Source organism: Macaca fascicularis, chromosome 12 (assembly GCF_037993035.2).
Source record: "Macaca fascicularis isolate 582-1 chromosome 12, T2T-MFA8v1.1".
NCBI classification, from domain to species: domain Eukaryota; kingdom Metazoa; phylum Chordata; class Mammalia; order Primates; family Cercopithecidae; genus Macaca; species Macaca fascicularis.
In genome coordinates, this window is record NC_088386.1 from 51,497,437 (window position 1) to 51,569,525 (window position 72,089).

The 72,089-nt window shown below is 36.1% G+C and overlaps 1 long non-coding RNA gene and 1 pseudogene across 1 annotated transcript; both read right to left on the reverse strand.

Annotated features, from left to right (window-relative positions):
* Positions 1 to 11,432: 11,432 nt before the first annotated feature.
* LOC135966428 (uncharacterized) lies at positions 11,433 to 15,503 on the reverse strand. The gene is made up of 3 exons (XR_010579749.1): positions 15,403 to 15,503; positions 13,571 to 13,716; positions 11,433 to 12,796 (listed from the first exon to the last, which is right to left on the reverse strand). It is a non-coding gene; the product is annotated as an uncharacterized lncRNA (long non-coding RNA).
* Positions 15,504 to 23,986: 8,483 nt separating this feature from the next.
* Positions 23,987 to 45,797, reverse strand: LOC102140392 (heme-binding protein 2-like; annotated as a pseudogene).
* Positions 45,798 to 72,089: the final 26,292 nt, after the last annotated feature.

Genomic DNA, 72,089 nt, shown 5'->3' on the forward strand with positions numbered 1-72,089 from the left:
TGATTAATATATGACATCGATTTTTAACAACAAAGAAGATGATTGTTTCAATACATATTAATAAGGAGCTTAATCAAAATGCAATAACTATTCCTGATTTAAAATATAAATAAAATCTAAGTAAACTGAGATCTCCACTATATGACAAAGCTTTTATTAGTAAAAAGGAGATAACATTATTTTCAGATAGTATGATTATCTTCTTTTAAAACCCGAGATACTTTTTTGACAATAATTAACATGAATAACAACACAGGCAAGTGGTCAGTTGCACCAGTAAATGCAATCACCCTCTGTGTATATCTTTGCAAGTTTTTGGTTATGTAAACTATGGACTTAATGCTCAGTTTCACTATTCAAGTAAAACGCTACTTGTACAAGAACAAGTTAACTATTCCTATTATCCTTTACATCAGTTTGAGGTCTGCTGTCATCTACTGTACTGTATTAGTCCATTTTCACACTGCCAATAAAGACATACCTGAGACTGGGCAATTTACAAAAGAAAGGTTTAAGAGTTCCATGTGGCTGGGGAGGCCTCACAATCATGGTGGAAGGTGAAAGGCACATCTCACATGGCAGCAGACAAGAGAAGAGAGCTTGTGCAGGGAAGCTCCCATTTATAAATCCATCAGATCTCATGAGACTTATTCACTATCATGAAAACAGTAAGGAAAAGACCTGTCCCACATTTCAATTACCTCCCACTGGTCCCTCTCAATGTGTGGGAATTTGGGGAGTTACAACTTAAGATGAGATTTGGGTGGGGACACAGCAAAACTATATCATGTACTTACATCAAAATAGAGTTTTTCTCTTTCATAATATTTATACTTCATTAGTGTAAAAATGGCTTTCAAATTACCAATAAAATGACAGATACCAATATGTACTTGATTCTTTAGGAATTATATATATTTTATTAATTTAATCTAAATGTCAACTCTTTCCTCTTAAATTGCATAGAATTGACACAAACTCCATCCTCATTTGGGGGAAATCCAATGTTTTCTCCAGGATGTCTGCAGATGCCAAGGTAATGATGTAATTTAGTCACGTCTGCCCATTCTGTGTCCCTTGGTCTTCTCTCTTTCCTCTTACCACTATCCTATTTTTCCCTTTATTTGGCTTTCCCCAAGCCCAATTCTCTGTTCATTTCTGATGTTAAAGCATTTGGCAGCTCTCCCACAGTCTCTTTCTTTCCCCTTTAAATTTTTACAGCCAAAAAGCTTAACTCTGCTTCTCTAAACAAACAAGCAAACAATTCCCTTCCCTAAGGAGAATTCCTGTGTCTCCTGCAGTCAGTTTACCCATTACAGTGCGTAGTTAAATCTGCATATTATCAATACTACCAACTTATAAAACAGTTTTGCATAGAGGTTAAAAATCCATTAAATGGCTTTGGGCCTGTCTAGAACTACTCCCTCATCAGCTGTGTTGGCCACTAAAGAGCCAGTCTCCTCTTCAAGCTTCAAGTTCCTCATCTATGGAAGATAAACCATAGAAGAATTGATTTCATGGGTTATTGTGAAGCTTATATGAGGTGATTATTTTAAAATATTTACCAAAGTGCTTGGCCCATATTAGACCTCAAATTAACTATTTTTAGTAATAGTATTTTTGCTAGTTTGATGCTTAAGCTTACTTTTTACTTAATAGAAGCATTACATTTTTATAAATAATTATAACACTGAATAGTTACAAGTATACATATAGGAATACATAAGTGCACTTTAAAAATCAATATTTTTATTTTATGAGATCAAAAAGTAATCATAAAATTAGAATAAAATACCACGCTTGCACACTTGCAATAACAAAAATATTAACTAAGATAATCCTAGCAACAAAAGTGTAGGGTACATGGAGGAAGATTCAGGGAAACAGCCAACTTGGGCTGTTTCTCAATAAGGAAACAATATTGCCCAGATAGCCAATCACCCACAATAGATTCATAGTTCTAAAGTAATTCTCATAAAATACCAATAGGTTTCTTTTTTCTTCCCCCTCCACATGTAATTACTCAATGAGTTCACCTTGCCCACCCTAGACAAAGCCAATTTATCAAGACCGGGGAATTGCAATAGAGAAAGGCTAATTCACACAGAACCAGCTGTGCAGGAGACCAGACTTTTACTATTACTCAAATCAATCTCCCCAACCATTCAGGGATCAGACATTTTAAGGGAAATTTGGTGGAGGTAAGACAGACAGGTGAGAAGGGCTCCAGCTGGCCTGTGCACTGGGAGAAATGCACACGGGTGGAGCCACAGAAGTCTGCCAGATTTGCAGTGGGGAGGAGCCTGGCCCCATCTTCTTCCTGTGTGGAAACTAGGATTCAATCTTAAGCCCATGGGCAGGAAGCATACTCTCTCAATTCGCTGAGTCTATGTTTCCCCCCTTTTGTTTTCCTTTTTGCCCAATATATTCCATTTTTTCTCACTCTTCAAATCGTCTGTGAGCCTAAATATTCATGGCTCTGTGAAAAGGACCACATTTTTAGGTGAACTAAGGAAAAGTCCCACAGCAGTTGGGGGAAGGCCAGTGAGTCAAGAGTGCTGATCAGTTGGGTCAGAGATAAAATCATAGGGAGTTGAAACTGTCCTCTTGCGCTGAGTCAGTTCCTGGATTGCAGGGCCACAAGATCAGATGAGCCAGTTAATCCATCTGGGTGGTGCCAGTTGATCCATCAAGTTCAGGATCTGCAAAATATGTCAAGCACTGATCTTAGGAGCAATTTAGGGAGGGTCAGAATCTTGTAGCCTCCAGCTGCATGATTCCTAAATCATAATTTCTAATCTTGTGACTAATTTGTTAGTCCTACAAAAGCATGTTAGTCCCCAGGCGAGAAGGAGATTTGTTTTGGGAAAGGGCTGTTATCATCTTTGTTTTAAACTTAAGCTAAGTTTCTCCCAAAGTTAGTTCAGCCTATGCTCAGGAATGAACAAGGACAGCGTGGAGGTTAGAAGTACAATGGAGTTGGTTAGGTCAGTGAATACCTTTCACTGTCTCAGTTATAATTTTGCAATGGCAGTTTCACCCACACCCTAGTCTCTCTTTTTTAAAACTTCAGAAAATTATTCTAAATTTCATCTCAAAGTTTAAAGGTTAATATACATAAAAACTTTTTAAAATATTGTCTTCTTCTTGAGAATGACTTGTTGACCATTAGGAGGTATTAGTTTTTCTGTGATGCATATTTAGGAAATAAAGATGCTCATAACTAATAACCTTACTTTCCTTTTGTCAGTGAACCCAGAATTCCTAAGTATGTTTTTGTTTAAGACAATGAAGAGAAACAAGATAGGATTCTGTCAGAGTTCATGGCACAATTTGTCTACCTAACTTCTTCCCTAAGAGTGTTTTCTTTTTCCTCTCTCACCTTCTTAATAAGGAATATTAAAATCCTGAAGTTTTAAAAAAGACAACGTGTCTTAGTATTGGCGTCCTTCTATGGTGGAATATCTCTAGGCTGGAGAAATGTATTCTATTCAAATTCCGGCCCTCTTTTATTTTGGCATCAAAAAGCGTTTGTGTTTTCCGCAGCAAAAATGAGAACTGATAGGACCACATTTTTACTGTTTTCTTCTACTAGACAGAGGGTTCACTCTTGAGGGCACACATATTTTTTTTTTCCTTCCAAGGATGCCATTTTATTTTTAATAAACACGAAGTGATGTTTTCTGAGAGGAGAAAGACATGGCCTCAGAGAATTCTAATGCTGACCAGGTTGTTTATCTTCTAACCGAAAATGTATTTATTGTTTGCTGCATCTTCAGTCAACTTGTGGTCTAAGTTTGAGAGAGAAAGAGAGAATTAATTAAGGAAGAAGATGGGAAATTACAGGAAGGAAAGTGTCTTGGGTCATCAGTTCTTAACAGCCATCTTTTCTGCCATACAGAAATCATAAAGCAAATAATTTAAAATCGGCAAACAATGCCAATCTTTCTAAAAGCTTATTATGTTACAAAGAAAATCAACCTATATATGAATAAATAGAGTTAAAGAAGAAAATTCAACCTTAATTAGTTTTCTACCTCTGTCTTTATCGTCTTTATCATCTCCTAACATTGGACTACTTTAACTAAACTTCCTTGAAAATTCATTCTCTTTGATTCTCTGACCTAAGTAAAGTTACTTGAGGATGACCTCTTTTTATCCTGCCTTCTTGTAAATGTAGCTATTTCCTAAAGTTTTGCCCTTAAAACTCTTCTCTTCCCTTTCTGCACTCTTCTATTCAAAAAACACAATCATCCCTGTTGGCTCAATTATCACACTTAAGGAAATTTACTCCTAGATCTGTCTCTTCATTCCTGATTCCAATTCCCTAGTTGCAATAACAAACTCAACATTTATGTGTTGTTTTATATCTATACTGTTTTCCAGTTTCTTAACTCAAAAAGTCAGATTCGTATTTTTTATCCTTTTTTTACCCTCAATTTTATAACTAGTTCCCAAATCTCAATGCTTTTTGCATTGTACATTCCTCTTTCCATTCTTATCCCCACCACCCAGTTTGAACCTTTTTTACTCCCTACGTTGGCTGCCAGGATCACTGCTCATGTCTTGCCCTTCCCCACTGGTATTTATCCATTCTACACACTGTGGTCAGATTAGTTTACTGAAAGCATTACTGAGATCCACTCCTCCTAAAGAAATCACAATCTCCACTTTAAGATCCATTTGAAATTCTACTTCCTCCATGGCATTTTTCCTCTGTATACACACTGTAATATCTTTATAATATCTTCCTTCTTTTACACCCCATAATATTGAGTGTGTTTTATGTCAGTTGCCTTACCCCAGAGCTATTTTTGTGACAAAGCACACAGAAAAAGGGAAATTCAGAACTTTTCAAAAAACCAGTATCACAAAAATGAATCTAGGTCTCTCAATATTATATTTTGCATCCTTTGTTTACATGAACTTTCAGAGTATTAATTTGATAACTGTTTTACAGCATTCTATGAATTCTTCATTCACTTGAGTTAGACATTAAGACTGAACTCTCTTAATTACTCAAAAAGTATGATATAAAGGAAGATTGACACCCTTCTAGAAAATGGTAATTTGGTACAAAAAAATGTTACTAGAAAGAGTGAGAGAAGACATGGAATGCAATCTGTATGTACTATTACAGTTTTGTGAACTTTGAATTGAATTTCTGAAATAAAGCAGCTCACTTTTGCATTATCTGGAACCTGTCCAGAATGAAATCTCAACGACCTGTGATTCCTCAAGGCCACACAAAAGCTCAGCTCTAATGATGAACAATCACCTCCATTCTTCCTGTTTCTTACCGTCAACGATGACTTTTTAAATGGCTGCAAAAGTCACAGTTACCCAACTCTCAGAGAAAAAAAATGTACTGCTAAAATCAAGGGTGTAGCTAGCTCATTTATACAGATTAAAAATATCAATATTCTTTACCACTATTTTTCATTTTGCCCTATAAATGTAGCATCATCCAAAAGCTAGCAGCCCAAGAAAATTACATCATTTTTTAGTTTGTTCATGGTACAAAATTGTTCTCATATGGCTGGCAATCTGAAAGATGGTTTATATTTAAAAAGAACTTCAACCAGAAATTAGCACATTTGGAGTTCATGTGACCATGGTCATGATGTTGAACAGCTCTCTTGACCTTATTCCCCACCTTTTGTTATTCCTAAGAAGAAAGAAGTATGTTAACTTAGTTAAATATTCAAATTAAATATCTTAAGTTGAAAATACTTAGGTATGACTGGAAGAAAGAGGAGATTGAGTAGAAGGAAGAGATTACTTATAACTAAATTTTTGTATACACAGTATCAAAAACAAAATTAAGTAATGTCAAACCCAGTGACTGCATGCTTCATAAAAACAGTGCTACCTCTCTTCACTTTAGTGAAAGAAGCTTCCTCAGTTACTTAAATGATTGGAGGCAAAAATTTTATGGCAAAGAGAAGCTTTCAGCTGGAGGTATAAATTCTTTAGATTTTTAGAACACACAAAAGTCTGAAGTAATCTAGAATAAACCAAAGCAGCATTTCTCAAATTCTTTTCTATAGTTTGTTTGTTAATAAGATCTCTTAAACTTTTGGAAATCCCAAATAACCCTGTCAAAAATTTGAATATTTAACTCACCCCACAGATGAATATTTTTGAAAATATTTATAATTAATAGAATGATCAGACTTTTGCTACATGATCCATAAGGTAACATCAGACTTAAGTCCTTGAACATTTACTTAAAGTAATAAAGTTGAACTGAACTTCACTCCTAGTAGAATTATTGCTTAAAAATAAGAAATACCTCTCCTCCTTTTTGCTGTCTTCTAAAACCCACTCTTAAAGCCACTTTGCTTTGTTAACTTTCATAGCATGTATTCTCACTACAGCCTTCAACACCTGAAAAATTAGTGGAAGAATTTGACTGATTATAGAGGCTGTTTTCCTTGTTCCACGGCTTGTTCTAAAAGGGATACTCAGCAGAACTTGCATTTTTTTTCTTTCATTTTGTGCTGTCTGCATGAGTAATTACCTCCCTGATTTCTGAGATGCAATTGAGTAGCTTCCACATTAGAAAAATCCAAAGATTGATAGAGCCATCTCTCCTAAAGGATTAGACTGCTGCTGTAATTCCACGGAGTAGGTCATTCAAATAGCAACACGCTACAAAGTTTAATTTATCTGGTTTTTAAAAGCTAGATATTGTTATCAATTCAAGCGACACTGGAAAGGTCTCATAGGTCTTTTATATAGGTGATGATCTTTTATATTCCCCTGCAGCATTGCTTCCTGCCCTCATGGAATGTGTCATCCCAGGAGATGACCAAGGTTGAGTTCACTATTTTGAAAATAAAGCATATGACAATTAATTTATTCATCTGTTAATGATAATTTCTGAATATCTGTGCTGATAACTTCAGAGCAAGCAAGCTGAAATCAACTGTGCAAACTTCTTTGCAGTATTTGAATTATGAAGAAGCCTTACAACCTGCTTTAATAATGAAGAATTACTTCTTTTAAACAGGTGTCATCGAATGGGGTAGGCTGTCGTGGCAAAATAGCATAGACTGGTGGAATAAAGAACAGAAATTTATTTCTCACAGTTCTGAGGGCTGGATATCTGAGATCAGGGTGCCAGTATAGTCAAGTTCTGGTGAGGGCTCTCTTCCTGGGTTGCAAATGGCTGCCTTCTCACCTTGTATTCACAAGGTAGGGGGAGAGAAAGCTATCTCTGGTGCGTCTTCCTCTTTTATAAAGACACCACTTCTAGCAAATCAGAGGTCCCTGTCTTTATAACCTCATTTAATCTTAATCACTTCCTTAAGGGTCCAATCTTCAATACAGTTATACAGGGGGTTAGAGCTTCAATATACAAATTTTGGAGGGACAAAATCCAGTCCATAACATGGTTTGAAGAAAAATAAACAGCCAATGAGAATTCACACATTTATATGCATAAAATCAGTACAATTCCCAATTCATGTTATATGTGAAATCTGGGCTTGGGCTCTGGTTCTTTTCTTTCTTTCTTTCTTTTTCTTTCTTTTTTAAACTAATCAGTTTGGTGGTCCCCTGTATCAGGCAGGGTATCTGGCATGTGTACCACAGAGATTGCAAAAACCATTACAAATAAAATTATTTGAGCTAGCCAAAGAAAACTGAATCAAATTTTGTTTATTCCCTCATACTTTTCAAGTTAGCTTATTTATTATGTTTACAAGCTTATTTAATTTGTTGCAGATGTTCAGTGGACAGTTTTGTAAGCATTCACTGTTAGAATACTTTTTCATAAAATCCATTTTCCAAATGTCTCAATAATGACAAAAGACCCCCTAACAGAATATTAAGCCAGGAAATTCATCTAAACATCACAACTGTAATCATAAGTGGTATAAGCTGTAGTTGCTGTCTGATTAATTTTGGCTCAGTGTAATGTTGCTGGAATGATTATTTTTGACTCAATTTTTTTCTCTTTAAATAAAAGTAAACACCAAAGTGAAGAGGATATAGAAAGAAATGGTGGCCTTTTAAACTAAATTATCAATAAAAGCAGTGAGTTTAATTCTCAGATAATCTTATAAAAATGGGCTATTTTCTAGCAGCAGTATTGAAAATAGACATACTTTCTTGATAAAATAACTGCTTTTTCATTTAAATATATTTTTACTCTATTTATGTAATTGGGTACATTTGTTTAAAAAAGTTTGCTGTTATTTATTCTTGGCTTTTAAAACTAGTTCTGTTCCATAGTCAGTTTAACTGAGAAGCAAGATCTTTGTAAGTTCGCTGCACATTTAATTAATAGAAATCCAACCTCCCAAGACAAACCACAGATGCTGTACATATTTAGCAGGGTCTTCTAACCAGCTGCACTAATCTGGGCTGTAACACTACCCTGTAGCTAAACATCTGGACAGAGCTAGAAAACAGAATAATAAATAGTTTTAGATTTCTTTCAGACAGATGCCTACAGGTGACATCACAAAACATAAACATGGAAATAGAAACAGAAATATTTGTTGCCTGATATAGCATTACCACTTGAAAGACAGGTCATGCAAATTTCTCAATACTGCCCTCAACAAATTTGACTTAAAACAACACCATTTTCCATTTTATAACTAGCTGTCAGATTGCATAGTATAAAATCTTAGAGTTCAAACAGAGATGAGGTAGTACAGTTATAAAAATTGTACCATATCTTGAAAAAGCTAAAGCACTGTCTCTCTTATGATTTAGTACTTATGTTAGGAATAAATTTAACTTCCCTAGAGAGCATCATGTCAAAAAAATGCTCTTATATCCTAACCCTTCCCACTTTGTTAGGACACCATTGAATTCACCATAAGACTGGTGAGAACTGGTTGGTTACTTTTAAAGCTTCTATCAGAGGGGCAGATTTTTCTAACTGTACAGAATTTAATAGAGTAGTTGACATTATTTGTTTTCATTTTAACACAGTTGGGAGTTGAAAGGGCTTCTATACCAGTTGCTTTGAGTATCATGCTTCCAGAGTAGCCAAACAACTTCTCCTTGTTTTCAGGGTAGATTTAAACATATTTTGATGAACAGAGAAATAATAAAGAATGTCTTATCCCTAATGGCAAATTTTCATTGTAATAGATAGAAATTCAAACTATAGTTATACAATAGACATATTCCTTCTAGAAAGGGATTAATTGTAAATATATGTCCCTTTCTCAGATTAGAAATCAAGAGCTATCATATTCAAATAATTTAAGCCTAAAATAAACATAGCCAATGCATACAGGATAGGTTATTTGAAAACTTTAGTTTGATTCTGCAGGAACACTATATATTAAGAAAATAGTTCTTATCCCCCTGGGAACTCATAGTTCATTAATTAAGGTCTCCATGTAATCCTAGATAAAATCCTAGATAAAATGTGATAAAATCCTAGATAAAATAAAAAAATTTATTTTTTTATTCAAACTTGTCATTCAGTAATTTGGAATAAACATTCCCAGTTCAGAGTTTGTTTTTATCCTCTCAATGTTATTTCAAACATATCTAGAAAGTCAGCTTTAAAAGCTTTCTTAGGAATGCATACTTAGATATCAACATTCGTGGAGGACAATATTATTCTCTTAGGTTCTTAGACCTAGGGTTTTTTTTTCTATCATATCTTTTAGAAGATAATTGCCTCTATATTCCAATAAAAAGATTGTCTTCATATGAAAAAAAATTAGAGGTTTTTGAATGTTTTTTATCCTTTCTATTGTAGGAGAAAGTACTCAAATATATGCTGTTAAGAATTCACATCATTGCTGTAGCTGAAAAAAAACAGAAGTTTACCATTTGACGATGAGAGAGGAAAGAATACCCGGAAAACTGGTAGTTCACTGAGCATCATTTTCACTGTAATAAAAAGGTAAGTAAGTTTCATAAAGTGTGTTTAGAATGGTATCAAATTAGGAAAAAGGATTTTCTCATTCTAACGTTCAGTGTCTGCATTGAAAGACAGCCCAGGGTTTGGGGAGTAGAAGAATTCTAGAGACACTTCGTTAGAGGATAAAGTCATATCTAGACAAGAACCAATAAATTAAAATATAATAGGATATAATTGTATGAAAATAGAAGGATAAATAAGCTGAACATAAAGACATGGATTAAGAAACTAACTTTTATTTACTTCATTTATAAACACATTTATGTGTATTTGTATATAATTACATAGCTAGAAAGATAGGTAGATTAATAGTTATATAAAGATATCTATCTATATTCACAAATCTATGCATATATTTTTTCCAGGAGCAAAAGTCTAATATTTGATAGAATATTTCCTCCAGATAGCAAGAAAAAATCCTACTTATACAAGTGTAATACTTTGTTATTATTTTACATTTATCACAAAATGCCTCCTTGTAAGTATATTATGTAGCATACTCCCCAAACTTTTGCTAAGACAACAATATGTGGGAACAATTATCTTGTCAATTTACTCTGTATAACATACTTGACTCGAATTATTATTTGGAAACTATTCAGCCCAGATAACAATGCATGTGGGGTATCCTCAACAAGGTATTTATATCTTTTTAAAACAATTAATTGGAAAAGATTGATATCAAAATTGTGGAGTAAGGGCTATACATAATACAATCAAAATATATATTATATATACACATATATACTACAGGTGCATGTATATAATATGCATATGTAATATATACGCACAACACACATATGCGTTGTGTGCATGTACTTATATTTTATGTATAGTTATGTAGTATATATGCCTAAATAGTATATTTTAAAATAATATATTTTCTATGTAAAATATAAGTATATATATTGATATGTAACAGGATGGATTAGGCAAATCCAAGGGATCATCAAACGTGCAGAAGTCAAGGGTGAGTATCCCCCACTGAGTAACTTCTCTGATTGCTATGCTGCTCCTTGAACACATCAGGTATGTTGCCACCTTGAGCCACTGGATTTAGCTGCTCTCTCCCTGTGGAATGTTCTTTCCCCATACAGGTGCACATCTTTCTCCATTAACTCTTTCAAATCTCATTCAGGTTTCAACTTGTCAACTTGCCATGAGAATTTCCCTGACCCACTCTTCAGAATTGCTCTTCTACACCCCTAGTCCCTGTACATCTTGTCCCCTTAGTTGCTCTAGGTTTGATTGTTGTGGTGGTGTGGTTGTTTTGTGACTGTGATTGTAAACTACTTATTACTTTTGTTATAAGTGGTTTAAATTAAATATAACAACAACAATCTTTGTAGTAGTATAATAACCATTCATTGTAACTAATAGTTGTAGTTACAACTAATAGTTACTGGGATTCCGCCAATGAAAATAGGACAGCTTCCTGGCCTGAGGCTGTGGGGATTTAAGACATAGAGATGGCATATACTAACTTATAAAATGTAAATTCACTGAATTTTTTGGATAAAAAAATAACACCTCACATTTTGACAGCACTTTATTCCATTGGATCATCACAAAATGGAGTTAAGAAAGATATCATCAGTCTTCATTTTTCAGATGAGGAAACGGAATTTAAACAAATTAAGCTTTTCAAGGTCAAATCTCTAGTGAACGAAAGAACTAGGACTATAATATGTCTCTGGCTTTTAATCTAATGCTGTTTTTTCTAAATCATTCTGCTACCCTTACATCAAAGCCCAGGTCACAGCAACTCTGATTTACTGAGGTACCAATACCAAATTGAGGGCAACCTGAAGCACCACTCATTCCAATTCATTTCCAGTTTGTACTATTCTTTTTCCCCCCTAGCTTCAAATTTCATCATTCTCTCCAATAACAGTAATAACCAAGATTTATTAGGGACCTACTCTTGACCATCATTATACTAGTTTTATATCGCACTGTTTCATTTATATCCCATAGTAAAGGAACTCAAGAAGAAGAATTGACAGAGAGAAAAAGAAAGAGAATGAGATTGTGTTTACTCAGTCTTCTTCCAGGAATTCTAATAAATCAATTGACTGACTAGATTTCAATCATTCACATTTTTATTCTTTCTAAATGTATCCAAGATGTAAAGATATCTGCTATCTAATAGGAAAGATGGAAATCATTCTCTCTATTTGCACTCAGAACAGAATTTCTTAAGCCTAACAGAAAAGAAAGTACATCATTCATGTCCCTTATTTCATAGGACCTCTTAAAGTCCCAGGAGAATGTTCTGTTCATTAAGCAGTAAGCCTGGGGTTATTGGCAAAATTTCACTAAATCCTTCCACATCACTTACTGCTGGCATGGATTTCTGTGCAAGAGAGCACATATTCTCCATCCTGGTGAAATGCCTTGTACTGGCTAAAGTGCAAACCAAATTTCCTGAATCTTAACTCCTGAGGGGAGTGCCTCTCCTCATCTTATCACCTATAACCCTACACTCAATTTCCTGGTCCAACCCCCTGCTAGATCTGGTTCATAAGGGATTAAGGAGAGGATTGAATAGAGGCATGCTGATCTCCAAAGGAACTGAATTTACTTCCTGCACACTAAAATCTTACTGTCATGCTTTATTTTCTGAAGGGATTTTTCCTCCAACACCCTCAAATGAGATTGGGAACCCCTTCTCCAGAAACTGAAAACTTGCTTTTAGCCTGTTAATTCCCAAGTCACCGGAAAACCTGGTTACATTACCTGAAACAAGCCGAAGGGTATCACCAGCTTCATCTTAACTAGGTGGAATGATCACCAGAGATACCTGATCCAGAAGGTATTCCAATCGTCTCTCCCCAGAATGTGGCACGTGGGAGGGGCAGTGCTTCTCAGAATCCTTGTGCTTATAAAAAGGAACTGGATAAAGAAAAGAAACTAATTAAACAAAACAAAAACAAACAAGGCAACAAGGGCAAACACACTGTAATAAAAGATAACAAACACGTGTTTTTTTTAAATGCATGGGTTCAAGGATTTTTAATGCATAGATTTAGAAATTAAGGATAATTGATTCTAAGAGGCACTTTTTTCAATTTAACATCTCTAAAATGAGAATCATAGTGGTACAAAAAATAAGCTGCATCTTACAATGAAATAATTTATGTTGTTATGCTCTTATAAACAAGAAAAATAATAGTTGTCCAATATCTTACCAAATTATTTTGAGGTTACTTTCAGCACATAAAGAAAATTTCAAATATCTTACCTATCAGACATTGACTCAGAAAAATAAAAACGGAATCTGGTTTAGGAAAAATAATTTTTATGCTAAAATTGTAATAAGTAAACTGAAGGCATTAGAACAGGAAGCAAAACCCTGGGGAGGTAATTAATGATTTAAAGTTTCTAGTCTGACTGGAAGCATTCATTCCACACACTGAAGCATAAAAATTATGTTTATGCTTATGATATCGTATCAGAAAATAATAAATGTATGAAAGTTATGTTTTATAAACATTTTAGATAAAATGTAAATATTACAATATAATTTTCCATAGAATTCTTATCTTAAGAAGTTGAATAGAGGTCAGCTTAAACCCCTTTGATGAAAAATCTTTGGATAAACCAAAATTCCTTTTTCTATTAAAATGTCACCAATACCAATATTACTAGAGCGTGTACAATACCTACTGTATTATGTATTCTGACCCAGGCATCCGTCTTAAGGAACATGCTTATGGGGACAATCTCCTCTAGAGGCCAGCAAGACAATTTTAAGAGACTCCAAGTTACTCTGAGGATGTGGTATATTTGTCAGTAGACTCAGACTCACGAATCTGCACAATGGATAAATATGTAGGATTTATTAACATATTCAATTTTTAATTAAAGTACAGTCAATCCATTTAACAGTAAAGGACTAAAAGTAGAATTAGATGATAGAGGAAATGTGGAGAAGGTATAGCTGGTTGAAGAGTGGTCTCCAAAAAAATATGCCAAGTCCTAACACTGGCACTAAATGTGACCTTACTTGTAAATAGATGTCTTTGCAGATGTAATTAGATTAAAGATTCCCAAATGAGATCATCCTGGAATTAGGGTGGGCTCTCAACCCAATGCCTGATTTCCTTAAAAAGAAGAGAGAGATTTAACAGACAGACACACAAAGAAGAAGTCCACGTGAAGAAAGAGGTAGAAAGAGGTTGGAATGGTGCAGCTACAAGTCAAAGAATGCCAAGGACTGCCTGCTGCCACCAGAAGTCAGGAAAGAGGCATGGAACAGACTCTTCTGCGGTGCCTTTAGGGAAAAAAAAAAAAAAAAAAAATCCCTAACACTTTGATTTCAAAAATCTCGCTTCCAAAACTGTGAAAAAGGAATTAATTTCTGTTGTGGTAAGACACCAAGTGTGTGGTAATAGGTTACAAAAACTCCAGGAAACAAACAGAGGAGTTGAGGTAAAACTGCAGAGAGAGGACAAAATAGGGAGAGAAACAAAGTATTATGCAAATGAGATGAGATGGTAGACTATGCCATTACTCACCCTAGAAATATAAGAAGTGCTAAAGGTAAGTAGGTAGCTTTAGCACTGGCTGCATTTTTTATGATAAAATAAGACTTTGTCAGGTGCCATCATATGATCTGCCCTTCAGTTTCCATTTCCAAAACAACGGGAAGTATAGCAGAAAGATTAAGCATATGGATACTGAAGGCTAAACTGCCTAGTTTCACATCCTCCTCCATTTCATAACTTGTGTTTCGTATTTGTGTGTTTGTTTCATCTGTAAAATGGTGATGATGGTAAGACATATCTCAGAGTTTTTGAAAGGATTAGATGAATTAGTATACATAAAGTGCTTAAAACACCATAAGATCTATATATGTGTTTACTTTTATTATTCAAGGTATCGTTGCCATCAAAGTTTGTGAATTCTCTAATTTTAACTCAATAGTGTTACAGGTCTAATGCACAGATTTAATTTTTGAAGTGAGCAAATCATATTACATTACAAAAAGGATGGAAATAAGAGTGGGAACTCCAAAAAGGAGTTCAGGATATAGTGAGAGAATACAGAATTGAATCGGGGCTCTGTTGAAGATGCTGACTTCTCTGCTGTGCTCTACAAAACAAGATACCAGCTAAGGCGGCACTAAGAAGGGCCTCCAGAAGGAAGGTGGGGCACTCTAGGGCCATAAGGTCACTTCACAGGTCCATGGACCCCCTTCTGCAAAAAACATCCTCTCCTCCTATACTTTGTCTCTCTGCATCTGTAGTTTAAGATTATATTTACTATTTTTTTTCTATTTAGTTTTCTCATTGCTCCCTTTGTTGAACTCTCATTTTGATCCAGTTTCTTTATCTTTTCATGACTTTTAATTTCTTATTTTGTATTTTCCTTTGGTCATCATCAATATTATTTATATTGTGTTCACTTGGAAACTGAATGGTGATTTTATCTCTTATCCTCTTAGATTGCTTAGAAGTAAATCTTATGTATCACATAAACACATATTATACTCTTGCCCTCGCTTGCACCTTACGATGAAAATCTTCCCCGATTTTTCAAAGTGTCTTTTTCACTCTTCCCTGATCTTTCTAAGTATCTTCTTTCATCCCTGCATTATATAAGAAGACCATTCTCATTCACTGAAACAAGAAGCATTTTACCGCATTTTAAAATATTGCATGGCTTGATAAATATCCCAAAGGGAGTACCATTTTTCTAGCAGTTTAATTCTTTTGAAAGTGTCAACTACAGTATACTGAAGTGTTAATGTTAAAAGAGGCCTTTAAAAAAATCTTTTAAAAGCATTTTGAACAAGTGTAATGGAGTCCAAGTTAATTTTTTCATTAAATATTCATGAAAAAGAAAATGTGGAAGAGCTCAACCTTTTTCACATGAAAATAAGACTTAAATAATCCAAAGTGATAATTAAATGTGGGTATTAAATAAATTGTAATGTAGTAGCAAATTTTTAAGTAAATTCTATTTTTTTCTGTACCAGATATCCCCCACAATTTCCACCCATCATCTCTTACCTTATGATAATATATAGGTAATACTATAATCATTTTCTTAAAAATATTGAGCCATGTTTACAGCTTTAACTAAAGTTAGTCATATGAGCTAACAGGATCTCTAAGACTCTGATATTTTGTGGTGATGTAAATTTTGCATTAAGGCTTTCTCCTTGGTTCCAAATCTAACTATAGGACCACTGCGAGTGTTTAGTAAATCATCATCCAGCTTTTCAATATACTCTAACTTTTCATAAATATCACAGAATATTTGGAATAGGGGAAAGAAGGTAAGAAAAGAAAGGGAAGGGGAAGAAACAATAACCAAGTTGCATTTATTTTTACTTTGTGATCTAGCACAGTAATTATTTTGCCTACCTGTTGGAGGTGGACAGAGCTGAAACAATTTTTTTTAATTTTGTTCATATTGAAGAAAGTGTATAAATTTAACCTTAGAAGAGGAACTTCTGTTTGAGGTCTGGAGGTATATGCGACATCTGGGTCCCACGACAAGACCACAGTTCTGTTTTCCCTGGGTTTGGAAGAAAAACAGCTGCTTCTGTGGCCATTCAAACCTGCTGCCATTTTGAGTAGTCTTCTTCCACACCTCCCTGAATTTCAAGCTCCTTGGAAAATGGTGCTTGCCATCTATACCTATGTAACAAACCTGCATGTTCCACATATGTATCCCAGAACTTAAAGTTAAATTTAAAAAAAAGAAAGAAAAGAAAACTGAAAAAACGAGAAAATGCTGTTTGCTTTATGAGGCATATCAGTTGTGTCTCTATGATCAAAATTCTGTTAAATCTCAAGGGGCAAAAAGCAGTGAGGCTCTGGGAAAGTTAGTGTACCTCTTTCTCCTTGTAGAGCCTCCTCTTTCTTACCTTACAGATAGGCAACCAGTTTTGTGTGTTCTTGCCTCATGAATTTTGACTTTTGTAATGGAGTAAAAGACATGAAAGATAATAGCAAGTGTCCAGGAGTGTGAGCTTAGAGGGAGAAAGCTTCTGAAGTCAAGGAGAATCCCTAAGACAGGTAAGAGGACGTGTTTTTTACCTCTGTAATAACAGTAATCATTCAGATATGTGTAAAACATATCTAAAGATAAGGTCCTTGCCATTGAAGTTTCAAGGCTCATAGAATCCCGTGCCTCAAGAGTAGCAAAGTAGTTGAAGAGCTTGCATATTTAAAGGGGAATCTCTAAAGTTACCAGTGCGAGACAATGATTGGCTCTTCCCTATATCTCAGTTCTATGAGTGACTGTCATAACCCTTTTAGGGAGGGTCTTATTATTCAGATTAAATTTCCAAACAGTCTTGTAGGAGGAGAATCTCCATGTTAGAACTGGGTTGATTTTTAAGAAAATAGAGGAAAGCATTGGCTCCCACACACTGAGTTTGTAAGCTAAAACCTGTTAAGCTTTAAAGTGACCCTTATTGTGGGAATTCTGAAGGAAAACAGTGTCCTGTGGCTCTTGGAAGTTTAAGCAGAGATGGCAGGGGAAAAAAAGCAAGCCATAGGAATAGAATGACAAACAATGCCCTTGGGTAAGAGAAAACCAAATGGCCAGAAATTGATGAAACAATAACTTTTCTTGAGATAGAGTTCATAAAAAAAAAGCATTGATTTGAGAATGGATGTTGTACACCTCGATTTTATACACAGATCTACCTACAGTTTTACACGTGTGAAATACGAAAAGTCTATTGCATTACATGATTCTTTTCAGCAAAGCTGCTCATGATCATTGTGATCACATACAGTGAGAAATATTCTGTATGTAATAAAATATTAAGTTAGAAAAAGAGAGAGGTTACCTCTAAAATGAAACTTAGATATTTTTATACATAACTATGAAAACAAAGTATTCATTGATCCTATATGATCAGATATTGGGTCAGAATAGCAGGAATAAAAAAAGAGGGAGACTGTTCATAATAGCAAAGACTTGGAACCAACCCAAATGCCCATGAACAATAGACTAAATAAAGAAAATGTGGCACATATACACCATGGAATACTATGCAGCCATAAAAAAGGATGAGTTCATGTCCTTTGCAGGGACATGGATGAAGCTGGAAACCATCATTCTCAGCAAACTAACACAAGAACAGAAAACCAAACATCACATGTTCTCACTCATAAGTGGGAGCTAAACAATAAGAACATATGGACACAGGAAGGGGAACATCACACACCAGGGCCTGTCAGGGGTTGAGGGGCTGGGGGAGAGATAGCATTAGGAGAAATACCTAATGTAGATGACGGGTTGATGGGTGCAGCAAACCACCATGGCACGCGTATACCTATGTAACAAACCTGCACATTCTACACATGTATCCCAGAACTTAAAATATAATAAATTTTTTTAAAAAGAGGGAGATATGGTCTTGTCCTTGGGGATCTCACAAAGTGTCTAGGAAAGCCAAATCTATGAATGAATAATTTGAAAACAATGTATTTATCCAAATGTTAGCATATTTGGCAGAATGTTATAAACAACCAGAGAGAGAGAAGACTGACATGACAGGGAATTCTCCCCAAAGGATAGGGAAAGAATTGAGAAGAAATTCAGGCCATAGAAAGATCCTTCTAAACACATATTTTCTGTCAGATTTACTTTAACAATGGACAAGTACTGCCACCATATTCGAAATTAAAGTAAAAATAAAAATAACCGAAATAAGAACAATTGATGGGGTCTGTGCATCAATATTTTTAAATTTATATCACATATATGTTTTATTACCAAATTTACATTAGCACAGTAAACATGAAAGTCTAGATTTACCAGCACCCATGGGAAGACAAAATAATCAACTCTCAGTATCCAAAATTTCTCTTCCATTTTACTCCACATACATCCTATCATTCACTTAAACGTTGGAATTACTACACATAATAAAACACATCCAAATTTACCCCAACACCAGAGATTCTCCCAAACTCTAAGTTTCAGCTGTGGAAAGGAGCAATTGAACAGACTTGATACTCAGACCATCACAAGCCTCTTAGGTAAATTCTGAAGGTTTGGTAAAATGATAAAAATCTACTCCCCAGCGGGAAGTCCAGTTGACTACCATAGTTAGACATGGAGCTCTAATCATTATTCAGCATGTCTTACAAAAAAGTCTAAAATCGTGGGAAAACTCTTCATTTTTTTCTTCCTTAAGTGGCACACAAGGAGGTGAAAACCTACAAAAGCCATTCAACACAGATCTTATTAATCAACATTAACTGCCTGCCCTGGGAATTTAGTCCTGGTTCTCAAAAGCAAATAATAAAAAGTAAATTTCATCACACAGGGAATTTTTTTTTTTTTTTTTGGTTGAGTTTACAAGTGTAGTAAAGAGATTAAACAAAATGGCCTTAAAGGCCACAAATGTCCAACAGAGAAAGCTTGCTTCCTAGGATTCAAATCTATTGCAAAAATTACCTGTTTTTATCAGACAGTTTTCTTTTGATTTCTATAAACTCGCTGAGCTCCCTTATACTCTCATTGCACACGAACCTTTATGAAGCTCCAATTAATTTCATTGTTTATCTAAGTGAATAAAACTCTACCATTTCATTGCAGTTAAATCAGATAAAGCATTCATGTAATTTTGATAACTGGTGCACGTGATTTTTCAGTATTTCTATGTATATGTTAAAGATATTTGGACAAGATTGTTAGTAGATACATTCTGATGGCTTCCCTGTGGTGTTAATTTCACCAATAAAATATCCATTTGGCATGTAACATAACAAATATAAGATTTAGTTGGCATTGTTAGACCTCAAAAATGGACCACCAGAATGATTGCTTATATTCTTGCTCCATAATTAGTTACTTAATTATTGTGAGGGAGTTAATTATGTAAGTCGACTAAATATTATGAAAGGATAATATATGAAGGCTAGCTCATAAATTCTTTTTTTTTTTTTCTTTTTTTGAGACAGAGTCTTGCTCCACCAGCCAGGTTGGAGCGCAGTGGCATAATCTTGGCTCACTGCAACCTCCGCCTCCCAGGCTCAAGCGATTCTCCTGCCTCAGCCTCCCGAGTAGCTGGGATTACGGGCGCCTGCCACGATGCCAGTAATTTTTTTTTTTTTTTTTTTTTTTTTTTTGTATTTTTAGTAGAGACGGGGTTTCACCATGTTGACCAGGCTGGTCTTGAACTCTTGACCTCAGGTGATACTCTCACCTTGGCCTCCCAAATTGCTGTGATTACAGGCGTGAGCCACCATGCCTGGCCTAGCCCACGTATTCTTAACTTGGTTTTGTGTTATAATCATGCTCAGGGAGTAAACATTTCTAGCCAAAATTCAGCAATCTAGTTTAAGTATACAAATCAAGTTAATAAATGTATGCCTTGATCTACAATGGGTTTCCATCTTCCCCTAATACCTCCTGGTTCTATTTACCAACTAATTACCAAATCTGATCTTTAACAGAAATTAATACTATTTTAGAAATAAGTAATTATTAATTTATAAATTAGGGCCGGGTGCAATGGCTCACGCCTGTAATCCCAGCACTTTGGGAGACCGAGGTGGGTGGATCACCTGAGGCCAGGAGTTTGAGACTAGCCTGGACAACGTGATGATACCCCACCTCCACTAAAAACACAAAAAAAATTAGCTGAGCATGGTGGTGGGCACCTGTAATCCCAGCTACTCGTGAAGCTGAAGCAGGAGAATCGCTTGAACCCGGGCGGTGGAGGTTGCAGTAAGCTGAGATTGCACCACTGCACTCCAGCCTGGGCGACAGAGCAAGAAAAAAGAAAGAGAGAGAGGGAGGGAGGAAGGGAGGGAGGGAGGGAGGGAGGGAGGGAGGGAGGGAGGGAGGGAGGAAGGAAGGAAGGAAGGAAGGAAGGAAGGAAGGAAATTTATAAATTAGAAGACAAACTAACTCCATCTTTGAGCCCCCATGCTTTCATCTTATCCTTTCTAGAAAGGCCTTTAATAAGTTGTAGATGTCACTACAGGGAAATGCTTTATCTTTTCAGAGCATCAACCAATATTGGTGTTGATCTGAAATTAGTTTTTTTTAGTATGCTCATAAAAATTCAATAAAGAAAGCTATCACTAATTTTGTCAGGGATTTTAAACTGAAGTGTCTACTCAGGCCAGAAAGTTGATTCAAATGAGTAAGATTGCCCAAGTGTGGACTGTTACAAAATGGACAAATAAGACTTACCCATCTGAGGGTTGCAGCACCACTCAGCTTATCATTTTCGGAATAGCATAGGCCTAGATCAGACAAATTTTCCAAGATAACTAGAATTCTGGAATTTTATTTTAAAAATCTCATGATATGTAAATGCTAACATCAACTAAACATTTTTTTAAAACACAATGCAAGTCAAAATAAATATATCTGCTATCTGTATTAGGACAGTTTGGACCTCAATTAAATAATAATGCACTGTAATCTGGATAAAGCATTATATTTTATTCTTAAATGCCATTGTAGATTATGACTGCTCTTACCTCTTTTTCTTACAGAAGATTATTTTAATATTATTTATCTCATATCCCTTTGTATTTTATGTATATTTTTATCATTCAACTCAAAGTTAACCATGAGTGAACTAGGGTTAAGGAGAAGGATAATGGTAGGGAATGTTTCTACGTCCAAAAACAAGGGTAGTTAAATGCCTTCTGCACATATTATTTTCTATTGCCTAAGTTTAGATTTTCCATCCTGACCCTAAAGTAAACCCACAAGGAAAGTGCAAACTCACACTGGCTCTCGTTAACTGAGCAGAATTAAAAATCAGTGTTCTGTTCCTATGGACTAGAAGACAATTTAAAACACCCAGGACATCAGCTGGGAAACTTCTGAAATCTCAGCTTTATTCTCATTCAAGACCTATGTAGGGAAATTCTAATCAATGTATTCACTAAACGAGACACCCAGATATTAATCAAGCTTCTTGCAAAGCCCTTTCTACTGTCTGACAGAAGGTGGTAAAAAGGAGGGTGTTTCAATAAATGCTCAGAATTTTGATTACAAAGAATAAGGATATTTTCCTGATTCTCTCAATAAAGGGTAAGTGAAGCATCACAGTGAAAGAATTTATAATTAAGTTGCTTGGGTTGTATTGCGATGTCTCCTTAACACATATGCCCAAACTGATTCACCGAAGGAAAAGCTTTGAATGATTCCTTTTGGTGGAAGGAATCATTGCTATTATCAAGAGTTAAGAGACATGAGAACTGAAATTATCCACCAGCCAAGAGACAGAATTGATTGTACTTCTGCCAGGTCATCACTCCTTATAATTAAGAGAGAACATACAACATTCTCTGATGAGACCTGGTAAGTGTAAGAACCTAATGAAGAATTGTTGATTTATAAAAACCAAAAATTACAGACTAATATCCCTCATGAAGATGCAAAAATTCTTGACAAATTTTTAACAAATTCAACTCAATAATCCATAAAAAGATTAATACATTATGAATACAGTTTAATGCATTATAAATATAGTTTGTATCAGGAATGCAAAGTTGAATGAATCAATGTCATTCATTATATTAACAAAAAAGGGATTAAGTAAATAATATCTCAGTAGACACAGAAAAGCATTGGATAAAGTTCAACACCACTCCGTTAAGAATTCTCAGCATGCCAAGAAAACAAGAGACCTTATTTAATTTGATAAAAGGCATCTATTACAATTTAATATTTATACCTAATGTTATAATTTAATGCTATTGGGAAAAGCCTAAATGTTCATCCCCGGGGCACTGGTTGAATAAATTATGGTATATCCAAACAAGCAACTACTCTAATAGACATAAAAAGTAAAGAAGACAAAGAATATGATATAGAGTGGTTTGCAAGATATACTGAAAAGTGGAAAAGCAAGGTGTTACACCCCCTTCAGGAGTGGAGCTTAACCCTCCACCCCCTTTTTAGCATGAACCACACGTAGTGACTCACTCATTCCCAAGGAATAGAATATGGAAAAAGAAAAACAATAATTTGTTAGTGGGAAACTCTAGTAAGTACTACCTTAACCAACTGAGCAGAGTTAACATCACTAGTCATAAGTCATGTTGATAGCATGTCCCCCATGTGGCCTGATGAGAAAGGTACTTTATCTCTGTTATATTCTTCCCCAAAACCCATAATCCCAACCTCTTCATGAGGAAAACATCACCCAACTTGGTGAGTATTCTACAAAATACCCAACCAATACATCTCATGGCAAGGTCATGAATAAATTACAAACTGACAAACTTTAACAAACCAGGGAAGACTAAAGAGACATGTGACAAAATCCATTCCATCCATGTGAGATCCTTCATGGGATTCTGGAATAGAAAAAGAATATTAGTGGAAAAACTTGTAAAATCCAGTGAATAGTCATTTGTAAATATTGATTTTTTTCTTTTGGGTTTGACAAATATTAGATAGGAAAACATAATTTTAACTTCAGCAGAAACCGTGTGAGGGGCATATGAGAACTCTAATATCTTTGCAACTCTTCTGAAAGCCTAATGTTATTTTAAAAGAAAATTTATTTTAAGAAAAACAATATGGAAGAGTGTATGTAACGTCAAATCTGTTGTGAGAAATAAAAAATAAGAAAATAAATATGTGTTTCCTATTTTTACAAAAGAAAACACAGGAAAGATAAACTAGAAACTGATGACAGAAGTTTCTTATAAGAAATAAGTAGGAACGGAGTAGATGGGGTATGTGTGAGAACAAGACTTCCCTGATTATATCACATTCTATAGTTTTGATTTGTTAAATCTTTAATATTTTTATTGATAATATCTGTAGAGGATGGCATCCAACTGACGCAAGGCAACAAGACTGTGATGCAACGAAGAAGGGGGAAGTGACATGACATTTCCCTGAATCCCCACAGAAAACAAAGACCACCATAGTTATGACCAATTTACATGTGTATAGATTATTGTCCCCTGCGACAAAGCTTCACATACTAAAAAGGCACATTGGAAATAAGCTTGAGTCATTGTAGTGCTCTCAAAAAGAAGATGCTAGACACAGACTTTATGATAGGTAGTGTTAACGTCTAGGTTAAACAGAAGCTTTCCCCTGGCAGTGGAACATCCTTTCCTTTTCTCATTCATTTTCTTTGGAGGACTCCTTTTTCTGAATCAATTACACTTATCATTTCTATTAAGCAATCTGAAAGGACTGGTGTAGCCTGCAGTGTAATAAACCTTTTCATGAAAACTTTTAAAACTTTTCCTTCTTCCTTCAAAATGCTTAAATGCTTGCTAATGTCAATAGTTGTTTGGGGTTTTTTTTGTTTGTTTTTTTTTTGTTTGTTTGTTTTTGAGACAGAGTGTCCCTCTGTGGCCCAGGCTGGAGTGCAGTGGCTTGCTCACTGCAATCTCTGCCTCCCGGGTGCAAGCAATTCTCGAATCTGCCTCAGCCTCCTGAGTAGCTGGGATTACAGGCATGAGCCACCACATCCGGCTAATTTTTTCTGTATTTTTAGTGGAGATCGGGTTTCAGGATGTTGGTCAGGCTGGTCTTGAACTCCTGACCTCGTGATTCACCCACCTCAGCCTCCCAAAGTAAAGTTGTTCTTGATTCTTTGGGGCCCTACAGTATCCATTGAATGAAACATAGTCATACTGGCTGTGTCTTCAATAAAATCATCTGACTCTGAAGGCCTGGGCAGATGGAATTGCTGTTCAGAGGAGATATACAGGGAAATGGTCTTGGTAGACTCACTAAAAGGACATGAACCAACCTCTGTGTAGCTTGTGACTGGAGCTGTCACCATTATTTTCATCTCTTTCTCCTTTTGCCTTGAATGTGGCTGTTCAGTTTTGTAAAGCCTATCTGGATGGCTGAACCCCTGTTCATAGACTCAACAGAAGTGCTGACTCACTTAACTGTCCATACTGTCAGATCCCATGACTTCAGAGCTGGGGGTTTGCCTCTTCTGGGGCCTTCCAGCCCAGTGTCTATAGCTTGAACCACCGTGAAGGGTTGACATCTGGGCCCACCTGCCACCAGGCCAATCAAGATGTGCCACCAGTTTTGATTTTTGATGCACGTAAATGTTCTACATGTTCAAAATATGAAATTATGCCAAAAATAAAAACATAGAATACGAACAGAAACAAATGAGCCTGAAAGTGTTCTTGCTGGATATTTTTGTATTAAACCCTAAATAAACAGAAGAATCTAGTATATGGGACATCCTTCAGGACACCTGACCTGGCCTATTTAAAGGATTCAAAGTCACAAAGGACAGAGTGAGTCTGCTGAGGGAAAGAGGAGCATTCTAAGGATACTACAGAGACATAACAATTACAGTGTGTGAACCTTTATTGGATCCTATATGAAAATGGGAAAAATCATCTTTATAAAACATTTTGGAAAAATGAGGAAATTTGGTATTTAGCATGGACTACATACTGTGTAGCATTACATAAGCAGTATTGATTTCTCAGATAGGATGATGGCTCCGTGTTTGTTGGAAGATGTTCTTGGTTTTGCCCGATGCATACTGAAGTCTTTAGAGGTGAGGTGTCACCATGGTTGAAATATACTTGCAGATGATTTGACAAAAAAGAAATATGTGTCTATCCATAAAGAGAGATAGAGGAAACTTAGGAAATTTTTAACAGTAAATCTAGTTGTGGGATACACTGGTGTTAATTGTACTCCTCTTTTAACTTTTCTATAGGTTTGAAAATTTTTCAAATAAGAAGAGATTTTAAAGTCAATTCTAATCTTCCTTCTGATGAACACTCTCTGTCAGGTTAGGCACTTTGTAGGATTCATTTTTCTCAGGTATTTCACTCATTTTTTCTATAGTTACTGGTCTACTTATGTATTATGTTTCTCTGATCAATTTTGCTGATTTTTATTCTTAGGAGATCATCCATGTCATCCATATTTTCAAATTATTTAGCACTCTACATATTAAAGAGTACATATATAGAGTGTTGTTTAAGTTATGGACTTCCCACCCAAATATGTTTCCACTTTCTTTCATATTTAATTCATTTGATTTTTAATTTCTCATATGGAAGCATATAGGATAACTATAGAAACCACCACAAGCAATATAGGCCAATACATTCAGCCCTTAGAGCCAGTTAACTTGCTAAATGCTCACTAGATTTGAAGGCACCAGTAGCAGCTAGTTAGGGAAAAGTGCTGGTCATAGATAAATATGGGATTGATACTAGGGAAAGTGTGGTCCTTTATCATTAATCATTAAATATGCTCATGTATACGTATGATTTTAACCTCTTTTGCTCCTACCTGCCTTCCTCGGTCTTACTTTTGAAAGGACAGAGTACAGTCACAGCCACACAAGTTGGTACCAGGCCAGTGATACCTCTGGGATGCCTGGCAGATGCAAAAGGCAGACTCACAGTGGGGCAAGATTTCCTCAAATGCAAGATATTTTCCTATGTACAGGATGGCATTTTGGAAGATTATTTTCTAATTGTGTTTCTTCACTCTAAGTGCCTTCTCCATAATGTCAATACTGAAGGCTCGCTATCTGAGTTACAAAGAGTTACAAAGAAATTAAATAAAATATTTCATACTTCCTAGTCTTGAAATATTAAAATCTAAAATCTGGAAATAACGTAAGAACAGAAATCCAAATACTGCATGTTCTCACTTGCAACTGGGAGCTAAATTATGAGAACTTATGAACACAAAGGGGGAATTACAGACACTGGGGTCTACTTGAGGGTGGAGTGTGGGAGCGGGGAGAAAAGATAACTATTGGGTACTGGGCTTAATTCCTGGGTTATGAAATATGTACAACCAATCCCCATGACATGAGCTCACCTCTGTAACAAACCTTCACATGTACCCCTAAACCTAAAATAAAAGTTAATAAATAAATAAATAAATAAATAAATAAATAAATAAATAAAACCTGGGAAAATACTAACTAATATATACTTTGAGGACAGCTTATGTCTCTGGAAAATGATATAAAATATTTCACCCCAAAAATATTCACTTAGAAGTTTAATAATCTAAATATGATTCCCAAAAATCATATCAATATTTTTCAAGAGTTTGGAAAGTTGAATTGTTATAAGAAGCAGATGTTTCTTCTATGTTTTCCCTCTTTTTTAATTTTAGTAGAAGAGGATGATAATTTAATGAGGTCTAAAAGTAAAATTGAGAAACTAAAATATCATCCTGGGGTATGTGGGAAAGTGCATGGGCTTTCTGAGTTCAAATCCTAGCTCTGCACATGGTACTGGGATAGTCATGTTTCCCCACCTGTTGGTTAGGGTGAGCAAATACCTATCAAAATAAAGAGAAATAATAATAAAAAAAAAAAAAGTTGAAAGCTGGAAACAATGTTGAATAAACACAAAACAAATTAGTGCTAGATAAAATATAACAAACTTATTTAAAATTTACCTCTTAGGAAAAAAAAAAGGGAAAATACCAGAAGATAGGAATAAAAGGGAAAATGAAGCCATAGCAACAATGCTAAGTCTGATTCTGCAATAGCTCTTGAGTAGTAAAATGAGACTATCAAAGTCAGTTAAGACTAAGAGTTCAGACTATATTGCCCAGGCATGCAAATATTTTGAAGCCTTAAGACTAAAAATTGCATAAAATTAGAAGTGGCACGCCTTAATTACTGAGATGCCGCGAAGGACTGGATTACTAGTAAAAGAAGATCCTGGGGGACAGGGTTGGGGGGAGAATATGTTGTCCTACTAACGAAAAATGAAGAAGTTTGTTTCTGTCTCAGCTGTAAATGAAAAAAGAAAAGAAAGAAAAAAGTCTTCCCTGAGAAATTGAAAACACAGACTGTGCCTCTCCTAGGTTTAGGATCTAACTATATACTCTTAGCATAGTATGGTAAAATTCAAGTTGACTAGTTAAAATAAAAAGTTAGTAACACAGGCCGGGCGCGGTGGCTCAAGCCTGTAATCCCAGCACTTTGGGAGGCCGAGGTGGGCGGATCACAAGGTCAGGAGATCGAGACCACAGTGAAACCCCGTCTCTACTAAAAATACAAAAAATTAGCCAGGTGCGGTGGCGGGCGCCTGTAGTCCCAGCTACTCAGGAGGCTGAGGCAGGAGAATGGCGGGAACCCGGGAGGCGGAGCTTGCAGTGAGCCGAGATCGCGCCACTGCACTCCAGCCTGGGCAACAGCGTGAGACTCCATCTCAAAAAAAAAAAAAAAAGTTAGTAAGACAAAATCTAGGAACATAAATTGATACAAAGTACTGACTAATGCTAGTTAGCCTTTAGCAGAGCAGATACAGGATCATAAAGGTGAATGATTGTATTAATCAAATAAGGAACATGCAAAAAGACATGGAAGAGTAGGTATGAGGGTGTTTAAAAGAAGACAAATCAGGGCTTAAGTTGAAGAAAATGGGAAGTGAAACTATTTGATGCTGATAAATAGGTAGTGGTAAGACACAAAAGCACTGGAAATCACAATGATGTCAAAACAGGTGTAGTGAGAGAGTGATCTGAAAGGTTAGGTCTTCATATTAAGAAATTAACATGCTACATTTAGTATGTTAAAATTTAAGATCACTTTGATGGAGTAAGCTCAGTAAGAATTTCTAAACAGGAGAGAATTCTTGAACAGAAAAATTAATAAAGGTTATTACTGTTAAAGAAGTTAATGTTAGAGTCAGGGTGCCAACCACCCTCTCCCAGAATTCTGGCTGATAGAAAGTATACAGACTAATAGGGACTAAATATCAGCTTATTAATAATAGTGTAGGCCAGGTGCGGTGGCTCACACCTGTAATCCCAGCACTTTGGGAGGCCGAGACGGGCGGATCACGAGGTCAGAAGATCAAGACCATCCTGGCTAACGTGGTGAAACCCCATCTCTACTAAAAAATACAAAAATCTAGCCGGGTGAGGTGGTGGGCGCCTGTAGTCCCAGCTACTCGGGAGGCTGAGGCAGGAGAATGGTGTAAACCCGGGAGGCGGAGCTTGCAGTGAGCTGAGATCTGGCCACTGCACTCCAGCCTGGGTGACAGAGTGAGACTCCGTCTCAAAAAAAATAAAATAATAATAATAATAATAATAATAATAGTGCAATGCCCTTCAAATGCACCACTCTGTGACAAAACTAAACATAATAATGTTGCTGGTATATGAGACCAAGTTGATGGCCTTCAAATACCTGCTCCAGTCTAATCTTAGTGACCCGCCTGTTGGGAGTGTTAAGTCCACAAAGCAGATTCTGCCTTGCCCACCTTGGTTTAACTACCAAAGTGAGTCATGAGCAAAACGGGAGGTAGAAGAGAGAATGACAATCTTCTGACCTGGTTTGTACTTATCACATAGGAAGAAGAAGTAAAGAAGAGCCCAATTCCTTTCATGGCAGTTTTTGAGGCAGGTAAAAATAAGAAGGAAGGGAAGACATGAGGGAGGGGAAGGAAGGTTTGAAGGAATGAAAGAGAGAGAGAGGAAAACTGGTAGACAGAGAAAGAAATCCATGTCCCATTTTTGAGGCTAAATAAAAGCATCAAAACAAAAAAGAAAAGAGATTCCAGGTCAAGATGGCCAACTAGAAGCAGCTAGTGTGCATGGCTTTCATCACAGAGAGGAACAAAATGGGCAAGTAAATACGGCACCTTCAACTGAAACATCTAGCTCCTCACACTGGGACTGATCAAGGAAACAGTGGAAACAGCTCAATCCACGGAGAATGTAGAAAAGCAGGGCAGGACAATGGCCCACCCAGGAATGGGAGTGTAACACAAAGCCAAGGGAACTTCTCCCCACCCAGGGAAGTGGTGAGTGAATGTGTGATTCTGGGAAACCACATTTCTCCCACAGATCTTTGCAACCTTCAAGTCAGATGATTCCCCTGTGAACGGACTCCACCAGGGCCTTTGGTCTGACACACAGAACTGCATGGAGTCTCAGCAGAGCAGCTGCTCAGGCACGCACAGAGACATGGGAGCTTTATGTGCTATGGCTCCATGCTCCACAGCAAAGTGACTGCCACTCAGGCAAGGCAGGAGTTGGACCTCCATCCATACCCCTGGAAAAAGGTCTGAATCCAGGAGGCCTAGGAGTGACAGTCTGCAGGTCCCACTTCCATGGTGCCTCACAGGATTAGACCCACTGGTTTAGAATTCCAGCCAGCCACCAACAACAATTGGGACAGACGGGGTTCCCAGGAGGAGAGAGAGGCCACCATCTTTGCTATTGGGGTAATTCAGCTTTTCCAACCTGTGGACTTTGGAGAGTCCAAACTGATTCAGGATGGAAAGGATCCTGCAGCATAGCACAGCTGCTCTGCCAAAATGTGACCAGACTGCTTCTTTAAGTGGGTCCCAGATCCATTCTTCTTCACTGGGCAAAACCTCCCAACTGGGGCCTCCAGTCACTCCTGTTGATGTTCTCTTTTGAAAACTTCCTGGGACAGAGTTTCCAGAGGGAAGGACAAGCTGCCATCTTTGCTGTTTCCACGACTTAGCCATTCCAGCCTCCAAGCTTTGGAGCACCCAGGCCAACCAAGGATAGAAGAAGTACTCCATCACAGCATAGTTGCTCTACAAAAGCATGGCTATACAGCATCTTTAAGTGAATCTCCACTCCTGTTGCTCCAGACTGAGTGAGACCTCCCAACAAGGGTCCCCAGCCACCTCCTACAAGTGTATTCAGGCTGGCAACATGTTCATATCCCCCTGGGATGAAGCTCCCAGAGGAAGGGACAGGCTGCCATTTTCACTGTTTCACAGCCTTCACTGGAGATACCCCCAACTACTGGAAAATCTGAGGTGACTAGGATCTGTAGTGGAGCCCCAGCAAACCACAGCAGCCCTATAGAAAAGTGTCCAGACTGTTAAAAGAAAAAACAAATCTAAAGATAAACAACCTCAAAGATTGAAGGTATATAAACCCACAAAGGTGAGAAAGAAACAGCAGATGAAGGCTGAAAACTCAAAAAACCAGAGTGCCCTCTTTCCTCCAATGACTGCATCACCTCTCCAGTAAGGGATCAGAACTGGCTGGGCTGAGGCTGAGATGGCTAAAATGACAGAATTATAATTCAGAATGTGGATAGAAATGAATTTCACTGAGCTAAAGTAGCACATTGTAACCCAATACATGGAAGCTAAAAACCATGATAAAACATTGCAGGAGCTGACAGACAAAATATCCAGTACAGGGAAGAATGTAATCAATCTGATAAAGCTGAGAAACACACTATAAAAATTTCATAATGCAGTCACAGGGATTAATAGCAGAATAGGCCAAGCGGAGAAAAGAATCTCAGCCTAAAGACTGTCCTTCTGAAGTAAGACAGGCAGGCAAGAATAGAGAAAAAAGAAGGAAAATAAATGAACAAAACCTCATTTGAAGGTCTCTAAGAACTTGCCTTATCAATCTCAGTACTCCTGTGTTGGGTGCATATATATATTTAGGATAGTTAGCTCTTCTTGTTGAACTGAACCCTTTACCATTATGTAATGCCCTTCTTTGTCTTTTTTGATCTTTGTCGGTCTAAAGTATATTTTGTCAGAAACTAGGATTGCAACCCCTGCTTTTTTCTGCTATCCATTTAATTGATAAGTTTTCCTCAATCCCTTTATTTTGAGCCTATATCTGTCATTGCATGTGAGAGGGATCTCTTGAAGACAGCATACCAATGGATCTTGGTTCTTTATCCAGCTTGCTATTCCATGTCTTTTAATTCGGACAGTTAACCATTTATTTTTAAGTTTAGTATTGTTATGTGTCATCGTGATGCTAGCTGACTATTTTGCATCCTGTCATTGTGATGCTAACTGATTATTTTGCATACTTGTTTATGCAGTTGCTTCATGGTGCCATTGGTTTGTGTATTTCAGTGTGTTTTTGTAGTGTCTGGTAATGATTTTTCCTTCGCACATTTAGTGCTTCCTTCAGGAGCTCTTGTAAGGCAGGCATGGTGATAACAAATTCCCTCAGCATTTGCTTGTCTGAAAAGGATATTATTTCCCCTTCACTTGTAAAGCTTAGTTTGGCTGGATATGAAATTTTGGGTTGGAAATTCTTTTCTTTAAGAATGTTGAATATTGGCCTCCAATTTCTTCTGACTTGTAGGGTTTCTGCTGAGAGGTGTGCTGTTAGTCTGTTGGGCTTCTCCTTGTAGGTGACCTGATCTTTCTCTCTGGCTGCCCTTAACATTTTTTCATTCACTTTGACCTTGAAGAATGCGATGATTGTGTGTCTTAGAGATGACCTTCTCACAGAGCATCTTTCTGAGGTTCTCTGGATTTCCTGAATTTGAATGTTGGCCTGTCTAGCTAGATTGGGGAAGTTCTCATGGATGATATCCATGCGATCTCTTTCAGGTGTACCAGTCTGTCATAGATTCAGTCTCTTTAAATAATCCACCCGAAACACCAAAAATTTAAATATGCCAAATAAAAGACAGAGATCGTCAGTATGTATCAAAAAAAAATCCAACTATATGTTGTCTACAAGAAACCCACAATAAATATAAAGACATATATAGACTAAAAGTAAAGGGATGGAGAAAGATATGCCATGCTAACAAAAATCAAAAGAAAGGAGTATTGGCTATGTTAATTTCAAGTAGAGCAGACTTCAGAGCAATGAAAGTTATCAGGGATAAAGATAGGCATAGCATAATGAAATATCAGTTAATTATCCAAAGAAACATAGCAGTTCTTAATGAGTGTGTACCTAAAAACAGAATGTCAAAATACATGAGGCAAAAATTAATAGAACTGCAAGGAGAAATAGATTAATCCAGTATTGCTCAGAGACTTCACTACCTATCTATTAGAAATGGGTAGGTTCAGTAAGAAGAAAGTAAGACATAGTTAAACACAACAGCAATCAACTAGATGCAACTGACATCTATTGACTATTTCATCCTAAAACAGATTAAACACTAATCTCACCTTACATGGAACATCCACCAAGAGAGACCACATTCCAGTTTATAAAACACAAGTTGGCCAGGCACAGTGGCTCATGCCTGTAATCCCAGTACTTTGGGAGGCCGAGGTGGGCAGATCACGAGGTCAGGGATTCAAGACCAGCCTGGCCAATATGGTGAAACCCTGTCTCTACTAAAAATACAAAATTTATCCAGCATGGTGGCGCAAGCCTGTAGTACTAGCTACTCAGGAGGCTGAGGCAGAAGAATTGCTTGAACCTGGCAGGTGAAGTTGAAGTGAGCTGAGATTATGCCACCTCACTCCAGCCTGGGTGACAGAGTAAGAATCTGTCAAAAAAAAAAAAAAGCCACTCAATTCAGTATGAATGATAGCTGAAAAATCTCAAAGTACTTGAACGCTAAGCAACACACTTCTTAATAACACATGATCAAAGAATAAATCTGAAAGAAATTTTAAAACCTTACTCACTAAATATATATGCAATTTATTAAAATATGTGGGATATAGCAAAGGCAGTATTTACAGGGAAATTTATAGCCTTGAATGTAAGCTTCTACCTCAAAAAAACTAGAAAAGAGCAAATAAAATACAAAGTAAATATAAAAAAGAAATAATAAAAATTAGAGCAGAAATACATATAATTGATAACAGGAAACCAGGAAGTCTTAGCCAGAGCAATTAAGAGAAAGAAATAAAAGACATCAAAAATAGGAAAAAAAGAAGTCAAACTGTCTCTCTTCACTGATAATAGGATTCTATACTTAGAAAACCCTGAAGATTCCACAAAAAGGCTCCTGAGCTAATGAACAACTTCAGTAAAGTTTTGGGAAATAAAGTCAATGTATAAAAATCAATAGCACTTCTGGGCCGGGCATGGTGGCTCACGCCTGTGATCCCAGCACTTTGGGAGGCCAAGGCAGGTGGATCATGAGGTCAGGAGATCAAGGCCATCCTGGCTAACACAGTGAAACCCCATCTCCACTAAAAACTACAAAAAAATTAGCCAGACTTGGTGGCAGGCACCTGTAGTCCCAGCTACCCAGGAAGCTGAGGCAGGAGAATAGCATGAACCTTGGAGGCAGAGCTTGAGTGAGCTGAGATCACACCACTGCACTCCAGCCTGTGCGACAGAGCGAGACTGTCTCAAAACAAACAAACAAAAAAAAACCTCAATAGCACTTCTGTGTAGCAATATCACTCAAGCTCAGAGCCAAATTAAGGATGCAATTCCATTTATAATAGACAGACAGACAGACAGACACACACACACACACACACACACACACACACACATCTAGGAATACATCTAATCAAAGAATTGAAAGATCTCTACAAGCAGAGCTACAAAACACTCCTGAAAAAAAATCACGGATGACTCAAACAAATGGAAAAACATTCCATGCTCATGGATTGTAAGAATCAATATTGTTAAAATAGCCATCCTGCCCAAAGTAATGTACAGATTCAACATTATTCCTATCAAAATACCAAGGTCATTTTTCACAGAACTAGGAAAAACATATTCTAAAATTCATAGGGGACCAAAAAAGAGCTCAAAGAACCAAAGCAATCCTAAGCAAAAAGAACAAAGCTGGAGGCATCACACTACTCGACTTCAAACTATGCTATAAGGCTACAGTAACCAAAACAGCATGATACTGCTTTGAAAAAAGCCCAGACACATAGACCAATGAAACAGGATAGAAAGCCCAGAAATAAAGCTGCACATCTACAGCAATTTGAACTTTGGCAGAGTCAACAAAAGTAAGCAATAGACAACTCCTTATTCAAAAAATGGTGCTGAAAAGAAAAACCAAAAAACAAAGCTGTAGGCATAATGTCACTTAACTTCATACTATACTACAGGGCTACAGTAACCAAAACAGCATGGTACTGATACAAAAGAAAAACAGACACATAGACCAATGGAACAGAATAGAGAGCCCAGAAATAAGTCCACACCTACAACCATCTGATCTTTAACAAACCTGACAAAAACATGCAATAGGGAAGGACTCTTTATTCAATAAATGATGCTTGGATAACTTGTTAGCCATATGCAGAAGACTGGGGTAATTTATAGATTCAGTGCCATCCCCATCAAGCTACCAATGACTTTCTTCACAGAATTGGAAAAAAACTGCTTTAAAGTTCATATGGAACCAAAAAAGAGCCTGCATTGCCAAGACAATCCTAAGTCAAAAGAACAAAGCTGGAGGCATCATGCTACCTGACTTCAAACTATACTACAAGGCTACAGTAACCAAAACAGCATGGTACTGGTACCAAAACAGAGATATAGACCAATGGAACAGAACAGAGCCCTCAGAAATAATACCACACATCTACAGCCATCTGATCTTTGACAAACCTGAGAAAAACAAGAAATGGGGAAAGGATTCCCTATTTAATAAATGGTCCTGGGAAAATTGGCTAGCCATAAGTAGAAAGCTGAAACTGGATCCTTTCCTTACTCCTTATAAAAAAATTAATTCAAAATGGATTAGAGACTTAAATGTTAGACCTAATACCATAAAAACCCTAGAAGAAAACCTAGGTAACACCATTCAGGACATAGGCATGGGCAAGGACTTCATGTCTAAAACAACAAAAGCAATGGCAACAAAAGCCAAAATTGACAAATGGGATCTAATTAAACTAAAGAGCTTCTGCACAGCAAGAGAAACTACGATCAGAGTGAACAGGCAACCTACAGAATGGGAGAAAATTTTTGCAATCTACTCATCTGACAAAGGGCTAATATACAGAACCTACAAATAACTCAATCAAATTTACAAGAAAAAAAACAAACAACCCCATCAAAATTGGGCAAAGGATATGAACAGACATTTCCCAAAAGAAGACATGCATACAGCCAACAGACACATGAAAAAAAGCTCCTCATCACTGGCCATCAGAGAAATGCAAATCAAAACCACAATAACATACCACCTCACACCAGTTAGAATGGCAATCATTAAAAAGTCAGGAAACAACAGGTGCTGGAGAGGATGTGGAGAAATAGGAACACTTTTACACTGTTGGTGGGACTGTAAACTAGTTCAACCATTGTGGAAAACAGTATGGCGATTCCTCAAGGATCTAGAACTAAATGTACCATATGACCCAGCCATCCCATTACTGGGTATATACCCAAAGGATTATAAATCATGCTGCTATAAAGACACATGCACATGTATGTTTATCGCGGCACTATTCACAAGAGCAAAGACTTGGAATCAACCCAAATGTCCATCAGTGACAGACTAGATTAAGAAAATGTGGCACCTATACACCATGGAATACTATGCAGCCATAAAAAAGGATGAGTTTGTGTCTTTGTAGGGACATGGATGCAGCTGGAAACCACCATTCTCAACAAACTATCACAAGAACAGAAAACCAAACACTGCATGTTCTCACTCATAGGTGGGAATTGAACAACGAGATTGCTTGGACACGGGAAGGGGAACATCACACACCGGGGCCTATTACGGGGAGGGGGAGAGGAGAGGGATGGCATTGGGAGTTATACCTGATGTAAATGACGAGTTGATGGGTGCTGACGAGTTGATGGATGCAGCACACCAAGATGGTACAAGTACACATGTGTAACAAACCTGCACATGTGCCCTAGAACTTAAAGTATAATAAAAAAAAAAAAAAGAAGAAGAAAGTGGACTCTTCCCTCATACCATATACAAAAATCAACTCAACATGAATTAAAACCTTAAATGTAAAACCCAAAACAATAAAAACCCTGGAAGACAACCTAGGCATTACCATCCTGGACATAGGAACTGGCAAAAATGTCATGGTAGGAAGCCAAAAGCCATCGCAACTAAAACAAAATTTGACAAGTGAGATGTAATTAAATTAAAGAGTCTCTGCACAGGAAAAACAATAATCAAGTAAACAGACAACCTACAGTATAGGAGAAAATATCTGTAAGCTATGCATCTGACAAAGGTCTAATATCCAGCTTCTATAAGAAACTTAAACAAATCTGCAAGAAAAGCAAACAAACCCATTAAAAGTGGACAAAAGGCAAGAATAGACACTTTTCTTTTTCATGTGACTTTTTCTAAAATTTTATTTTATTTGAAGTTTTCTAGGATACATGTGCAGGACATGCAGGTTTGTTACACAGGTAAATGTGTGCCATGGTGGTTTGCTGCACCTATCAACCCATCACCTAGGTTTTTAAGACCCACATTCATTAGCTATTTGTCCTGAAGCTTGTCATCCCCCCACCCCCTGACAGGCCCCAGTGTGTGTTGTTCCCCATTCCCCCTGTGTCCATGTGTTCTCATTGTTCAGCTCCCACTTATGAGTGAGAACATGTAGTGTTTGGTTTTCTGTTCCTGTATTAGTTTGCCGAGGAAAATGGCTTCCAGCTCCATCCATGTCCCTGCAAAGGACATGAACTCATTGCTTTCTATGGCTGCATAGTATTCCATGGTGTATATATACCACATTTTCTTTATCCAGTCTATCATTGATGGGCATCTGAGTTGATTCCATGTCTTTACAATTGTGAATAGTGCTACAATAAATACACATATGCACATATCTTTATAATAGAATGATTTGTATTCCTTTAGGTATATGCTCAGTAATGGAATTGCTAGGTCAAATGATATTTCGGCTTCTAGATACTTGAGGAATTGCCACACTGTCTTCCACAATGGCTGAAATAATTTACACTCCCACCAACAATGTAAAAGCATTCCTATGTCTTCCCAGCCTCGCCACCATCTGTTATTCTTGATTTTCTAATAATTGCCATTATGACTGGTGTGAGATGGTATCTCATTGTGTTTCTGATTTGCCGTTCTCTAATGATCAGTGATATTGATGTTTGTAGGTTGCATAAATGTCTTCTTTTGAGATGTGTCTGTTTACGTCCTTTGCCCACTTTTTGATGGTGTGTTTTGTTTTTCCTTGTAAAATTAAGTTCCTTGTAGATTCTAGATATTAGTTTTTTGTCAGATGGATAGCTTGCAAAAATTTTCTCCTATTCCATTGGTTGTCTGTTCACTCTGATGATAGTTTCTTTTGCTGTGTAGAAGCTCTTTAGGTTAATTATATCCCATTTGTCCATTTTTGCTTTTGTTGCAATTGCTTTTGATATTTTTGTCATAAAATCTCTGCCCATGCCTTTCTCCTGAATGGTATTGCCTTGATTTTCTTCTAGGGTTTTTACAGTTTTGGGTTTTACATTTAAGTCTTTAATCTGTCTTGAGTTAATTGTTATATAAGGTGTAAGGAAGGGGTCCAGTTTCAATTTTCTGCATATGGCTAGCCAGTTTACCCCGCACCATTTATTAAATAGAGAATCTTTACCCAACTGCTTGTTTTCATCAGGTTTGTTGAAGATCAGATGGCTGAAGATGAGTGGTCTTATTTCTGAGATCACTATTCTGTTCCATTGGTCTATCAAACAGACACTTTTCAAAAGAAGACATAATTGCAGCCAACAAGCTTATGAAACAAACTCAATATCACTGATCATTAGAGAAATGCAAATTAAAACCACAATGAGATACCATCTCACACCAGTCAGAATGGCTTTTTTTAAAAAAAAAACTTTTATGTTAAGTTCAGGGGTACATGTGCAGGATTTGCAGGTTTGTTATACAGGTAAACTTGTGTCATGAGGTGTGTGATACAGACTATTTCATCACCCAGGTATTAAACCTAGTATCCATTAATTATTTTTCCTTATTCTCTCCCTCCTCCCAACCTCCATCCTCTGTTAGGCCCTAGTGTGTGTTGTTCCCTTCTGTATATCAATGTTTTCTCATCATTTAGCTCCCACTTTATATATAAGAAGATGAGATATTGGTTTTCTGTCCTTTCATTAGTTTGCTAAAGATAATGGCCTCCAGCCCCATACAAGTTCCTGCAAAGGATACAATCTCATTCTTTTTTATGGCTGCATAGTGTTCCATGGTGTCTATGTGACACATTGTCTTTATCCAGTCTATCATTGTTGGGTATTTGGGTTGATACTATGTCTTTGCTATTGTGAATAGTGCTGTAGTGAACAAATGTGTGTGTGTGTCTTTATGACAGATAATTTATATTCTTTTGAATATATACCCAGGAATGGGATTGCTGGATCGAATGGTATTTCTGTCTTTAGGTTTTTGAGGAATCTCCATGCTGTCTTTCACAATGATTGAACTAATTTACACTCCCACCAACAGTGTATAAGTGTTCCTCTTTCTCCACAATCTCACCAGCATCTATTATTTGTTTACTTTTTAACAGCCAGAATGGCTATACAACGGTAGACTGGATAAAGAAAATGTGGTACACATACACTGTGGAATACTATGCAGCCATGAAAAAGAACAAGACCATATCCTTTGCAGGAACATGGATGGAGCTGGAGGCCATTATCTTTAGTAAACTAATGCAGGAACAGAAAATGAAATACTGCATCTTCTTACTTATAAGTGGGAGCTAAATGATGAGAACACATGAACACATAGAGGGAAACAACAGACACTGAGGCTTACATGAGGGTGGAGGGTGGAATGAGTAAGAGGATCAGGAAAAATAATGGTAAGACTGGATAAAGAAAATGTGGTACATATGCACCATGGAATACTATGCAGCCATAAAAAGAAATGAGATCATGTCCTTTGCAGGGACATGGATGGAGCTGAAAGCCATTATCCTCAACAAACTAACACAGGAACAGAGAAGCAAGCACTGCATGTTCTCACTCATAAGTTGTAGTTGAACAATGAGAACATATGGACACAGGGAGGAGAACAACACACACCAGACCCTGTCAGTAGGGGAGGAGAGGGAGAGCATCAGGACAAGCAGCTAATGCATGTGGGGCTTAAAACCTACGTGAAGGGTTGATAGGTGCAGCAAACCACCATGGCACCCTTATACCTATGTAGTAAACCTGCACGTTCTGCACATGTATCCCAGAACCTAAAGTAAAAATAAAATAACATAACAAAAAGAAAAAAATGGATAAAGAAAATGTGGCCATTTGTTTATATACCATGGAATACTATGATGTCATTAAAAAGAATGACAATCATGTTCTTTGCAGTAACATTGATGTAGGTGGAGGCCATTACCATAAACAAATTAATACAGGAACAGAAAACCAAATATCACATGTTCTCATTTATAAGTGAAAGCCAAACATTGGGTACTCATGGACATAGAGATGGCCACAATAGACACTGGAGACTGCCATAAAGGGGAGGGAGAAAGGAGGGCTAGTGCTGAAAAGCTAACTATTGGGTACTATGCTCAGTAACAGGGTGATGGAATCAATTGTACTCCGAACCTCAATATCTCATATATAGCCAGGTAACAAACCTGCATATGTACCCTCTGAATCTAAAATGTTGAAATTCTTTAAAAACAGAAAATCAATAGAGAAAATCAACAAAACCAAAAGCTATCCTTTTTGAAAAAGTCAATAAAATTCATAAGATTCTAGCCAGGCTATATAAGAAAGAAGACACAACAAATAAACTAATATCATAAATGAAAGATGGAATATCAGTACATTTCCCATGGACATTAAAAGGATAATAATGAAATGTTATGAATGTAACTTTATAGTTGACTCTATGACAATGATTTGATAACCTAGATGAAATGGTTCAATTCCTTGAAAGACACAATCTTCTAAAACTCACATAAGAAGAAACAGACAATCCGACTAGGACTATATGTATTAAGGAAATTTAATCAATGATTAATAACCTTCTAAAACAAAAAAAATACCAGATGGGTTTACTGGTGAACTCTACCTAATATTTATTTTTTTATATTACACCAATTATCTGTAATTTCTTTGAGAAGACAAAAGTAGAGGAAGTACTTCCTAACTCATTCTATGATGCAAATATTACTTACTCTAATGCTCAAACTAGACAAAAGCATCACAAGAAAAGAAAACTACAGATCAAAGTTTCTCATGAACGTAGATGCAATAATCCTCTACAAAATATTAGGAAACTAAATTTAATAGTGAACTATTAGGTTGGTGCAAAGGTAATTGCGATTTTCACCATTATTGTTCGTTTGTTTGTTTGTTTTTGAGATGGAGTCTCCCTGTTGTCGCCCAGGCTGGAGTGCAATGGCGTGATCTCAGTTCACTGCAACCTCCGCCTCCCGGGTTCCAGCATTTCTCCTGCCTTAGCCTCCCAAGTAGCTGAGATTGCAGGTGCCCGCCACCATGCCCGGCTAATTTTTGTATTTTTAGTAGAGAAGGGATTTCACCATATTGGCCAGGCTGATCTCAAACTCCTGACCGCAGGTGATCCACCCACTTCAACATCCCAAAGTGCTGGGATTACAAACATGAACCACTGCGCCCAGCCCGCCATTATTGTTAAATGGCAAAAATTGCAATTACTTTTGCACCAATCTAATAGAAGAGTTATGTACCATGACGAAATAGGATTCATGCGAGGTATGCAAGGCTAGTTCAACATTCAAAAATCAATTAATGTAGTCTACCACCACAACAAACTAAGGAAAAAAAAAAACACATGATCATATAAATAGATACAAAAAAGCATTTGACAAAATTCAACACCTTTTCATGATTAAAAAATATATATTAAACTAGGATAGAAGGGAACTTCCTCAAGTTAGTAGGGAATTTCTATGAAAACCTACAGCTAACATCATGCTTAATGGTTTGAAACTAGAAGCTTTTCCACTAACATCAAGAACAAAGCAAGAACGTCCCCTCTTATGATTGCTTTTGAATATCATACTAGGATTCCTGTTAAATACAATAAGACAAGAAAAAGAAGTAAAAGGCATGCAGATTGGGAAGGAAGAAATCAAAGTGTCTTTGTTCGCAGAGAACATGTCCATCTATATAGAAAATCTGAAAGAATAAACAAAAAACCTTTTGGAACTAATAAGCAGTTATAGCAAGGCTGCTATAGCAAGGTTGCAGGATGAAAGGTTAATAAGCAAGAATTAATCACTTTCCTATATATAAGCAATGAGCAAGTGGAATTTGAAATGAAAAACATACTACCATTTACGTTACTGCACCTCAAAATGAAATACTTAGATATAAATTACAAAATATGTCTAATATCTATATGAGGAAAACTATAAAACTTTTACAAAGGTATCAAAGAACTCAGTAAATGGAGAGATATTCCATATTCATGAATAGGAAGGCTTAATATTGTCAACATGTCATTTCTGCACAACTCGCTATATAGATTCATTGCAATCCTAAAATCCCACAAAGTTACTTTGTGGATATCAACAAATTGGTTACAGTGTTTATATGGTCCAACAAAAGACTCAGAATAGCCAATTCAATATTGAGGGAAAATAGCGAAATCAGAGGACTGACATTACCCAACCTCAAGACTTACTAGAAAAATAGAGTAATTAAGACAGTGTGGTATGGGTGAAAGAATAGAGAAATCAATCAACAGAACAGAATACAGAACCTGGAAATAGACCTATATATAAACAAAGTCAACTGATCTTTGACAAAGGAACAAAGGCAGTAAAATGGAGCAAAGACAGTTTTTCAGCAACAGTGTGGAAAAACCAACATCCACATGCAAAAAAGAAAAAGAAAAAGAATCTACACACAGACCTTGGACCCTTTACAAAAAATAATTGTAAGTGAACATAGACTCATAGACCTAAATATAAAATGCAAAAAATATAAAACCATAGAAGACAATATTTTTAAAGTCCTAAATTACCTTGTGTAATTTTTTTATATTTTTAATGAACCTGACATTGCAAACATAGGCAAATTACTTTTTAGATACAACACCAAAGGCATGATCCATGAAAGAAAGAATTGGTAAACTAGATTCACTAAAATTGAAACTCCTACTCTGTGAAAGACAATGTTAACAGAATGAGAAAACAAGCCACGGAGTAGGAAAAAACATTTGCAAAAGAAACGTCTAATAACAGAATATTATTCAAGACATACAAAGAACTCTTAAAACTCAACAATAAGAAAATGAACAATCCAATTATAAAATGGGCCAAAGACCTTAACAGACTTCTCACCAAAGAAGATACACATATGCCAATTAAGCTTATGAAAAGATGTTCAACATCGTATGTCGTTAGGGATTTGCAAATTAGAACAATGAGATACCACTACACAACTATTAGAATGGTGAAACTTCAGAACACCGGCAACACTAAATGCTGGGTAGGATACAGAGAACAGGAATTCCCATTCTTCACTAGTATATATGCAAAATGGTACAGTCATGCTCAACAAAGACAGTTTTGGCAGTTTCCTGCAAATCTAAACATATCCTTATCACACAATCCAGCAATCTCATTCCTTGTTATTACCCAAAGGAGTTGAAAACTTATGCCTACATGAAAACCCACCCACAATGTTTATAGAAACTTTAATTGTACTTGCCAAAACCTGGAAGTCACCAAGATGTCCTTCAGTAGTTGAGTAGATAAATAAACTGAGATTTATCCAGACCGGAATATTATTCAGTACTAAAAAAGAAAAGCATTATCAAGCCATGAAAAACATAGAGGAAACTTAAATGCATGTTACTAAGTGAAAGAAACCAATCCTGAAAAGGCTACATTTCATATGTTCCAACTATATCACATTCTGGGAAAGGCAAAATTATGGAAACAGTATAAAAATATTAGTGATTAGTAACAGTAAAAAAATTAGGGAGAAAGAGATAAATAGGCTGAGCACAGAGGATTTTTATGACAGCAAAACTCTTCTGTATGATATTACAATGGTGGATACATGTCATTATACATTTGCCAACTCCCTGAATGAACACCACCAAGAATAAACCCTAATATAAACTACAGACTTTGGGTAATAATGATGTGTCAATGTAAGTTAATTAATTGTGTATGCCACCCTATTGAGGAATGCCGATAGTGGGGTAGGTTGTACATGTATGGCAACAAGGAGTATGTGGGAACTCTGTATTTTCCACTCAAATTTACTATGAACCTAAAACTGCTCTAGAAATAGAGTTGTTTATTATTATTATTATTATTATTATTATTATTATTTTGAGATGGAGTCTTGCTTTGTCGTCTAGCCTGGAGTGCCGTGGCATAATCTTGGCTCACTGCAACCTCTGCCTCCCGGGTTCAATAAATTCTCCTGCCTCAGCCTCTCCAGTAGCTGAGATTACAGGTGTCCACCACCATCCCCTAATTGTTTTTTGTTTGTTTGTTTTTTTTTTTTTTTTGGTATTTTTAGTAGAGATGGGATTTCACCATGTTGGTCAGGCCGGTTTCAAACTTCTGACCTCAAGTGATCTGCCCGGCTCAGCCTCCCAAAGTGCTGAGATTATAGGCATGAGCCACCGTGCCTGGCCTAGTTTATTAATTTTTAAAGAATGCTTGCCCATTTGTACTAAGTCTCCATCTCAGTCTGCTACCTGGCATTTCTTGCACTTCCACAAATTTGTCTTTCAACTCTCTGACCCATTATTGTGTTCCCTATGCAGGCTATCACTTTCCATGAGCACTTGCTTACCTCTTCCATCTATTACCATGTTCTACCCTTCTCTTCCAAACCTGGTACATAACTTAATGAACTACAATGTGTAGTGGTGGAGAGAGTTTGTATGGGCTTTGATTTAGAGTCAGACAAAACACGTTTCACATGCTGGTTCTACTTTGCCACTAGAAATATAATAATATATAAACTACTTTGATATTCTGCACTTTAGTATCCTTTTCTATTCAATATGCTTAATAATACTTGCATCATAAGTTTGTTGTATAGAGTAAATGAGATAACATATGCAAATATTAAAACATCAAACTGTGTCTGGCATGTAGTAAGCACTCGATAAATGCTAATTCACTTTTTAACAAAATTTGACTATCATTTTTGAAACATTGACAATTACTGTCACCGTGTCTGAAAATCTCTCAATGCTGGCCATGCCAGTTACTTGCTTTTTGGACAAAAACAAAAAACATATTTCTTACATTTCCATGGCAACCTACATTTCCCAGGCCACAGTGTCAGCTGGCTGACGGATAAGTCCAGCCATCAGGAGGCATTGACAACAGATAGGAAGGCGGAAGGAAAGGAGAGGCCAGGGTATCGCTCATCTTCTCTCTCTTCCTCAGGCAGCCTCTTCTAGCAGCAGCATCCGCACTGGACAGGTTTTCGCTCCCTGGGCCCAGCTTCCCTGGAGATCCTCTGCCATTTATCTACTTGCAATCAAGCAAGCCTAACTCTGGGGCTCTGGTAACACCACATACTCCTTTGGTTCTCCAGCCCCATGTATGGTGGCGTTTTCTCCTGTAACAAAGGTCTTCACTTCCTCACCAACTTGTTTTTCGCTTTTCAGCTCTCCCAACTCCTGTAACTAACTCCCAGTACTAATTCCCTCTATTTCAGTACATGCCATGTGCTGTGTTTTCCTGAAGAAGCCAAGTCAGAGTTATCCAAATTAACAATGAACTTCGTATATATTGACCCAAGGTACATGTGATTATTTATAAGGCACAGCCTTTTAATCAAGCTTTATTCCTATAAATCAAATGCCTATGTTTGCAAAGCTCATATTGTTAGCAGAGAGTAGAAAGAATTAAAGCAGTTTATAAGGCTTAGGAGCATTGCTGAGAAGCATGAGGTAATTCCTCTCTTTAACATAAACGAGTCTATTAGTCATGCATATCATCTCTTCTATGGGCAGCCAAAGACAACCATATTTTCAGGCTGCCATAATGAAGTACCCAATACTGAGTCACTTAAACAGCAGATATTTATTGTTCCACAGTTCTATAAGCTAGAAATCTGGGATTAAGATTTCATCAGGGTTGATTCCTTCTGAGGGCTGTGAAACCATCAGTTCCATGCCTCTGGTGATTCACTGGGAATTTTAGTGTTTCATGACCTGTAGAAGCATCACCTAATCTCTGCCTTTACCTTCACATGACATTCTCCCTGTGTTTCTGTGTCCAAACTTTTCCTTTTTACGAGTATACCAGTGAGTTGGATTGGGGCCCATCTTACTCCAGTATGACCTCATCTCATTTAATTGTATCTGCAATGACCCTATTTCTAAATAAGATGACTTTCTGAGGTACTAGTGGTTAGGACTTCAGCTCAATAATTTGTGAAGATGCAATTCAATCTGCAACACAGGCCAAGGTGCTCATTAGGATAATTTAATCTTTTAAAGGTTGCTGAAAAATCTGGATGCCTCTTTGAACATAATCTTTATTTTACTAAAACAGAAAATCTGCAAGTGTCTATTTTTTTCTAGAGCATTTGGAAGAGAAAAGGGAGAAAATTCAAATGTAATCAATTATTTCCTTCATTCATAAGCCTAGGTACTAAGTGATTTGTGAAGATATTAGTTTATGTTTCAAACTTATATATGGTATTGAATGATATAAATGTATATAATTTATGATGGCTCTTCCAATTAGTCCGGTTCCTTAAAAAGTCAGGTCACCCAGAGACATTTGGGAGGCATATTAATTAGAATCAAATAAGACAGACTAGCATTATATGCCATCACTATAAAAGGCACAGTACAATCAGAAAGGGGTGATTTTCTATAAGCAATTACAGGAAGAGGAGACGCTATATTGAAGGAAGGGAGGAAGAAAATAGGACAGAAACAAACTGAAATTGGTGCCCTGTAGTCCAAGAAAGAAGCAGACCAAGATATTATTGCTTAAGACAGCCTAGAAAGTAGGAAAGAGATCAAATGTTAACACAGATATTCAGCTTAAAGACAAATAGGAATAAACTCAAATATACACCTCAAAAGCAAAGTTGCTATAACAAAGTGTTTCTAACTTGTGTTTCTATTTTGATTAAATCAAGAGGAGCATGGGCATTACATATGGCAAGGGGAAAGCAAGTTGTCTACCACCCTCTCAAGGCTAAGCTCTTATTTATGGTATAGATGCTTGGGAGAAATTATGTTATGGAGAAGACTGAGCAGAAAAAATACGAATTCCTTAAGTTTTAAGAAAATTTGCCTCAAAAGTCTTTGAATTTTAAAGAGATATGGAAAGCTAGAAATAACTTCACTTTTGATGGCTCACAATTGCTTTAGCTTTAAAAGAGTGAAAGGCTTGAATTCACCTTTGGGGTACTAACTTTCTTTGAGATTTAAAACCACTGTAGTGAGTTTTTCTAATCATGAAAATGCAAAGCAAGTTCCTCTTCTGAAATTAAGAAGTTTGCTATGCTTTCTATGGTCATATGAGATAGTGACTTTTTGTGGTAAATAGTGCATTTCTAGGTCCATGTATCCTTTCAAGAAATATTTGAAATAATGATTTACATGGCAATGCCTCTGGAGATTATTGTTTATTGAGGGTGTGTGTAGGTGTCTGTGTGTCTGTGTTTGCATGTGTGTGTGTGTGTGTGTGTGTGTGTTCTTGTAGAAGCAACTAAAATCTGGAGATTGGAATTGAGACCCTGAAGATTACAAGATCTCATATTCTCCTCAAGCTAGAGCACAACCTATAAACAGTAGATCTGAACTTAATAATGCTTAAGTTAACCTTAAGTTTGTGTCTGTGGTCTAATGAATTTGTGTGCCAAACAGGATAACTCAGATCTTGGGCAATAAATTATGTCAGTCTATGCACCCTAATGTGAGTGCACTGTTGGGAACTAAAGACAAAGATGACTTACTATGGAGAGGGCATGGGTAGTGAATGGATAATCCTAAAATGGAAATGATTTGGGAATAGAAACTGAAGACTCATCTTAGACTGGGGATAAGAAAGAGTTCTCTGACTTTAGATCTGTGCAGAAGGCTGACAATTCTCAATGTGCAGATTTCCTGAAGTCGTCCCAGAATGGTGGGAAACAATGCTGGCATTTATGATGGACATAGAGTTTAAGGAACCGTACCTAGCAACGAAATCTAGCTTAAAGTTTCCCTGTATTGGGTACCCATGAGGATAATATTCTGTTATCCTCAAGTCTTAAATAACAATTTATTAAATGTTACAATCTAATCTGTGCTTTGAGGAATTAGGAGCATGTCCATGCTTAGGACAGAGTAGTATGGAGGACAGCACTGTATTCTTCCAGTTAAGATTGAATATTGACAACAGCATCTTTCCAAGGGAGATCAACTTTTGAGTGGGCGGCAAAGCAAGCTAGAGATCTGATTGTGTGGTTACCAGTGTAAAATCAGGCAAAAACATTATTGGAGACTAATGGAGGAAAACTTAAAATAAATAAATATATAAAACTAAGGGAAAATGGAGGATCTAATTTAAAACAACGTTAGTCTTCCAAATATTCTGGAAGGAAAGGACATCTAAGGAGAGTGGGAGTTTTGGAATCAAGTTTCCATTATTACTCATATAAGAGTTACTAAGCGAACAACAGATTATTTTCAGCTATGCACACTTAGAAGTTTCTATGCTTTGTGTCCTGACTTCTATACAATATTAAGTGATTCAACTTTGGTAAATAAACTAATGTATGCTGTTCTTGTAAAAGTATTGTTTTTAAAAGTAAAGGCAACAGTATATTCATCTTTCCTTCGCACTTGAGATGATGAAGATCCCTGAATAATAATTTTAAAAATCTTATTTCAGCTAATAATTTCCTTTTCCTCTCTTCCCAACCCTCCTCACTCCCACACTTAAAACTTTTAACCAGTTCTGGAAAAAGGTAGAAAATTGTAAGTTCCACCTCCTCTCCCTGCCCATCCTTTGATAAGCCTGTTAATGAGTAGTGAAATAACCAAGAGGTGAGGAGAAAAAGAAAAAAGAAGAGCGGTTAAGGGGCCTGAATAATCAGCACACTAATTAATCTCATCTGACTAATCCTTGATTCATAAAGGAACATGGAAAATGTCCCCAAATATTAACATCGCTCTGACTAGATAGGCTATGGACATTCTCACAAGGCAAAGGAATGGGGGGCAGGGGGTAAAACACCTTTCCTGTAATTATCAAGTAAAAATGTTCAGGGAGTGTATTTCAGGCATGAAGGGGAGAAATAGTCTAAAGTTCTCTCGACTATCTTCTGGTAGTAACAAAATAGAAATAAATTGGACCTTATAAAGTTGATAAATATAGCAAATAAGGTATTTTTTAATATATTCAAAAAAAGAAAGAAATCTGGAAAGGGTAGATTGGGGGTCATGTAGCCCATCCTTCTGTCTCCTAACAGAACAACACTTGCATTTTCAGCCTCACAATTGGCAACTTTACCAGAAAAAGTAGCTATTTTGCTTGGTAAATACAGGTGGGTCCCACGTTTTTCCCAATAAATATGTTCTGTGAAATATGCACAAATCAGATATTTTTAAAAATATACTCTATGAGATTCCTATCTCAAGACATCATGTAGTGGTTTTTGTTTGTAAATGTCATTTTAGGATTAAATAACTACTTTTTGATTTTTTTTTAATTAAAGCATGTCTGTAGTCTAAAAAATAAGTTAATGTAATATTTTTTTCTACCCATGCCTCCCTAAAGAACAGAAACGCTAATTAGAAATTGTATGGACTGATAAATTTGTGGTATTTACTAATAATATAGTTTACCCCCCTGGACAGAGAATTTCAATCTTCCTCAAGCACTAGTACATCCTATGCTTTACTGAAAGGAATGTTTTCTTTGACTTAAGTGCTCCTCCTTGTCGAAGGTCACAATTAATTAGTGGCAGGGCCAGGTTGAGAACTTGCCCTTTGTTCTTTGTTTAATGTTCTTTCAATTGTACTACATTGTTTGTCTTCAACACTGCCCTGTTTCGAGCCTGTTTTCTGAGTACTCCCTGGATCAAATACTGTCCTCAACTTGTCCATAGCTTCTTGTTCTACCTTCTACACTGGTTCTCTACGTTTTCCCAACTTGTTATTGTCGACAATACAGCTTCACAATGCTCGTCTCCTAAAGGTAACCTTCAAGAGAATCAGTTTAAGGTTGTTCTAAAAAGAATACCAGTAACCAACTCTAATTTCTTTTTTCTTGAGGAAACAATTATAATGCCCTTTAAGACCAATCAGTCCAGTTCTTTAGGGGAGACAACACTGTCATTGGTCCCCAAGGTCAGCAACCCCAGGAAGGAAAAATTTGTCCTTGAAAACTCAAAGTTAACTCAAAAAAATTGAGAGAATCAAAAATACCAAACAGAATATTCTTCATTCTTATACTTTTTTTGGTTTGTTTTTCATTTTCCTAGACAAAGTGAAGAAATTCAGATTAAATGATGTGCACCAACTAAGATTCGACCTGACTAATTTATGTACTATAGAAAAAGACCATGTTCAAATGAGGTAAACACCTGCTATGGCTAACTCTGCTCCTCTCATAGGTGGGAGAGGGGGTGAAGAAAGAGTGAGGGGGAGAAGGTAGGGGGGAGGAGGAAGGAACGAAGGAAACAACGGAAGGAAGGGAGAAAGGCTGATAGATTATACTGAAGAGATCTCAGAATTCATGGTGATTTTATTATTAAAAAGTGGGAGTTATATATAGCCTTTATGATCCTCATTATTAGGTTTTCACTACATTTTGATTTGTGTATGTCCTTAAATGTGTGAAAGAATAAAAAATATTCAAATAGCAGGTTATGTTATGAGTACCTGGTCCAGGATAAAGCAGATTCCCCTGACTGAACAGAACTAGATCCTCTGGTTCTTTTAGGGAAAATATATTCAACTCCCCCATACCACACAGGAAGCCAAATTATTTCTTTGTAAAGAGGAATGGAAGAGCAGAAAGGAATGAGAAAACATTTATCATGCTAGCCTCATTCTAATGCTTTCTGGGACCTATTTATCTCTTCCTTATTATGTAGTCTATATAAAAGTGCAGTCTCTAAAAGCTGTCCTACAGCTCTGGAGAATAGTGAAAAGTCGTATTCCATGGGCCTCACAGAGAGAACGGTTTCCCCCTTGGAATCAGGTGTGGCTCCCCATGGCTGCTCAACCTTAGAAACTTGTGGAGTGTCCACGGTCGAGGAACTACCAAGGTAATTTTGCTCTGGATAGAGCTCAGAGAGGAGCTGTTCTTCACATGCTATTGATCACAGATGGAAATATATCTTCCTTAACTGGGTATGCTGCCCTTTAAAGTCTCCCACTTCAATGTAATGGGACAGATTGAATATTTTTCCATGTTAGTGGGTGGAAGTTTTTCCAATGCCACCCAGTTGCTCTTTTCTTCCAGAAAGCAAAATACAGATTTCCTTTGGGTGCAACAGACATCAAGAAATAAAAAATAGCTGTCTCACATGCAATGCAAAATGACATCCAAAGAAATCACACATCAGAAATCACACATGGCAGAAATAAGCTTCCTTTTGAAATATTTTGGCACCTGACACAAGAGCAAAAGAATTGCACAGGCCACCTGAAAAAAAAATATTTCTGTTATAAAAATATTAATTAAATAATATATTTCTTACAGGCCGATCCTGAAAATATAGACTGAGGGCTGCCTATTGAAAAACAATACTTTGTGAAATCTATTTTAATATTTAACAACTAAGAAATAGCAATTAGACCTGTAAGAACAAATTGAAGCTCACTTGAGTGCCTACATAATATAGAATCTGCTTTCTTTGCTATAGCCTAAGCAAATCAGGTGCAATGGACTTGGCCCATTATGAACACTTTATGGTACAGATAGTCAAATAGTCCCTAAGATTTTTTTTTAAATCTCCTAAACAGGAAAAGATTCTCTTAAATTCTAATTCAAGGGGGTTCTAATTCATTTTATTAGATATAAATTCCAATATAGAATTTCAAAGGACAAATCATTTTTATTTTGAAAGTCATTGGTTCCATTTGAAAATTTCTTAATGCTTCTTCTAGAGATAATGAAATTCTCCTCCAAAATGAGTTAAAAGGTGATGCCTGGAGGCAAATTAAGGAAAAGTGTATGCCTCATTCCTTGAAATGGTGCATTTTTATATGTCTGCAAATACTAAAGACCAGAGAGCTTAAGAACTGAACTTCATATAGTACACCTGTGTGAAATATTAATGAGACAAGTTCCCAACCTGCATGTAACTCAATGAAAGAGTTACCTAGGCAGAGAATTGGCTCAGGAACATCTAATATATTGGTTGAAATGTTAGAGGTGATGTTTGAAGTTTGTAGCCTGTCAGAGCAAGTAAGAATATGAGCTAGTTCACTTGCTGCAATACCTTACATCTTTTTTTTCTGGATTTTTCTTGATAGCTGGACAACTAAAATAATTTTAGCAGATAAAGTTCTCTAAATTACAGACCTGATGTCATTGCGTGCTTCCTGGTCTTTCTCCTAAGGTGAGAGAACTCTTTGTTCTATGGATAATCTTACCGTAGGCAGAAAGCAAGTGGTGAACAAAATGTTCAAAATGCTTTCCTCATTCTTTAATTTTATGCTGATTCTAATACGGCCAGAGCCCTAGGTTTTCCTGTAACCCTTTTCTATGGATATCAATGTGAACTTAAAAACCAAACCTAGGAAGATATGACCTAATTTTGTAGGTCTCTGAAAAGAGGTATTTTATCATATTTTGGGAGGTCAGGTATTTTGCCAATTTTTTATGTGATTTCATTATATTTTTGTGCACATCAAGTACAAATGGCTTAACCCTAGAGGGAACACTAGGGACGTAATGTCCCTTCAGTGTTCTTAATTTTTTATTTCAAAAACATTTATTGAGCTCTTACTATATGCCAGGAATGGGGTTAGGCTCCAGGGATACATAAAAAGGGCTGCGACAAAAATATAAACTAAATACCATGGCACAGAGGAGACAGCAAAATTCTGCCTAAGAGAGACTGAAAACTTCACTAAAAAGATGACATTTGAGCTCTGAAATATGCACAGGAATTTTCCTGGTGGAAAAAAGAAAGAACAGGAAAAGAACTTCAAATTTAAGGAATAGCATATGCAAAAGCAGGAGGTCCTAAAACGGTCTAATGTAATCAAGAAGTGACAAGCTCTTCCGACCAGGCATAGAATAGAATACATGATGGGAAATAAGTTGAAGCCAGCATAATTACAAGTGACTGTAAATTTATTCTCCACACAGCAGCATTATGAATTCCTAAATCCACATTTTTAAGGTGATTCTGTATATGGCTGGCTCTACCCTGCCTCACAACCTCACTTGGAATTGTAACAAATACATGCTCTGGAAAACTGCCAGTTGATTTGACAAAGAAAATTGATAGAACATACTTTCTTGAGCAGAGGGACTGTGGGTACCTTAATTAGAATGGAATGGGAAGCAAAATCCTGGAAATGGTGTGAGAAAATAAAACAAATCCTATGTCTACAAAAAGATAAAATTACACAGAAAAGTCAGATAAAGGAAGAAACATTATAACCTGGGATACATTGCATGAACTAAATCGAGACCATTAGGCGATGCACAAAACAGGATGGACACAGTAGCAGGTATTTGAGAAAGGAGAACTAAGAACATCAACACTGTAATCCCAGCACTTTGGGAGGCCGAGACGGGTGGATCACGAGGTCAGGAGATCGAGACAATCCTGGCTAACACGGTGAAACCCCGTCTCTACTAAAAAATACAAAAAACTAGCCGGGCGAGGTGGCGGATGCTACTCGGGAGGCTGAGGCAGGAGAATGGCGTAAACCCGGGAGGCGGAGCTTGCAGTGAGCTGAGATCCGGCCACTGCACTCCAGCCCCGGCAACAGAGCGAGACTCCGTCTCAAAAAAAAAAAAAAAAACAAAACAAAAACAAAAACAACAACAAAAAAACATCAACAACCATTTTTCTTCTGTACTTGTGCCTAAATAAAAAAGCTATTGCGGCCGGGCGCGGTGGCTCACGCCTGTAATCCCAGCACTTTGGGAGGCCGAGGCGGGGGAATCACCCGAGGTCGGGAGTTCAAGACCAGCCTGACCAACATGGAGAAAGCCAGTCCCTACTAAAAATACAAAATTAGTCGGGCATGGGGGCACATGCCTCTAATTCCAATTATTCGGGAGGCTAAGGCAGGAGAATCACTTGAATCTGGGAGGCGGAGGTTGTGGTAAGCCAAGATTGTGCCACTGCACTCCAGCCTAGGCTACAGAGCAAGACTCCATCTTAAAAAAAAAAAAAAAAAAAAAAAGCTATTGGCAATGTTTTACTTCATTGTTTGGGGGGAATGTTATAAAACTATATAAAACATATAATAGACTCCAAAGATTTTATTCTAAGGCTTCCTGATCCATTCACTTAGTTTGGTCCAGTCCCTGGGTCATTTCTCTACAGATGAGAAATTCCATAATAAATGGGAAAACATGGGAGGCTTTTAAACAGACAAAAAGGGAGTAGTATGACCAGATTTGTTTCTTAAAAGATAAACACTGGTGACAATATAAAGAAAGGCCTGGAGTTTAGAGAACCACTAGATTCTATGATGCATAGTGAGTAAGTGAAAACTGTCATGGCTTAGATGATGGTTTGTACAAAGAGTATAATAATAAATGAAAACCTAATAGCTGGACATTGCTGTTGGTTTTCCAATAAGAAAGGCAAGATGAGCTTGCAACAGCCAATGAGAGCTACTGTATCAGTGTGAACCATTCTTTTTACCGCATCTGCTGGTATATGGCATGGCTTACATGGTATGAGAGGACCTAGAAGAAGTCCGGTTGGTCTGGTCAGGAGACAGAGATTTGATCGTGCAATCCTGCAGGAAGCATTTGGAGGGAAAGCACAGCAAAAGGCTACTTTTCATAGATAGTAAGATGGCTTTCAAATAGTCCCAGAAATGTTGGTAGTGTTCTGGAATAAATAATTGTAGCCATAATAGAATATCATTTTAGAAAGTCATCATATGAGTGAAAAACATGAAACGCTTATATATTCTTTCATGAGTAGAGAACTTATTTGAGGAAACATCACCTTGGCTTGGCCATTAGATTTTCAGTTTCTTCTGTGGCTGGTAATAATTAATCATTTTAACAAAAATCAAGATCATTAAGAAACTCGAAAGTCATCTCTTAAGATTTATGCCTTATATAATAGATGTACTTCTTAGATATTTCTTCAACATCAACCATTTAAATCCAGTACTTTTAAATGTCCTAAAAGGGAACTATTTATTTAAAGATTTCCTGTGATAAATGTTTGATAAAGGAAGGATCCTTTGGTAACATGAATAATTCTTCCATATTTATAGTTTAGTCACTTTGAATTTTCATATACTGAATTATGCTTTCTTAAAGGGAGTATATCCTTACTGGCAATGATTTTATGTTACAAAGTGCATATCTTATACTTATTTCAATTTTCAGTGCAAAATGAATGCAAACATTATTCCAATCACCTTTTTACCATAAATATGCCAAAATATCTTAGCCAATGAAAAACTCCCCATTGCTAAATACATGTTTTCATGAAAAACAAATTAGATGCATTTTCCTAAGGAAAAGAATTTAAATGCATTCTTTGAATCATGCTCTGCAATCTTTTTCCAAAGCAGCTTATGCTGTATCTTACAAAGTCAATGTTTACCAGTATATTTATATAATTTTCTTTCTTTTGTTTTCCCTCCATTTGGCAGAACACAGAGTACTATATAGGCATGTGTCTGAATATTTAGCCATGCTATGCCAGGAGTCCACACAATGCTTAGGACTGTTTAGTTTAACAAAGAATGTGTGGCTTTTGCATGTTCTGGCACATATGAGTGTCTCCAAACCTCTGCTAATGGCAGAACATACTTGTCACTTGAAATTTACAAATGTGCAATGAGTTTAAACAAACCACCACCAAGCTTATACTTACTTCTCTTTTAAAACTTGATGCAAAAAAGTGATGAGTATTGGAAGCATAAAAAAATACATCAAGATGTAGGGAAACAAACTGTAAGGTCACCACTTTGTAGTTACCTTTTCAATTTGCCCATGTTCTGCTTCTAGCAAGGAGATAACATGAAGCTCAAAATATGATTTACAACCTCCATATAAATCATTTACAAATGCTGGAACAACCAAATATGTAATAGTCAGCTGATCTGCCTATAGTTTATATCTAATTTGTGATCTTTGGGTTGGAATATTCTGCAGTTAAATTAGGTAAACATTTTAAAATTAGGGATTACTGACTTTAAACATAATAAACTATTTTTCCTTACATAAAGGAGAGCTAATGGGAAACTAATTTTTTGTCTGTGGATTTTTATGGATAACAAGGAGAATTTATAATATTGAAGCAAGTGAAATGAACCATTCACTGGTGGAAGTAATATTATAAATGCCAAACAAGCTATTTTACCTATATTGAGAAGCTTGCTTTGTCATCTCTCCCAGTGCTTCTCAAATTTTAATAAAATGTTTGGGATGCTGTCAGAAATACAAATTCTGACTCAGTAGATATGGGTTGGTGGCCTGAGAATAAGTTCTCGTGTGATAGTGTTACTACATTCTACAGACCGTACCTTGAAAGCAAGAATATAGATGGCTTTTAGATTTTAAGGATCTGCCCTGTATCCTCTCTTTTTGATGAATCGGTTAGCTCTTTCTAACTTTATTTTTACCTAGTTTACTTAGTATTCTTTGCAGACTTGCAAGGATAGAGCATAAAGACTCAATAGTAGTATGGAAATAACATAAAATATATTCCAAAGGCCTGTGTTCGAATTATAGTTCTTCTGTATCTAGATACATAGTCTTTGCCTAGTGGCATCAACTCTCTGAGACATAATTTTCTCTTAAGTAATTTGAGAACACATAGTTATCTACTCAATGGAGCTGTATAAAAACAAATGACATTATACATGTGCAAACTTTAGAGGAGCACTATAAATATTTTAGTTTTTGAAGTTATTACTATTATGTCACTGACGTATTGGGCAACATTAATTATTATTCTGTGTTTTAAATGGTGTTGTGATGTATCTTGTATTCTCCTGATCACCATTTGAATCTTCTATCTTTCTTTTGAGTATTATAACTTGCCAGTCTGGAGTCACAGATTCTCTAATACATATTCAATGATTCCTCCCCCATCCACAGAGGGCAGTATTGTGAAGAGGGGAAAAAAAAAAAAAAGCATGAATTCTGAAATCATACATATTGAAGTTGAGAATCTGAAAATTTTGTTTCTTTAATGGTATCCATGACTCAGTACCTCCTATAAGTGCTTTATGTACCATCAGGGGTACCCAAAGCCTTCTGACCTGGATTACTTTTCTTACTAAATTTATTTTTACAGGTAATACCTACCCCACTTTCAAGACCCAAGTCCAAAAGCACACTTCCATGAAGTTTTCCTGATCCATGTCCCACCCAACCTTTCTACTACACAAACACTCACAGCAGGATGCCACTTTCTATCTTTTGAAAACTTATAATAAGATTCTTTAAGTAACATCCTTGTTTTTATATATATACTTTAAGTTCTAGGGTACATGTGCACAACGTTCAGGTTTGTTACATATGTATACATGTGCCATGTTGGTGTGCTGCACCCATTAACTTGTCATTTACATTAGGGATAACATTAGGAGATATACCTAAAGTAACATCCTTTTCTGCAGGACTGGTCTGTGATACAGATGTGAATTTCATTTTTAAATTGCCCTTTAAATAGTTAACTACATATCTGCCTGCCTTAAAATTTGTGTCCTCTGAAATACTTAGCACATTGCTCTGTAAATGCTGGATACTCATTTAATTATTAAATTGAACTGTATTATAATTTCTTAGACTGGTTGTCTTTACACTTTTAATCATATACTCTCAGTGATTGAAAATTTCAAGCTTCTATTCTCAACACATTTATTTATGTATAAATTTTACTTACACATATGCTTACTATTTTATATTAATATGACATACACATATAAATATGCAAAAATTATAAGTCTAAAGGATATTTTGAAAGTTTTATTATGTAAAATAAAAAATAGAAATGCTAATTTTTTCCCAAATCCACTCATCAAAGTTTAGAATTCTCTGTCTTAAGAATATAACGAGGAAAATACTGACTTCTCTTCTACATTACTACATATCTAGTGTCCGAATAATTCATTGAAATATTATTCTGTATGCTTACTCTTCAATTTTACTACTGAGTTTAGAAAACAGAAAAAGGAAAAATAATTCTGAACCAGGAACTCTTCCTGTTTTCTGTAAACTCTAAGTGCATTGAGAAGATGAAATCAGGTGCCATGGAGGAAGACATGAGAGCACAGGGGAGAGGAAAGGAGCAGGGAAAGGAGAAGACAAAGAGAGAGAGAGTACATTGGTAGATCCCTGGTGTAGAAAGAGTGGGAAAGGCAGCTGGTCTCAGGATTACTAAAGAACTGAATGTCATTCTCACTCTATCAAACAGCTGAGTTAGCAGGCTGTGGAAAGGGTGACTGGATAGTGGAACCAGTGTTCCTAAACCTGGCAAAGATCTTCCTAAAGCTCAGGTGACATCAAAGCATAGAATTTTTGGATTTCACAAGACTACCCAGGGTTGGACCTGGGTATATCAGCAGTCTGATAACAGTCTGCCAGTTCTGGACACTAAACGGTACCCCCAGTTCCGAAGGCTTTGATAGAAAAAAGGAGCCCTAATAATGACTGAGATGAAATCTAATGCCAGCCAGGCTGGATGCAATTGCAAAATCAAAATAAAGATGATTTAAAACAAGGATGTGATTATTCTTGCACACCTGAGTATATGTACCTAGGTATTTATACCTACCACATGTTCTATCTTGCATCCACTACTTCTTTGCATAGCTGTTTTGGTATCTCTTTTGATGGCACTTTTTGATTCTCCCATTTCTCATTGGTAACATTAAGAATAGTTCCTCGTACGTATTATGTTCTCAGTCAATATGTTTAAGAGATGAATTCATTTATTAGAAACTGTTATTCATCTTATAAATTATAGGTGTTTATATCTGATTTTGTTTTTATAATTAAACTCTTATTAATTCAGCTTTTTTATCACAACTACCAAACACCCAAAATCAAAGGTGTTGAAATTAAGAAGTGGCAACATTCCTAGCAAAAGTTAAAGTAAATTAGACGAAAATTGTAACATCAGAAATGTAAAATGATGGTGAAGGCCAACTCATGGTGACCATAAGTAGCAGGTGCTATCACATAAAGGCTAAATGCCAAGTGGTTAAAGTAATACTATGTAAGTGATTACCAAGGAAATAGAATCCTTTTTCATTATTACAAGGTAAGCTTTTTTTTCTGGCTAGAGAGGTTTTGATATCCTATCCATGCTACCAAATGTGTTTGCTAATAATAAGACTAAATGTATATTTCAGTTTATCATTAAGTAAAATTGTCTTTCTAGGTGACATTATCACACCAAAAAAACCCTACTATTTTAATAGGAAGTGAGGATAGTTACATTTTACTTTAAAAATATTTAAAATAAGTTGATTATTGAATAATTATCTTCTATGTGAAGTTTTGCTCATTCACACAAGTAACTCCAACCTAACTCAGTAATTAAATCTTTCACCACAACTTGGATCTGAATCTACTCATTGTGTCCTTTCAATGCATTGTATAATATGTCAGTTTGCTCCAGAGTGCTTCACAAAATTACATCTTCCCGTGTAGAATCTGATTCTTTTGCTTCAGGGGACAATAGGTTCTACTACAACATCTTAAGGAGTCTGATATGTTATGTGTCTGATGAAACACAATTACTAACTCCTGTTTCCACATGCCTACAGTCCTTTAACCCTGCTTACATATTTAATAGAAGTGAAATGGGGCAAGCCCACACCTTGTCTACATCTATTAAATTCTACTTAACTTCCTGAACATCCTATAAGTTAGACACATCTTTTAGAGAAGTGTCTTGTAGGAAAAATACGTAGAAGGCATATAAATGGAAAAGATAGATACTAGTTACAAGAAAAATAGTAGTTAGAAAACAATTATTGGATTACAGAGATTAGTAAAAATAGTAGAAATGATAATCATCTCTTCCCTTTTCCTATCCTTCTGAAGGTGAGTTGCACTAGATCGGTGCCCTTCCTCTGCTGGCATTTCCCCCATCTTGTTTACCACATCTTACATTATTAAGGGAAAAGAGAGAAGCATGGAAGCATTCTCTCTAAGAGATCTTTGTAATTATTGGTCTCATACACATACATGCTGAGAATATTTGAATTGGTAGGAAGTACAATTAATTTTTTATAATTAAGGCATAAGAAATTAACTAAGCTAAGTCACTCTTACAAGAAGCTTAATAACCCATAATCTTTTATTATGTCTTATAAGGAATGGGGTGATAATTTAATTTTATATTCTATTTATTAGATTAGCACATTATTTCAAGCCATGAAGTCTCACTGAATAACAAAAACATTCATTTTTTGAGACTTGGTTAGAAACTCAATATATGAAGGACCTGTTTATTACTAACGTTTTCTAAAGCCATTCAGCCAATTACATTTTGTGGGAAAACAACTTCTCATGCCCTTAATCACCTTTTTATCTTCCATGGAGCCCAGTATATTTTACCCAGTAATATATTAACACTATATGTCTATGAATTCCAATGAAAAAAATCTAAACAAATTTGGAAAAATTGGTCATGTTAAGGTTATATTAGGTCAAAAATAAGCCCCCAGAAGAGCACTGGACTCAAGCGAATAAAAACATTCCATTCATGGACCACTTGAACATGTACTACAGAGGTCTGTAGCTTAGAGAAAAAATTTAAATTCTTTGCCTTGAAGGAACATGTTAAAACTAGCTCCATCCTGGTTGGTATGGGTATTGGGATTATGTTCCTGGCTAGATCCATGCTTAGTGACGTTAACCACCATGGTTAGTGGGGTTGTCATTGAGAAAGGCAACATATAAATCTGTTTCAAGGAGTTTAGTTATTTGAGCTTCACATTTGCAGGTTCACTGTGTTCGCATATTCCTGGAGGAGTAGAACCTAAGTCTACAACTAAGCTTGCATCAAATAATATGAACAGAATAATGTAAATGATATGAAGAATTAAATAGCTTTAGATGTAAATTTTAAAAATTTATATTACCTGAAATCTACCCCAAGAATTAAGCTGAGACCCAACATTGGTAGCCATTTACAGTGATTAAAACTACATTTCTCCCTTTATTTATTACCTGGAACTCTTGTAAACAGCAACTATATCTCTTTTAGAAGAGTACAAACAATCACATGTTAAAAAAAACATGGTATCTTATTCTCATTAAGCATTCTAAAGGCATTTTGAGGAATATATAGGACACAACTTCTAGGGACTGTGGATTCTTGAAAGAATGCTTGCAATTTTCTAAGATTTCATATAGCAATAATACTTTTATATAAAACAAATACAGCATTATCAGAGAAAATGGTCAGCATGATGTCTTGGTAACTGCCTTCATGAGCTTACAAAGTTAAATAATATTTTAAATGCATAACTATGTGTAAAAAAAGGGTAGATGGCAAAAACTACAAATGACTTTAGGATCCTGGGTAGGGAGGTAAAAGGGAACTGGCGCAGATAAAGGCTCAAGGAAAAGCAAAAATTTAATCTCAACCTGGAATAATTGGATAGAATTGAAATGAGTAAAAAAAAAAAAATGAAGAACACTCTCAATAAAAGGAAAGAGATCTTCCCAATTCTTATTTAGTGTCTAGAAAAAAGTAAGAGGCTGAACAAGAAGCCCTAAAGTGTTTAGGAGGGGGTGAGGAAATTATATCTCCTCTACTGAAAACTACAAATTATTTTCTTCCAGGGAGGATGTGTGTCTTTTTATACTCTGCTTAGCAAGAAGGGAAGAGTAGATAAATTTCATTAAAAATAAATGTAAAAAGATGTGTCTATATCAAAGGCATAATCAAGCATGGATCCAAAACATATTTACTCTCTTTGAAACACATGTTGAAAAATTTACTTGTATAGAAAGGTTAAAAATTCTAGTCAACAGGTATCATTATGTGTGGAAGACAGCAGAGAAAACAGCAATACAAAATAACTAATATTTTTAAATGCCAGCAAAGATTAAAGATCTTTAAAAGTTATTTTCCAATAGATCTTCTACTTTCCTCTACAAACAATTCATTTTTCATTAATGTCTATATGGTTTGGATAAGACTTATGAAAGCCATCACTTAAAATTAGAATATAGATGTTTTTACATTTTTCTGACAAGTCATATATAGTGAATCAGTATCAGTTCTCTCTTTTAGTGTTTGGAGTAAATCCTTAAATAAAACAAAGGACCTTTAATTTTTATTACTTGAATGTTTACTGCATAGTTTAATTTTTAATGTGGACTCTTAGATGATGCCAAGTTTTATTAAGGTTGACACACCTCTACTAGAATTAGCACAAATTAATATAAAAATCAATGAATCCCTTCTCTCAAATTCCCAATGTGAATAAGATGCAGCATCCCCTCACATCAAGAAATGAACAAAAACCATTCAATGAGAATGAGATACAAATAAGCATTATAGGCTGTTAAAACAGACAGTGGTGGTCTAAAGGTTATAATTTTGTTACATTTTTAGTATAATGTAACATCAAAGTTTGAATAATTTATTTCTTTTTTTCTTTCCCTTTTTCCTTATAATCTTTTAAACCAACAGCATTAATGATAAATAGTATATGTCAAACTCTAATAACTAAAAAATCCCATGCCTTTCTGAAACAGTCTCCTATATCCAATGTCATTTGGGTATATGTGAGGTACGTTGTAGTCTTTGGACAGACTTTAAAAACATATATATGCCACATTAAAAGAAAGAGACAAAATTGATGTGATATGTATCTGATAAAATCTGACCAGAAAGACCCTCTCATTGCATTTATAATGGATTGGCTTTAACTTGTATTTCTTTTCATGGTACATTTAAGGAAGTCTAACGTCTATTCTCTCTCCCTGAGCAATAAGCATTACCTATTTTACTTTTTGTAAGTGAATTACTTTGAGGATTTCAGTTGAGTACTTTACCTAAACCCCACAGATAGATGCCGTATAATTGTTGCCACATTCTTGATTATCATCAAGATACATTGCCGTGATAACTTGAAATCCTTGGCAAATTTAACGGACGTTTTATATAGTGCATCTTGGCTTGAAAATGTCAAGCAAAAAAAGTCAGAGCAACACAGTCTTTATAAGCTCTCCACTGAATGTGAAGGGCTGCCTAAGACACACAGCTCTGACTGCCGGGTTTCTAATCACAAAGCTAAATGACTCGGGTGTTATCAAACTTATTTCTTCCAGGTACTCAAGTACCAAAATGACAAATCACAGGGGTGGCTGTTAGCCTGAAGACACTTCTGTTCTATTATTTAAAGTCTGTTTTTTTTTAATGTCTGAGATTTCTATGTGGAAAAAATAATGAACTTTAAGAAATGTCACTTTTACTAACAGAAATTATGGCTTGAACACCTGAATATGAATATTAAATACAAAAAAGTACATTTAAATAATGTTAAGGTTGTGACACAAACTGACAAAAGCAGCAAAATTCAAAGTTAAGGATGACACTCCACCTTAACTCACCCTGTTAAGAGGGGGAAAAGGGCAGCAGAGTGTACAGCTGGGAACGCTATGTTGGCCTTCATTCTCTGTCGCCTGATTGTGTCAGATAGTGTTTTACCCTCCATAATATTTAATTGGTTTTTGGCATTTGATTCCCTCTCTTTTGCTTAAGAGAATTTTTGGTGCCCATTTATAAATGTCATTTGGAAACCTACACATATTAATACTATACTTTTGGGGATGACTCTTGAGAGGGATATCATTAGAGTTGGGGTGTGTGTGTGTGTGTGTGTGTGTGTGTGTGTTTGAAGGGAGAGGGATACTTATCAAACAATGTGAGCATCTGGTATAAGAATAATAATAAAAACTAACAATTTTCAAGTGTTTGCTCTGTGCCAAGCATTATTTTATGTGTTTACAGGTATTATTAATTTCTTCAAACGTCATTTTTAAAAAAATGTATAAGGAAGTTACCACTGTCATCCATATTATCATTATACTCATTTTACAGATGGGAAATTTGAGGCACAGTGACCTTGGCCAAGATCACAAAGCGAATAACTGCCAAAGTCAAGATTCAAATCTGGGCTCCAGACAATCAAGTTCTTAACCATCATGGCCAACAAAAATAAAAATGACCAGGAATGTCACCAAAATTGAGTCAGCACATCCTGTTACAACAGCTAGTACATGGCTGTAGCCAATTAATATATTCTAGTATCAATCACGCAGAAATTATACATTAAGCATCTATTATATGTAAAGCATCAGAGTATGTGCTTTGGATAAAAGGAAGGAAGCAAGAACTAACATTTATAAGAAATCTGATACATGCCAGACACTTCACTGAGTACCATGCATACATCTCACCTAATTGTTTCAAAATCACACCAATGTTTGAATTAAAATTATGGTTTTGAAAATGAGTAAACTAAAGCTCAAAAAGATTCAATAACTTGACTAAGACCCTACACAATTCCAGGTGTTGCTCTATGCTATCTGTGCAAATTTTTTCAAGATACCTAACTTCTCTGACCCTTTTTTTTTTTCACTTAATACACAGATAGGGAAACAAACCTCCTAGGGTTATTGTGGCTCAATCAATCTTGATTTTTCCAAAAGAAATCTATTGCCAATCTATAAAACAATAAATATTTGCTTGAAGCCAACAATGTGCCAACTACCTTTTTTGGGGATTGAACCATAGGCCAGGCGCGGTGGCTCAAGCCTATAATCCCAGCACTTTGGGAGGCCGAGACAGGCAGATCACGAGATCAGGAGATCGAGACCATCCTGGCTAACACAGTGAAACCCAGTCTCTACTAAAAATACAAAAATTAGCTGGGCGCGGTGGCGGGTGCCTGTAGTCCCAGCTACTCTGGAGGCTGAGGCAGGAGAACAGCGTGAACCTGGGAGGCAGAGCTTGCAGTGAGTAGAGATCGTGCCACTGCACTCCAGCCTGGGCGACAGAGCGAGACTCCGTCTCAAAAAAAAAAAAAAAAAAAAAAAAAAAAAAAAAAAAAGAATAAATTAGTGCTGGTCATAGTATATCATATAAACTGTTGGTGAAAAATAGGTGATTAGTGGAACTTAGCTCTATGTCACTTCCACTTCTATTAATGTCTATCAAACAAGACGGATGTGACATAAAAACATCCTATTATATTACTAAAAAGGATCCTGGAAATTATCTCAACCAAACTGCTTTGTATTGGTGCATAAACTGAATTTTTCCCACCATTATGTAGCCTGCCTGAACTAAACCACGGATTAATGCTAAGGTCTCTGAAGCCCAGTTGAACGCATTTCCACTTCACCATTCTTTACTTTGTCATCAGTTGTAGAAACTATCTTTGCTTTAGAAATGCTACATGGTCTCCTGATTATTTTCATCCAAAAAGTCATTGATGATAAAGTCATTGATAATTCAAAAGTCATTGATGATAATAATTTATTAGCTGGTAATTCTGTTTGCCACCACTCCAGATCCAGGTTCCAGCCTTTTCTGCCCTGTTTGTGCCAGTGGACTGACCCATGCAGACACAGGATGGGTGTGGAGGTCTCTGTTTCTGTGCCTCTCCTTCAGCAGCACTTTCATCCTCCATGTTTTCTCTCGTACTGAGTACCAGCTGTGCTGTCCTCAGGCTCTGGGTTGTCCTGGCCTCCAGGAACTTTATTTCCTCCCATGGCTTCTTCTGGCCTAAGAGTGATGGAGTCAATAGTATTATTTTTGACCCATACTCAGGGAACCTGAGTTGTAGATGAAACCCATATCCTGACACATTAAACTTAGACATGGCTATATGACCAATTGGCCAATGAAGAGCAAAACAATCTGTGTTACCTCTCAAGAGAAATTTTAAAGCCAACCTTCACTATGTTCTTGTTTTCTGCTGTCATAACTAGCAATGTTCTTATAGAAGTTGCATCATCAGCCTGGGTCCTAGAGGGAAGACAGCAGGAGCAGAACCACAGCTGACCCGCAATAACATGTTCAAAATGGAATATGAGCTGGAAATAAGTGTTTTTCATTCGTTTATTTGGAGTTTTCATTACCATTGCATAACTTACCTCAGTGGTTTTTAATTTTTAGCATCTACCAGAATGAACTAGAATGCTCACTAGTCCCACATGCAGAGTTTCTGATTCAGTGGGCCCAATGTAAGAACTGAGAATCTGCATTCCTGACAGATGATACTGATGCTGCTGGTCCAGGGGCCAGACTCTGAGAATCACTGTCCTAGCTGCTAGTGACTGATACAGTGGGATGATTTCATGCTATTAGTCTCATGTAGCCTCCATTGCCTGCTTTTGCTTCTTTAACGCTGCCCACGCCTCTCTACAGAATGATTTGTATTAGATTCTCTGCAGTTGAAACCATGCAGGTGGAAATTCTCCTTCATGCTAGGAACCCAACACCTTGAAATAAAGTTGTTCCTGACATTGTCCAAAAAGTATGAACATATGTTATTTCTTATGATCCACACAACCACCTTCAAAGTTGATAGGACAGATATAACTTAGTAAATGAGGAAACAGAGTTTCAGATAGAGTGAGACCTGTGCCTCTGGGAGGCTAATTTGCTTCAAATCTTAGAGTGAATTTAGGTGGCTCCTACTTCATATTTTTTTTAAGATAACATGCTATAGACAGTGTTGTAATAAAACCTATGAGTTTTTGTGGGTGTGTTTCCTCTTAATATTGCATTTCTAATTGCATTTTACTTTTAAAATGATAGAGACTAGCTTCAATCCCCAGAGGGAGCAAAAAACATACTCTAAGCTTTCTGGGAAATGCACAAAATAACATATGTTCTTGGGACAAACTTAACTTGACCAATAGTGAACTCAGCAAAGAATGGCAAGGCACTTAGCCATAGGATTTAACCATACCTAAATTAGTTTTTGGTCCCTGATTACCACAAACTAGGCATCAGGAAAATGCAGGAGGGTACTTGATATTGAATTAGAAATATTAATTATTAGTACAATAATCTTGAAGTCTTTCCATCAAGACCACGGTTCACATATATGAATGTAATAAGTTATGCTCTTGAAAAAGAAATCTTGAAACAGTTCACTTTTATGAGAAAAAAGGTGTATGTAAAGGTGGATAAGCTTACTGGATGTGCTTTATACTTTATTTTTATTCAAATTTCTTTTTACTTAAGATTCAATATGAAATACTTGGGCTTATTATTATGCACATGTAAACATGTATTTTAAAAGATTTCCATTGCAATGGAAGATAATCTAAATGTTAGTCAATAATAAATTATGATGCTTCCATTTAATGGATTGCACACTATATATTTAAATGAAAGAGTATATTGCAAAACAGCATGTACTGTATGAGTTCAGTTTTTCAAATGTGTATGTGTATAGAGAAGTGGGTACATACACGATTATACAATAAATATTTGGAAAAAATTCTAGTATATTTAGCAAAAGGTAAATAATGGTCATCTTAGGATGAGTAGTATAGATGGCATTCATTTTCTATATTATAGTTACATATTTTCTGATTTTGCAAATTTCTGGAAAAAGTAGGTAAATTTCTGAATTTATAAGTTTTCTAAATTTTGGCAATAAACAGACATAGCCTGTAGAATAACTGTATGACTGATGAAATGTAATAGTGGTATTTCAAAAAAAAAAAAAATGAAAGAAACAGGCAGATGTTATAAGGAGCTAAAAGTAGACAAACAAGAATATATATGGTGGTTCACAAGTTGAGAGAGTAGTCTAGAATAATAAAAAATTTAAAATAACAACAAATAGCATAAATAATTTTATATTATTAGGTTATTTTATGATAAAAATTCTTAACAAATGAGATAGAGAAAGAATGTGCCTCAACATAATAGAGACCATGCATGACAAACCCACAGTTAATAACATACTCAGTGGTGGAAAACTGAAAGTTTTTTCTCTAAAATCAAGAGCAAGCAAGCATGCCCACTCTCACCATTTCTTTTCAATGTGTATTACTTTTTGAATATTTAGGAATTCTTTCACAGTGTGGAGATTTTGTAAAATACAAAAAAAAAAGTTAAGTAAAATTAAAATTAAATTACTATTAGGATTGTGTTTTGTGTTTAGGAGTATACTTTTAATTAATATTTGTGAATGAATCGACCAGATTAAAAGACATAATTATAGAATTTAGGCATTTACATTGGAGCAAATGTTCTTTCTGATAATATTAAAAAGAACATGTTGGAAAAAAAATTCTACCTTCATAATTGATAAACTAGAATTAGAAGAAAAGTTTAGAAATATAGAGAATTACATCTCCAGAAAACCAGAGGAAGAGGTGACTTGGATATCTCTTGAACATTCCTCTTAGTTATTGACAAATTATCAGATTAAAAATGAAAAATAAAATCAAAAGGATTGAGTCAATATGTAAAAATCTGTCTTTTTCTTAGAGTTTAGGTTTACTGCTTTACCTAAGGAGAGCCAAAGCTGCCATTGCTCAATCAGTGAAAGAGGTAGGAAGTATCAGTCAGGGAACAAAAAGCAAGGAGCAGAGAGCTTCTAAACAAGACTCTGAGCTTTCTGTCTTTTGCTGTGTGGTAAGTTCCATTCCAGGGTGCTGAATGGAAGCAACTGGCTTGCATGTGCGGAAGGATTGTCAGTAGTAGACACAGCTGTGCAGGTCTGGCACAGAGTGGTTTGGTTTGGTTTGGTTTTCTCAGTTTGCCAGCTCTCTAACCTCCCTCACCCCACAGCTGTTGCTCAGAGTCCTCTAACCCTCCTCAGAGAACACAAGAACTAAGCCTGGAGCCTGCCTCTACCACCCTTACCCCCAAGGGTAACCTGCCGTCACAGATAGTAAGCTTATTTTCTCTTTGCTGTTTTGAAACAATGTTTGGAAAAAATTTGAGAAAGCGTACATAGTAAGAAAACTTTGATCTCCACTTATATGAAACCCATGTCTACTGCTGCCTTTTGAAATCTTGGCTTTCATTGTGATTCATACAAGCTAACGCAATGCTGGAGGAAATATCTTCACCACACCTCAAGAAGGAAGAATGTTGGTTTCAGAGCCCCACAGCATTTATCTAGATGTCAGGTATTGACATGAGATTAAAAAGCACAACTCAAAACAAACAATGAATACCAAAATAATTTTTAACTACACAAAGACTTAATTTGTGAAAAATTTCCTATCTCTAGGATTTGACTAAATAGAAAACAATAAAACACCTGAGTTAAAGCTAGATTTTTCTATCTTGTAAACCATTCAATTTGTTCATCAATGATAATAATAAAATATCTAGGTTGGTGAATATTTTTCATCAAATGAGTGGGAAATATTTTTCTTTGATTATTTTATCCACTCATTCATTTAGTTTGCAAATATTTGTTGACTACCTGCTATGTGTCAGCAAGGTTCTAGGTACTCAAGACACAATAATAAGCAGAAGGTACCAAAACCTAAACAAACAAACAGACGTACAAAAACCCTTGACCTCACTGAATTTAAATTCCAGCATGGGAGAAATATCATAAACAATGGACATAATAAATAAATAAACTATCAGGATTTTAGAAAATGATACATACTACGAACAAAAATAAAGTGAGATATAGATTAGAAGTTCTTGGGGGATTAGCAATTTGAATAGTTGGTGAAGGCAGGACTTACTGAGGAACTGATAATTTGATCAATGACTTTAAATAGGTGAGGGAGTTAGCTATGTGCTATTTTTTTCCATAAATTATTTGGGTACAAGTGGTATTCGATTACATGAGTAAATTCTTTAGTGGTGATTTGTGAGATCCTGGTACACCCATCACCCAAGCAGTATACAGTGCACCGTATTTGTTGTCTTTTATCCCTCACTCCCCTCCCACTCTTCCCTACAAGTCCCCAGAGTCCCATTGTACCATTCTTATGCCTTTGCTTCCTCATAGCTTAGCTCCCACATATCAGTGAGAACATATGATGTTTGGTTTTCCATTCCTGAGTTACTTCACTTAGAGTGATAGTGTCCAATCTCATCCAGGTCATTGCAAATGCTGTTAATTCATTCTTTTTTTAAGGCTGAATAGTATTCCATCGTATATATGTGTTTGTGTGTGTGTATATATATGTATATGTGTGTGTGTGTATATATGTGTATATATTTGTGTGTGTGTGTGTGTGTATACATACACCACAGTTTCTTTATCCACTCATGGATTGATGGGCATTTGAGTTGGTTCCATGATTTTGCAATTGTGAATTGTGCTGCTATAAACATACCTGTGCAAGTATCTTTTTTTGAATAATGACTTACTTTCCTCTGAGAAGATACCCAGTAGTGGGATTGCTGGATCAAATGGTAGTTCTACTTTTAGTTCTATAAGGAATCTCCACACTGTTTTCCATAGTGGCTTTACTAGTTTACATTCCCACCAGCAGTGTAGAAGTGTTCCCTGATCTCTGCATCCATGCCAACATCTACTGTTTTTCTGATTCTTTGATTATTGCCATTCTTGCAAGAGTAAGGTGATATCACATTGTAGTTTTTATTTTCATTTCCCTGATCGTTAGTGATGTTGAGCATTTTTTCATATGTTTGTTGGCCATTTGTATATCTTCTTTTGAGAATTGTCTATTCATGACCTATTTCTCTGTGTTTTTATTGCAATTGCTTTTGGGGTTTTGGTCATGAAATCCTTGCCTAAGCCAATGTTTAGAAGGGTTTTTCCAATATTATCTTCTATAATTGTATAGTTTCAGGTTCTAGAGTTTTTGTAGTTTAGGTTTAAGCCCTTAATCTATCTTGAGTTGATTTTTGTATAAGGTGAGAGATGAGGATTCAGTTTCATTCTCCTACATGTGGCTAGCCAACAGCACCATTTGTTGAAAAGGGTGTCCTTTTGCCACTTTATGCTTCTGTTGGCTTTGTTGAAGATCAGTTGGCTATAAGTATTTGGGTTTATTTCTGGATTCTCTATTCTATTCCACTGGTCTATGTGGCTATTTTTTGTACCAGTACCATGCTGTTTGGGCGACTATGGCCTTGCAGTATAGTTTGAAATCAGTGTGATGCTTCCAGTTTTGCATTTTTTGCTTAGTCTTGCTTTGGCTATGCAGGCTCTTTTTTGGTTCCATATGAATTTTAGAATTGTTTTTTCTAACTCTGTGTATTTTGATGGGAATCATGTTGAACATATAGATTGCTTTTGGCAGTATGGTCATTTTCACCATATTGATTTTACCCATCCATGAGCATGGGATGTGTTTCCATTTGCTTGTGTCATCTATGATTTCTTTCAGCAGTGTTTTGTAGTTTTCCTTATAGAGGTCTTTTGACTCCTTTGTTAGGTATATTCCTAAGTATTTTATTTTTTTTTCAGCTATTGTAAAAGGGGTTGAGTTCTTGATTTGATTCTCTGCTTGGTCACCATTGGTGTATAGAAGAGCTACTAATTTGTGTACATTAATCTTCTATCTGGAAACTACTGAATTCTTTTATCAGTTCTAGGAACTTTCTGTAGGAGTCTTTAAAGTTTTCAAGGTAAACAATGATATCATCAGCAAACAGGGACAGTTTGACTTCCTCTTTACTGATTTGGATGCTCTTTATTTCTCTCTTGTCTGGTTGCTCTGGCTAGGATGTTCAGTACTATGTTGAAGAGAAGTGGTGAGAGTGGGCATGCTTCTCTTGTTCCTGTTCTCAGAGAGAATGTTTTTAACTTTTCCCTATTCAGCATAATGTTGGCTATGGGTTTGTCATAGATGGCTTTTATTACATTAAGGTATGTCCCTTGTATGCCAATTTTGCTGAATGTTTTAATCATAAAGGGATGTTGGATTTTGTCAAATGTTTTTTCTGTATCTGTTGAGTTGATCATGTGATTTTTGTTTTTAATTATGTTTATGTGGTGTATCACATTTATTGACTTGCATATGTTAAACCATCCCTGCATCCCTGGTATGGAACTCATTTGGTCATGGTGGATTATCTTTTCGATATGTTGTTTGATTTGGTTAGCTAGTATTTTGTTAAGAATTTTAGCATCTATGTTCATCAGGGATATTGGTCTATAGTTTTCTTTCTTGGTTGTGTCCTTTCCTGGTTTTGTTACTAGGGTGATGCTGGCTTCATAGAATGAATTAGGGAGGGTTCCTTCCTTCTCTATCTTGTGGAATAGTGTGAAAAGGAGTGATACCAACTCTTTGAATGTCTGGTAATATTCTGCTGTGAATCCATCTAGTCCTGGACTTTTTTTTGCTGGTAATTTTTTACTTACCATTTCAATCTTGCTTCTTGTTATTAGTCTGTTCAAGGTATCTAATTATTCCTGATTTAAGCTAGGAGGGTTGTATTTTTCCAGAAATTTATCCATCTTTCTAACTTTTCTAGTTTATGTGTGTAA